The sequence below is a fragment of the Bacillus rossius genome, chromosome 1 (assembly GCF_032445375.1).
Source record: "Bacillus rossius redtenbacheri isolate Brsri chromosome 1, Brsri_v3, whole genome shotgun sequence".
Lineage (NCBI taxonomy): Eukaryota > Metazoa > Arthropoda > Insecta > Phasmatodea > Bacillidae > Bacillus > Bacillus rossius.
Genome location: NC_086330.1, coordinates 151,520,278 through 151,592,366, shown reverse-complemented (window position 1 = coordinate 151,592,366; position 72,089 = coordinate 151,520,278). Strand labels below are relative to the sequence as shown.

The 72,089-nt window shown below is 40.8% G+C and overlaps 1 protein-coding gene across 1 annotated transcript; it reads left to right on the top strand.

Annotated features, from left to right (window-relative positions):
• Positions 1-36,376: 36,376 nt before the first annotated feature.
• LOC134537765 (uncharacterized) lies at positions 36,377-70,838 on the top strand. The gene is made up of 3 exons (XM_063378586.1): positions 36,377-36,436; positions 39,281-42,205; positions 70,737-70,838. Exons 1-3 carry the CDS (start codon positions 36,377-36,379, stop codon positions 70,836-70,838), a joined length of 3,087 nt encoding a protein of 1,028 aa, XP_063234656.1.
• The last annotated feature ends 1,251 nt before the right edge of the window (positions 70,839-72,089 follow it).

Sequence of the window (72,089 nt, the reverse complement as noted above, 5' to 3'; positions counted from 1 at the left end):
TTGGATGACGTCATTGTGTTCTAGAAAATTCCGGTGATGTGTTTTCCGCCATATTGGATGATGACGTCACCGTTGCAATTTTTGTTACGGCCGCCATCTTGAAATTTGGACGCCATCTTGAAAATCTTTAATTATTATCCGATTTTAATGAAAAAAATTCCAAAATTCATCAAAAAATTAACTTATTCGAATTCTGATTGATTATATCGATCACCGTCCTCGGTTCAAACCCGGTGAGTCCAAAAAAAACTAAAAATGGCGACAGGCTCCTTCCTCAACGATGGATGCAGGCAGACTGACTCCTAGCACTTTTTTTCAAAACATATATATCGTCAGCTGGTATGACGACATGTCCGCCATCTTGTCTTCATCCGCTGGAGACCACCATCTTGTTTTCGTCTGCTAGAGTGTGCCGATAACATGTAGTATAATTATCTGGTCACCATACTTTTGTCCTCAACTGTTGACATTGAACATTGACCTTGACCTTTGTCCTTGACCTTGACCTTTGACCTTGACCTTGACCTTGAACTTTGACCTTGACCTCGAAATTTGACCTTGAAATTTGACCTTGACCTTGAAATTTGACCTTGACCTTTGTCCTTGACCTTGCCCTTTGACCTTGACCTTGAAATTTGACCTTGACCTCGAAATTTGACCTTGACCTTAAAATTTGACCTTGACCTTGAAATTTGACCTAAACTTGAACTTTGACCTTGACCTTGAACTTTGACCTTGACCTTGAACTTTGACCTTGACCTTGAACTTTGACCTTGACCTTGAACTTTGACCTTGACCTTGAAATTTGACTTTGACCTTGAAATTTGACCTTGACCTTGAAATTTGACCTTGACCTTGAAATTTGACCTTGAACTTTGACCTTGACCTTGAAATTTGACCTTGACTTTGAAATTTGACCTTAACCTTGAAATTTGACTTTGTCCTTGTCGACCATCATGGACCCGACATTTAATGTTCAGTACATGCTACCAGGAGCGACCAACTGCTGGAGTACGTCATCTTGTGTGTGTACTCATATTATAGAGTACATTTACATCTGGTTAATTTTATTTTAACCTGCTACAGTGCAGTAATCATTTATTACCGAGGTGCCCCCCGCCATCTTGAAATTCGGACGCCATCTTGAAATCATGTAATAATGTAGCTAGAAAAGCGGGAAAAAATCCAAAACTCATCAAAAAAATCACTCATTAACTTACAAATCGAATCGATGGATCCCTGTCCACGGTTCGATTCTTGACCAGTGACAGTTGTAACTAATTATTAAATAAATGTTAGGTTCTGTTTTCCATTACCTTTCGCGGAGTTTATTAATCATTCGCTCTACGAAAAACAACTCAAGTCAATATACCTGACCAACGAATTAAATCAGTGCCGATTAGCCTATTATGAAAGTCTAATTTTTCAATAATCTGAATAACATATAAGCCGTTCATGTACAAAGCCACACATATAGATCAATTGTCTTCAGTCCATAAGACCGAGTCATGACATTATCAGACGTATAGGCTAGTCATTTCAGGACCACATGAACTTCGTCGTTATCTAATTATATTCTATTAATCCAATGTGACATTTTTTAAACATACTAAAGGACCAAGTAACCTTGAAAAATATTTTAGTAACACCAAGAGGTTTTAAATTAGTAAATATTCAATCACTACATTTTGTACTACGCGCAATCAACAAAAGGGAAGCACTGACAACGAAAAGACAGCACCACCAACGAAAAGGCAGCACATTTGGAAGCACCGACAACGAAAAGGCAGCACATTTGGAAGCACCGTCATCGAAAAGGCAGCACATTTGGAAGCACCGACAACGTAAAGGCAGCACATTTGGAAGCACCGACAACGAAAAGGCAGCACATTTGGAAGCACCGACAACGAAAAGGCAGCACATTTGGAAGCACCGACAACGAAAAGGCAGCACATTTGGAAGCACCGACAACGAAAAGGCAGCACATTTGGAAGCACCGACAACGAAAAGGCAGCACGTTTGGAAGCACCGACAACGAAAAGGCAGCACGTTTGGAAGCACCGACAACGAAACGGCAGCACATTTGGAAGCACCGTCATCGAAACGGCAGCACATTTGGAAGCACCGACAACGAAACGGCAGCACATTTGGAAGCACCGACAACGAAACGGCAGCACATTTGGAAGCACCGACAACGAAACGGCAGCACATTTGGAAGCACCGACAACGAAAAGACAGCACATTTGGAAGCACCGACAACGAAAAGGCAGCACATTTGGAAGCACCGAAAACGAAACGGCAGCACATTTGGAAGCACCGACAACGAAAAGGCAGCACATTTGGAAGCACCGACAACGAAAAGGCAGCACATTTGGAAGCACCGACAACGAAAAGGCAGCACATTTGAAAGCACCGACAACGAAATGGCAGCACATTTGGAAGCACCGACAACGAAAAGGCAGCACATTTGGAAGCACCGACAACGAAACGGCAGCACATTTGGAAGCACCGACAACGAAAAGGCAGCACATTTGGAAGCACCGACAACGAAACGGCAGCACATTTGGAAGCACCGACAACGAAACGGCAGCACATTTGGAAGCACCGACAACGAAACGGCAGCACATTTGGAAGCACCGACAACGAAACGGCAGCACATTTGGAAGCACCGACAACGAAACGGCAGCACATTTGGAAGCACCGACAACGAAACGGCAGCACATTTGGAAGCACCGACAACGAAAAGGCAGCACATTTGGAAGCACCGACAACGAAAAGGCAGCACATTTGGAAGCACCGACAACGAAAAGGCAGCACATTTGGAAGCACCGACAACGAAAAGGCAGCACATTTGGAAGCACCGACAACGAAACGGCAGCACATTTGGAAGCACCGGCAACGAAAAGGCAGCACATTTGGAAGCACCGACAACGAAAAGGCAGCGCATTTGGAAGCACCGACAAAGAAAAGGCAGCACCATCATCAAAAAGGCCGCACATTTGTCATTGGCTCCAATATTCATTGGCTCCAATATTCATTGGCTCCATTATTCATTGATTCCATCAGTCTATTGATTCCATCAGTCTAGTGACTCCATCTGTCATTGGCTCCTACAGTCATTGGCTCCTACAGTCATTGGCTCCAACAACTGTCTTTTGTCTCACCAACTCCAAATATATATATTTGGCTAGAATTCTACGAGTCTAAGAGACTATGAGACCACATGGCTACGAGTCTAAAATGATCTAGCTGGTTACGAGTTATACATGGCTTGCGAGGCTACAGAGCTACGAAGTTTCTAGTACACAGGTTTACATGACTGCGAGGATACAGGACTACAAGTCTGCAAGAGTACTTGACTACGAAGGTACTCGTCTACATGACTCCAGTTACCGCATCTGTCTTCGACGGAATTTTCTCTTTTGCTCCAACTGCTCCATCAGCATTATGTTATAAGATTACAAGGCCTCTTGCTTACGTAGCTTCAAGTCTACAAGCCTCCAATGCATCATGACTGCGAGACTACGATCAATGAGGTTACGAGTCTACGCGATTGCGAGTCTTCTAGGTTACATGATCGCGAGGCTATAGGACTACGAAGCTTCTAGAACGCATGGTTACGAGACTGCGAGGCTACAATTCTACGAGGTCCCAAGACATCCAGGCTACGCGACTACGAGCCATGAGGTTACGAGACTACGTGACTACGAATCTTCAAGTTTACGAGACTGCGAGGCTACAGAGCTACGAAGCCTCTAGTACACAGGTTTACGTGACTGCGAGGATACAGGACTACGCGACTTCGAGCCATAAGGTTACGAGATTACGTGACTACGAATCTTCATGTTTACGAGACTGCGAGGCTACAAAGCTACGAAGCCTCTAGAAAACGAGTTTACGTGACTGCGTGGATACAGGAATACAAGTCTGCATGAGTTCTTGACTACGAAGCTACTCGTCTACAAGGCTCCAACTGACACATCTGTCTTCGATGGAATTTTCTCTTTTGCTACATCTACACCATCAGCATTATGTTATAAGATTACAAAGCTACTTGCTTACGTAGCTTCAAGTCTACGAGGCTCCAATACATCATGACTACGAGACTACGAGCCATGAGGTTACGAGACTATGCGATTGCAAGTCTTCAAGGTTACGTCATCGCGAGGCTATAGGACTACGAAGCTTCCAGAACGCATGGTTACGAGAATGCATGACTAATTGGCCGCATGGCTACGAAATTTTATGTCTCTAACTGACTACAATAGCACTATTCAGTGGTGAGAGTTAATTTATTTCATGCAAAGGTACTTGCTGCAAGCAGTTCCACTTTTCAACATCAGATGACGTCACGTTTTGCTTGCAGGTAAAATAATATTTATTTATTTTATGCGGGATGCGGGTTGTTCACTATCGATCGCATAAGAAGAATGGCATCGATAGTCTTCAAGGAGAAGGAAGTTCGTCCTTCCTGCTAGTGCTTCTCAGATTTCTCACGGTCCGCCATCTTGGATTGTGGCGTCACGGCTGCCATCTTAGATGGGTGTGACTTTGACCTTTGACCGAAACCGCAGGAATGATCGCAAGCACACGGATTAACCATCAAAATATATATAAGAATTATCAGGAGCACACGGAGAAAACCATCATAATATTGGCAAGAATAATCAGGAGCACACGGAGAAAAACGACACATGTTTTCTTTGATATCATAAAATTACAGAAAAAAAATATTTAGAAATAAAAAAAATTAATAAAAAAATTTAAAATAAAAACAAAAAATACATAAATAGATTCTGCTAGCTTGTAAACTTATCATTGCTGAGCAAAGATAGAGTTCTAGTACAAGCCAGAATTTTATGTATTTTTTGTTTTTATTTATATTTTTTTATTAATTTTTTTTATTTCTAAATATTTTTTTTCTGTAATTTTATGATATCAAAGAAAACATGTGTCGTTTTTCTCCGTGTGCTCCTGATTATTCTTGCCAATATTATGATGGTTTTCTCCGTGTGCTCCTGATAATTCTTATATATATTTTGATGGTTAATCCGTGTGCTTGCGATCATTCCTGCGGTTTTGGTCAAAGGTCAAAGTCACACCCATCTAAGATGGCAGCCGTGACGCCACAATCCAAGATGGCGGACCGTGAGAAATCTGAGAAGCACTAGCAGGAAGGACGAACTTCCTTCTCCTTGAAGACTATCGATGCCATTCTTCTTATGCGATCGATAGTGAACAACCCGCATCCCGCATAAAATAAATAAATATTATTTTACCTGCAAGCAAAACGTGACGTCATCTGATGTTGAAAAGTGGAACTGCTTGCAGCAAGTACCTTTGCATGAAATAAATTAACTCTCACCACTGAATAGTGCTATTGTAGTCAGTTAGAGACATAAAGTTTCGTAGCCATGCGGCCAATTAGTCATGCATTCTCGTAACCATGCGTTCTGGAAGCTTCGTAGTCCTATAGCCTCGCGATGACGTAACCTTGAAGACTTGCAATCGCATAGTCTCGTAACCTCATGGCTCGTAGTCTCGTAGTCATGATGTATTGGAGCCTCGTAGACTTGAAGCTACGTAAGCAAGTAGCTTTGTAATCTTATAACATAATGCTGATGGTGTAGATGTAGCAAAAGAGAAAATTCCATCGAAGACAGATGTGTCAGTTGGAGCCTTGTAGACGAGTAGCTTCGTAGTCAAGAACTCATGCAGACTTGTATTCCTGTATCCACGCAGTCACGTAAACTCGTTTTCTAGAGGCTTCGTAGCTTTGTAGCCTCGCAGTCTCGTAAACATGAAGATTCGTAGTCACGTAATCTCGTAACCTTATGGCTCGAAGTCGCGTAGTCCTGTATCCTCGCAGTCACGTAAACCTGTGTACTAGAGGCTTCGTAGCTCTGTAGCCTCGCAGTCTCGTAAACTTGAAGATTCGTAGTCACGTAGTCTCGTAACCTCATGGCTCGTAGTCGCGTAGCCTGGATGTCTTGGGACCTCGTAGAATTGTAGCCTCGCAGTCTCGTAACCATGCGTTCTAGAAGCTTCGTAGTCCTATAGCCTCGCGATCATGTAACCTAGAAGACTCGCAATCGCGTAGACTCGTAACCTCATTGATCGTAGTCTCGCAGTCATGATGCATTGGAGGCTTGTAGACTTGAAGCTACGTAAGCAAGAGGCCTTGTAATCTTATAACATAATGCTGATGGAGCAGTTGGAGCAAAAGAGAAAATTCCGTCGAAGACAGATGCGGTAACTGGAGTCATGTAGACGAGTACCTTCGTAGTCAAGTACTCTTGCAGACTTGTAGTCCTGTATCCTCGCAGTCATGTAAACCTGTGTACTAGAAACTTCGTAGCTCTGTAGCCTCGCAAGCCATGTATAACTCGTAACCAGCTAGATCATTTTAGACTCGTAGCCATGTGGTCTCATAGTCTCTTAGACTCGTAGAATTCTAGCCAAATATATATATTTGGAGTTGGTGAGACAAAAGACAGTTGTTGGAGCCAATGACTGTAGGAGCCAATGACTGTAGGAGCCAATGACTGATGGAGTCACTAGACTGATGGAATCAATAGACTGATGGAATCAATGAATAATGGAGCCAATGAATATTGGAGCCAATGAATATTGGAGCCAATGACAAATGTGCGGCCTTTTTGATGATGGTGCTGCCTTTTCGTTGTCGGTGCTTCCAAATGCGCTGCCTTTTCGTTGTCGGTGCTTCCAAATGTGCTGCCTTTTCGTTGCCGGTGCTTCCAAATGTGCTGCCGTTTCGTTGTCGGTGCTTCCAAATGTGCTACCTTTTCGTTGTCGGTGCTTCCAAATGTGCTGCCTTTTCGTTGTCGGTGCTTCCAAATGTGCTGCCTTTTCGTTGTCGGTGCTTCCAAATGTGCTGCCTTTTCGTTGTCGGTGCTTCCAAATGTGCTGCCGTTTCGTTGTCGGTGCTTCCAAATGTGCTGCCGTTTCGTTGTCGGTGCTTCCAAATGTGCTGCCGTTTCGTTGTCGGTGCTTCCAAATGTGCTGCCGTTTCGTTGTCGGTGCTTCCAAATGTGCTGCCGTTTCGTTGTCGGTGCTTCCAAATGTGCTGCCGTTTCGTTGTCGGTGCTTCCAAATGTGCTGCCTTTTCGTTGTCGGTGCTTCCAAATGTGCTGCCGTTTCGTTGTCGGTGCTTCCAAATGTGCTGCCTTTTCGTTGTCGGTGCTTCCAAATGTGCTGCCATTTCGTTGTCGGTGCTTTCAAATGTGCTGCCTTTTCGTTGTCGGTGCTTCCAAATGTGCTGCCTTTTCGTTGTCGGTGCTTCCAAATGTGCTGCCTTTTCGTTGTCGGTGCTTCCAAATGTGCTGCCGTTTCGTTTTCGGTGCTTCCAAATGTGCTGCCTTTTCGTTGTCGGTGCTTCCAAATGTGCTGTCTTTTCGTTGTCGGTGCTTCCAAATGTGCTGCCGTTTCGTTGTCGGTGCTTCCAAATGTGCTGCCGTTTCGTTGTCGGTGCTTCCAAATGTGCTGCCGTTTCGTTGTCGGTGCTTCCAAATGTGCTGCCGTTTCGTTGTCGGTGCTTCCAAATGTGCTGCCGTTTCGATGACGGTGCTTCCAAATGTGCTGCCGTTTCGTTGTCGGTGCTTCCAAATGTGCTGCCTTTTCGTTGTCGGTGCTTCCAAATGTGCTGCCTTTTCGTTGTCGGTGCTTCCAAATGTGCTGCCTTTTCGTTGTCGGTGCTTCCAAATGTGCTGCCTTTACGTTGTCGGTGCTTCCAAATGTGCTGCCTTTTTGTTGTCGGTGCTTCCAAATGTGCTGCCTTTTCGTTGTCGGTGCTTCCAAATGTGCTGCCTTTTCGTTGTCGGTGCTTCCAAATGTGCTGCCTTTACGTTGTCGGTGCTTCCAAATGTGCTGCCTTTTCGATGACGGTGCTTCCAAATGTGCTGCCTTTTCGTTGTCGGTGCTTCCAAATGTGCTGCCTTTTCGTTGGTGGTGCTGTCTTTTCGTTGTCAGTGCTTCCCTTTTGTTGATTGCGCGTAGTACAAAATGTAGTGATTGAATATTTACTAATTTAAAACCTCTTGGTGTTACTAAAATATTTTTCAAGGTTACTTGGTCCTTTAGTATGTTTAAAAAATGTCACATTGGATTAATAGAATATAATTAGATAACGACGAAGTTCATGTGGTCCTGAAATGACTAGCCTATACGTCTGATAATGTCATGACTCGGTCTTATGGACTGAAGACAATTGATCTATATGTGTGGCTTTGTACATGAACGGCTTATATGTTATTCAGATTATTGAAAAATTAGACTTTCATAATAGGCTAATCGGCACTGATTTAATTCGTTGGTCAGGTATATTGACTTGAGTTGTTTTTCGTAGAGCGAATGATTAATAAACTCCGCGAAAGGTAATGGAAAACAGAACCTAACATTTATTTAATAATTAGTTACAACTGTCACTGGTCAAGAATCGAACCGTGGACAGGGATCCATCGATTCGATTTGTAAGTTAATGAGTGATTTTTTTGATGTGTTTTGGATTTTTTCCCGCTTTTCTAGCTACATTATTACATGATTTCAAGATGGCGTCCGAATTTCAAGATGGCGGGGGGCACCTCGGTAATAAATGATTACTGCACTGTAGCAGGTTAAAATAAAATTAACCAGATGTAAATGTACTCTATAATATGAGTACACACACAAGATGACGTACTCCAGCAGTTGGTCGCTCCTGGTAGCATGTACTGAACATTAAATGTCGGGTCCATGATGGTCGACAAGGACAAAGTCAAATTTCAAGGTTAAGGTCAAATTTCAAAGTCAAGGTCAAATTTCAAGGTCAAGGTCAAAGTTCAAGGTCAAGGTCAAATTTCAAGGTCAAGGTCAAATTTCAAGGTCAAGGTCAAATTTCAAGGTCAAAGTTCAAGGTCAAGGTCAAAGTTCAAGGTCAAGGTCAAAGTTCAAGGTCAAGGTCAAAGTTCAAGGTTAGGTCAAATTTCAAGGTCAAGGTCAAATTTCAAGGTCAAGGTCAAATTTTAAGGTCAAGGTCAAATTTCAAGGTCAAGGTCAAATTTCAAGGTCAAGGTCAAAGGGCAAGGTCAAGGACAAAGGTCAAGGTCAAATTTCAAGGTCAAGGTCAAATTTCAAGGTCAAATTTCGAGGTCAAGGTCAAAGTTCAAGGTCAAGGTCAAGGACAAAGGTCAAGGTCAATGTTCAATGTCAACAGTTGAGGACAAAAGTATGGTGACCAGATAATTATACTACATGTTATCGGCACACTCTAGCAGACGAAAACAAGATGGTGGTCTCCAGCGGATGAAGACAAGATGGCGGACATGTCGTCATACCAGCTGACGATATATATGTTTTGAAAAAAAGTGCTAGGAGTCAGTCTGCCTGCATCCATCGTTGAGGAAGGAGCCTGTCGCCATTTTTAGTTTTTTTTGGACTCACCGGGTTTGAACCGAGGACGGTGATCGATATATTAAATCAGAATTCGAATAAGTTAATTTTTTGATGAATTTTGGAATTTTTTTCATTAAAATCGGATAATAATTAAAGATTTTCAAGATGGCGTCCAAATTTCAAGATGGCGGCCGTAACAAAAATTGCAACGGTGACGTCATCATCCAATATGGCGGAAAACACATCACCGGAATTTTCTAGAACACAATGACGTCATCCAAAATGGCGGATCCAAGATGGCGGATCCAAAATGGCCGTCGTGATCTACTTGCCCCGTTACGTTATGTCCCGTTACGATATGTCCCGTTACGCTGTGTCCCGTTACGCTTATCCAAGATGGTCGCCGTGACGTCACAATCCAAGATGGCGGAGCCGGCTCTCGGCTCCACTACCTGCATCCTGATCTCGGACCGTCATTCACATACTACTCGCATCTGTCCCTTTTTAATTTTGATTCCTTTCTTATGTGCGACATATATTGATTCGTTCTAGAACAACACAGCGTATTACGATTAAGATTTTTTGTGTCGTTTTGCGTTAAGGCTCATTTAATAATATTCTTACAGTATTACGTTTAAATAACACAACAATTGCACAATTGTTTTGTAGATAATGACGAAAAAAATGCGAGGTAGTCTTTCAGTCCTCGCCAGTGATGTGTAAACATCTAACCTCGGTAACGAGCAAATTCATGTGTTTTTGTGAGAGGATTCTAATGTATTTTTTAAGTTGTCATTTTTATGACTATAAATTATAACATAAATTATTAAAGGAGAGTTGTACTATTATAAAGTTTTATTCTTCTATTAGCCTACGTATGTGCGTTGTAAATTCTGCGATGTTCACGAAAGCATTATATACGGATGAATCAAGCGTGGCGCCATCTTTACGAGAATTCTGAGACTTTCACAGATGCTGACCGTACCGTTTTTACACATTTCTGTTCCAGTAGACTTCCGTTTCATTCACGATAATACTCCTACCAATCTTACCGTATACCAAGAGCTAAGATTTTTACGCATCAAAAATACTTTGGTGGCGCTGATGGTTAGGCGTACTCACATATTTGAAGGAGAAACTATTCTTAAAAGTTTATGAAGCAATAATAAGGTACGCCCATAAATGGATGATAACTGTCGAATATTTCATGTTATTTGTCTTTCGCAATTCAGTTCCAATTTAGTAGCGACGGGCTTTAGTAGTAACTTGTTCATAGAATTTTTTTTTGGTCAAGTCAGGTTCGTTAACACCCACCAAATATTCACACATAATTATTGAGAGGTTTTTACCCACTAAAATTCAGTTATTGCATACATAGGAACAGTTATTTTTCGTGAAATAAAACCTGAATGATTATGAGAGTGCTGCAAGCTGTGACTATGCCAGTGGTTTCTTCCTTGTAACTGGCTTCAGACTGCAAGAAGCCACTGCCTTGTTTGGGCAAGCCATTCTGAAAAGGCTTGCTTCCGCACGAAATTGTTGCGATTTGTGTGCCGATAGTAGGCACATGTCTGAGAGAAACTCAACCAATCACGAAAAAAACTTGATGTGACATTATATTAAAATGAAAATTTTTTCGTGGTAATAATATGTCCCTATGCATGCACCACAAGGAAACTATTGTCTCAACCCTAACCTCCCATTTCTGCCGACCGGAAGTTGGAGCGATCTAATAGGCCAATTAGAATTCCCAGTTTTCCTAAGGACACGCCCGCGCGAAGTTAGAAGGTCCTGCTGAGGCTCACGTCGAACCTCAGGCAGGGTTTGTATCTAACGAGTAGACAGTTGCTCACAAATGGTAGCCTAAATAACCCACTTAGGAATACTCTTGAACCTTTTAGAGTATAACTGGTATTATTGGATCTATTTAGTATGTTAAAGTTTGCTCAAAACTATTGGATAAAAATAGTTATAAATATTGCACAAGCCAGGTTGTATAAAAACGTGAAGTAAAATTCTAACTTCAGTTAGTTATACTTTCGTTAGTTTACGTTGTGGGTAAATGGGAGATGTAAGTTATCTGGTGCAGTGTTAAAAAAAAGGAAATTCTAGTTAAATGTGTAGCTGAGGATGATTATACCTTAATACTAAGGCTGTGATTAGAACCTGGGTTTTCTGGATTGCCAGCCCAATGTCTAACCATTTCGACTATCCGCTTCATCATGTGACAAAGGTACGTACCTATAACCTCAACAACCCTTGACATAATCCGCCATTTTTTTTTTACCTACGATGTACTAATTTCCGAGTAGTCCCGAAAATATCGATAAGTTTAGAGCACGCTTGTGCAACTACATGGTCAAAAAAAAAACACACACACAATTTGGCGTAATTTTATATATTTTCACGACTACACAGTATTTTAAAAGTGGCTGATCTAACATAAACAAACTTTCAAGTGTAAAATGTATCCTACTGCAAAAAAAAAATTGTTGTCTGTAAAGTCGGTTAACGGACGATAGTTTAACGTGACAACGTCATAACAAAACATTGATGAAATTATTGCATACTTTAATGAATAAATTGAATAATTTTTATTGAATTATCACTATTTTGTATGGATACAAAGAAGGAGTGAAATGAAATCTACAATTTAATTGATAAATTTACTTTTATTTGCACTCATTAATTCAAACATGTTTATTACTTTAACGAAGAGATTATTTTAACTATAACTTTTATACATGTTTGCTATTTAACTTCACCCAATCTGTATTATTCTGTTAAGGATAGGACGATGATAGGATGATAATATAATGGCTTTTATACATGTTTGCTATTTAACTTCTTCATATCTGTGTTATTCTGTTAAGGATAGGACGATGATAGGAAAAGTAGGAAACGAATGGGAGTGTTTCAAGTTTAATGTGCCTCGAAAAAGTCAAATCGATGGTTGTTGCAATCGAGTGGAAGAGAGATAGATGCGGCGCAAGCGTACAATGAGCGTAACGGGACACAGGGTAACGGGACAATGTGCGTTATGGGACACTTTTTCGTGCGTGCAGCCGGCGTTCATCGATTTATTAGACGTTGTCACGTCAAATTAGAGCGAAATTTTGTCGAGTATTTTATTTACGTAACACATCTGAACTATTTGCGGGCCAAAAGGAAACAACCCGAGGAGGCAGGAACGCGGATATCCGAGCGTGGACTCGGCTGCGGGCTGTCGCGAGGTCCGTGCAACAATGGCACGGGAGCCATGCCTCTTCCCCGTCACTCCGTGCGACCGACAGAAGCCGAGTGTTTGGCCGCGCGAAGTAACCATGTTTGTTTAAGTTTAAATACGCTACTAATTTTTTCAACTACAAGAAAATATTATATCATTACTTTGTAGTTTATTTCTAGTATATAGCCTATACAAAAAATCTCGAGTGTTTTGTGTTTTGTATTCTCGTAGCACAGAATTTATTTTTCCAGTTAATATAATTTTTCTTAATCATGAAATTCAAACTCGTTGGTTGCCATTTGTTCCGTTTCCGTGCACTGTGGAAGCGGCAGACGTAATAGTAAAACGTTAATATCTAACGGTTGCGTGATCCGTTTCGTGATTTTTTTTTTCCGCGTCATTGTGAAACAGACGTAAATCTGGATGCAGAATAGAAACTATAGCAACATGATAACCATGTTTTAGAACCTACTGATTCACAATAGCTCATCGGACGGTCGTGTGCATGGGAGACAGGTCGTGCACATAGAAGGTAAATTAATCTCTATATATAAAAACCAATTGCCGTGAGTTAATATTGCTAAAACTAGAAAACGGCTTAATAGATTTAAATATATTTTTTTGTTTTGTTCGCCTCATTGCAGGGATGGTATAGGGAAAAAAACACAAAGAAAAACCCAAAAGGAACAGCCAAAAAATCGAAAAAATCGAATTTGATAATTTTGTATGGGAAATGCCACTTCGAATTACTTTTGAATGTTTCTATGTTTTTCCTCTATGCGTTCCTAAACCACTGATCCGATCTCGATGAGATTTTGCACAATTGACCTTCTAAATACGAGGAAGGTCACTCATTGTCTAGGTGAGTTTACGATAACACCAACCCTTCCGTGAATTTTGAACTTTTTTTCATTAAAATCGGATAATAAATAAAGATTTTCAAGATGGCGTCCAAATTTCAAGATGGCGGGCATGACGTCATACTACCTGATGATATATATGCTATGAAAAAAGTGGTGGGGGAGTCAGTCTGCCTGCTGCCACCATTGAGGAAGGATCGGTCGTCATTTTTTTTGCACTCGTCGGGTTCGAACCGAGGACTCCGAGCTCCATGTCGTAAATGTATGTTTTTAAAATATTTTCATTAAAATTTTATTAATTGAATTTTTTTATAAATTTAAAATTTTTTTCATTAAAATCGGATAATAAATAAAAAAGTTAAAGATGGCGGGCGTAACGGAAATTGAAACGGTGACGTCATAATCCAAGATGGTGGTCATGATATCCTTATTCCTAAAAATTGCTTATCGGAGGCTGTATACATGGATGCTTAAGACGTTTTCAGGATTTTTCGTGGTTTCTAAGGCAAAACGACTTTTGAGGTTTTTCGAAATCTTAATTTTTGAATTGTGGAATTTGTTGCGTTTTTTGGCGGATTTTTTTCCAAAAAAAAAAAATGTTAATGTCGAATTTTGAGGAATTTTGGGCAAATTTTGGCTAATTTGAAGGTCAAAGGTCAAGGTCAAGGTCAAAGGTCAAGGTCAAACCCATCAAAGATGGCCGCCGTGACATCACAATCCAAGATGGCGGACCAAGAATCACAATCCACCGTCAGACGCCAGTTTCAGGAGCCCCTATTACATACAGTAGTACTACTGTTGAAAGGTTGCTAACATATTTTTACCCCATACCTCTTTCACATATCACAGACCTGCCAAAACTCACGAGTTGTTTTGAAAACCTGCACATGAGCTACAATGTTTGCTAAAATTTTAACGAATTTTAGGTTTGGTTGGCTTTAAGCAAGGGGCTACTTTGATTTATTGAGGGGTAGTATGATTAGTTGTAGTTTGTGGGTTTAATTTATGGATTTCGTGTAAATGAGTAGATTTGTGACTATGTATTCATATTTCATTTGTAGGTAGCTATCTATATGATCTTTTAAATAATTTTGGTAGCTATAAGATCTTTAAACATTTTTTTCTGCTAGCTTCTTCTGTGTACTTAAACTTTTGTGTGAAAATGTAACTATGTGGGCTTTGAATATTTTTCAGCTTAATGCTTCTTTGTACTTAAACATTTGTGTGGAGAGGGGGTTGCGTGGACTTTGAATATATTTCAGCTAAATGCTTCTGTGTTCTTAATCTTTTTTGTGAAAATGAAACTATGTGGGCTTTGAATATTTTCAACTTAATGCTTCTCTGTACTTAAACATTTGTGTGGAGAGAGGGTTGTGTGGACTTTGAATATTTTTCAGCTAAATAAATGCTTCTCAGTACTTGAAAATTTGTAAAAGTTACCAGTTACCAGGACTTTGAATATTTGTTGGCTACTTCTGTGTAACTTGTCAGTTACAGTACTTTAACATTTTAGTGATTTTTTTAGGTTAGTTTCGGGCAAGGTAGTGCTAACTTAAGGATTGGTTTGTTGAAGCTGTAGTTTGTAGGTATGAAGTTATGTATGCAAACATTTTCATGTAATGGATAGCTACATTGTTTTCTTATGTCTTTTGTTATAGTATGTCGGGCTTCCTTCGCGTGTCCCGTGCACTGAGTGCAGACTACCGATTGTTGTGATCCATCAACCATGCAGAAATGTCGTTTCTGCCCTGCTACCTTTATGGCAGCTAATAACTGCTACCGGCATGAACGTCAGTGTGCTGAAAACCTGCAGCATAAGCTCAATCAGTGTCATCTGTGTGGAAAGATGGTTGCTCGCAGTGATGAAATGCGGTAACGTCTTACAACATGTACTGGTGCTGTCCTCACGACTTCAGACACCTGATGTAACTTCTGCTTCAAAACTTTTGAAAACTCCAGCCATGTCACACATCATGAGAAGACGGCTTGCGGTCTCAACCCTAACCATAAAATGTATTCGTGTGGGAACTAAGCTAAAGTGTTCGCCAGGGCTGGAAAGTTGAAAGCACATACCAAAGTGCGCAAGGGTACTGATCCACCATCAACTAAGTATCAGAGAATGGCCGCGCTTATCCCGTAGTTTTACCTAAGCCATGCACCAGCCGAACAAAGTTGGTGACACAGGCGGGTTTTGGCCAACATCCACGGCTTCATCATTGCAGAAGTGGGATTCTGGGGCAACTTGAAGACTTATGTGGAAGAAAATAATACCATTTCTGCCAAGGACATATGTACATACTTGGACTCTATCAAGGTTAAACTAATAAGACAACTCGTAGAGGAAACTGAAGAGAATGGTCCGCTCAAGTACAACATCGTGCTTGACTGTAATTATGAAAAGCCAATGGGTGCGTGTGAAAACAAGAGGACCTTCAAAACCACGAATGTTCCACTCTTTGCAGTTCACGGTGGGTTAGGATGACATTGCTGAATCCATCTCTAAGATATGTAAAGAGGAGGAAGACTATATGTGGAAGGGGTCCGTATGGTCTTTGTCTGGTGTTAAGCGACTACAACTACACATTAACAAGCTTGATACACTTCGAGCTAGTAGTTTGAAACTTTTCACTAGTTACCAGAGGCCGGGATTTTCCTCGAAGGTGCTTAAAATGGTATTAGGAGGCTGAGGACGTGTGGCGTCAGGTCTAAATGACGCAGCTATTTGGGGTGTGGATGATTCAGTGTGAGGGGGAGAGGGGAGGTGTGCTGACGTCAAAGGCCGTGCGTCAGTGACGTGTGTGCTTGGCACGCACGAACAGGACTGCAATATAAAGGGTAGAGGGGTGGGGATGGTTGAACCATTGCACCCTTAGGATGTATCATTCGTAGTTATCAACAGAGCTAGTAAGATGTGCCGTGCCAGCTATGAGAAGATTGTTGAGGAGTTCTATGCGTGCTGTCAGGAGGCTAGCGGCCGGGAAGAAGCTCTTGCGATGGACGAAGACGAAGAGTCCAGGGAAGACTTCGCAGATGTACCTGTGAACACCTCCACTCTGACTGTGGAGAATATTGCTGCTGTAGTGGGAGGGGATATTAGGCACTTATTCCTGATCTATCGACTTTGGAGCTGTGTGATGCTTGTATAGTTGTGTGGACAGAGTAATTGATGGCTAGTATGGAAAGTACTGTGGAGCGGGGTGTTGTGAAGGGGGTCGGTAACGCCCTCTGAATGTTATTGTGTTAACCGGGGGGGGGGGGGGGGCAGAAGATAATGTGAATGTGTGTGTGTTTTATTCATTAAATAGTTTTAAATATTTCTTAAAATATTTTATTTACTTAGACTTCTTGTCACGACTTTTAAAAATAAACTATTTTTATTTTACATGAAGTGCGTCTCGTAGCGGCAGTGATGGCTGAGGTGAGTGTTGTAACTGCATCATATACACTATAGCGATCAGACATTAAGTTGAAACGTAACATGTTATGTGTTGGATGTGGTCTCTCTCGTGAAGAGGGGGCACATCTATTACTGTACAAATGTGAATCGGCATTATTGTTTCTAGCATAATATTCTCGTACAAAATTAAGGCTGCATGTGTTCTTTCTTTCATTAAAAATTCTAGGGGGCGGATATTTACACAAACATTTAGAATATCTGCTTCCATGCAGCTTTTTAAACATTAATACGCGAATATGTTCCTGCTTAAAATAGAAAAATGTAAACATATACGCAAACATTAAAATATATGCTTCCATGCAGCTTTTAAATACGAATACACAAACATGTTCCTACTTAGAAGAGATACTTATCTACTTGAGGGTTAGGACTCTGAAAAATGTCTGGTTCCTGTGACGACTATGAAGTAGTAAGTAATTAAATTTGATGGAAGAAAAAGTTATTAAGCATTATTACTATAACCATTGCATCCGCAACGCTGAGACTTTGTTGCATATAGTTTCCGTTTTTTGATGTATAGTTTCCGTTATATGTATATCTTTTCCGTTTTTGTATATAGTTTCCGTTTAGGTTATATAGTTTTTTTTCCTTTTCTTGAGGGTTTTGTGTCGTGAAAAGCCTGGCTTTATTTCAATAAATATGATTTTACCTACAAATTGTTTATTATTTTAACATAACACCTGCATCCCGCAAGGTAATGCTATTTAAATTTGTCTCTGAGAAATGAAAATATATACACAAAAATTAAAATATCTGCTTCCATGCAGCTTTTTAACACTAGAACGCAAACATGTTACTGCTTAGAAGATACTTCAATAAAAATATTGTTTGAGAGTGAGGACTCGGAAAATTTTCTGGTCCTGAACGGTGTAGTATTGAGTAAATAAATTAAATTAACTAAATATTTTTTTTTAAATTATCATTACTATAACCATCGCATCCACAACGATGATACGATTCTTTTGATATATGATAACACAATATCACAGACTATACATATAAACATCATAAATGATTATGTCTTTAAGAAAAAAATGGTGGTCTTGAACAAAATGACTGTGGATTATTTTGTTGGTCTATAAGGCTCATAACAACACTGGTGGGAAATATAAACACAACCGTACATACATTGTATGTCTTTAAGAATAAATGGTGGTTACAACAAAATGACTGTGGATTTTGTGATTTATTTTAGCAAAATTTGTGAATTTTTTGGTCTATTAGGGTCATAACAACACTGGTAGGAGATATAAACTCGGCCTTACATACACTAACATACCTTTGAAACCAACACCCAATGACGACATCCATCAGATGAAATCAAGATGGCGGTCTCCACTAAACAAGATGGCTGCCTCCAGCAGACTATAATGCATGGGTAGGAGTGGGAAGCTCGATGAAGATGGCATCGTATAGAAAAGTGCAACGCACAGGAATGAGGGGCTCAATGACGAAGTCATCAAGTTTTTAAATTAAAATTTTATTACTATTTTTTTTATAAATTTTTTCCCGATTTTCTAAGTTAATATTTGAGGATTTTAAAGATGGTGGACATAACGTCATAATTCAGTGGAATGTTCTAGAAAACAAAATGGCGTAATTTTCTAGAAAATAAAATGACGGAATCAAAGATGGCCGCCGGGGTTAAAGGTCAAAGCCAAATCCAAGATGGCCGCCGGAAGTGACACAATCCAATATGGCCGCCATAAGTGACGTAATTCAAGATGGCCACCGGAAGTGATGTAATCCAAGATGGCCGCCGGAAGTGACGTAATCCAAGATGGCCGCCTCGAATCCCCAGAATCCCGAACCCACACCCCCTGTCCCAGAACATACTAAACACACCTACTTTGACGGTTGGTAAAAATTCTGCATTTCTTTGTGTCTCACCAAAGATGGTTTTGCTAGTTACAAAAGTGGAACAAAATATAAAGATGAAGACTCGCAAAAGAGAAAAAGCTGTAATTCTTACTTCTTCCCTTACAAAACTGATTTGGAAGAGTCTATTAAAAAACGATTTAAAGAATTTGAAAGAAGAAAATTCCAAACTTAGCTCTAACTCAAGATATTTAAACAACGAGGGAAATGCTAAGAAGAAGGAAAAAAAGAACAAAGACTTGATTGAAACTGACAATGCCAAGAAAAGGAAAAATAATGTAAATCCTTGCTATTCACAAACAAATGAAAACAATGCTGAAGAAAAGGAAGACACTGCTTTTATTTATTTTAGGCACGGGTACTTTTACTTAACATCAAACAAAGGTTGGGTGTCATGTGCAAGTTGCAAAAAAGGGGTCGCATAATTCATGTGCTGGAATAGACAGTGAAGATGGCGAAGCTGTAAAAACATGGGTTTTGCAAATCTTAAATGTTGACTTTTTGAAGTACCCCATTCTGCCACAGGCAGGGAACGGAATGGGGGAAAGTCACAATATATTTTATTTTTCACTTTATTTATGTTATATTTAATAGTATTATGAGTTATTGTACCTAATATTGTGTCTTATAAACTAAATAATATATATGTACGAATTTGGTTGTTTTAAACACTTTTAAAACATTTTTATAAATTTTTATTTGAGCTGGTGCTTCTAGCGCGGTGTAGGCCTCAAAGCGCGCAGTTTTCTCGCCGGACCACTATGAGATTTGTGCAGTTACTATAACATTATGTGGCGGAGAAATGAAGATAAAAATGTAATGTAAGTCCCTCGAGTGCTTTCAAGAATCTGCACTGGGCGTTTCATACCTAAATTATTATTCTGAACACACGCTTTTTTAGTCATTTTCGCTCTGTTGAAATTGCAGTTTGACAGGGGAACCCAATTACTCACCCGCCCTCAGCAAATGCTCGACTGGTTTCCTCAAACAGACGCGACTCGGGTATCTGAACAGTGCCCGGGCAGGCGGGGCCCGTGATTGGCTGAGCGTCAAGCCGCGGAGCGAGAGGCGCGGGACGACTCGGCCAGCAACTGAGGTTTCAAACAGCGCCGTGCGAGGCGGCGCTCTCGAACAAATAAATAAAAAGAAAACCGGGGGACCCTCGCGACGGCTATAAAATATTATTATATTCCCGTTCCTGTAATTCAGGCGTCGCGATAAAGCCAGCGGGTTTATCGCCCGGCCTTCAATTGGCTTCACGCGGCGAGGGGAAACCAATTCCCAAGAGGTTAACATTTCGTTGGACGAAGGCGGAGAAGTTGAAGTGGCGGAGGAGGAGGAGGTATCCATAAAAGCGTGCGCGCCGTTTCATCTGTCGGCATATTTATCGCCTGGCGCGACTGCAGCCAATGAGCGCAAGGGGGAGGGGAATAAACATAACACGCATGGTTTTAAGAACGAGCTGAGTAAATAACGTTTTTATCGTAGCATGTCGACAAGGGAGTTCTGTGCGCGAGGAAACCACAGTCCACTCAACACGGCGTTCATCTTGCGGTGCGGTCGGACGTCTTGCGATCTGGGCCAAGTAATAGGCGGAGCAGCGTGACTCCTAGAATTATGAAGGGGGGGGGGGGGGGGGGGGGGGGCTAAGTTCATTCAATTTTGTTATTTTATTTTTAGGGTATAGTTATCTTTACTTAAATACTAAATTCATGTATTAAACTTATTCGTTCATCAAAAGTTTTACGAGTACATTAAAGGTCAGTATTTGAAAAAGAAAAAGAAAACATTGTAAATATTCCATGGCCAAAATTTAACTTAATTACTAGTACTTATAATGTGTTGCAACTGCATATTTTTTGTTTGCTAGCCGTCCTGAGGGGGACATCTACAGAACCATATAGTGCCCCTTCGAACAATCGTTTTGGTACCTACCACTCCTATGGGAAACATAAATTTAAACAGATTCGTTATATATATAGGTATATATATATATATATATATATATATATATATATATATATATATATATATTTAAATATTAAGGGAGTTATAGTGATTTTGCTGCTATAGTTATAGTGACATTTCTACTTTTGGTCGGATTTTATCCAATAATGAACTCACAGAGAAGTTTTTCATCTCTATAGCCTAGTCTGGAAGTAAATTGTGTCATATTACGGAAGTTATCATGTCCATAAAAAGTGATAAATATATACAATATATACAATATTATTCATATAATATTATGAGTTGAATTTGGTGTTTGGATTTACGGAAAATTAAATGATAAACGAAGTAGAAATTGATTAAGTCGTATCATGGTGACGACTTAAGTCTATACAGGCCTGTCCGTTCTGCGCAATAAATCGCTTTGAAGCAACTGCAGAAAATAATGGCGCTTTTTCTAGCATGGGTTTTTATGGTAATGGTTATATGAAATGACAAAGTATTAAATTGTGTGAAATATGGTTGCCCAAATAACAGTAAAATATCAAAAGTGAGTTAAATAAAGATAACAATTCCTTTGAAAACTATAATTCGGCGTAATTTAGTATATTCGCATTAACAAAGACAAATTTCAAAAATATTGAACGCACAAAGCAAGGTAGTTAAGGTTCAGTGAGTGTTCAAATAACGTATTTTATAGAAATTGAACTTGAGAAGATATGTTTTTTTTTGTTTACTAGGCTTAAATAGTTAATTAAAACTTAGGTACTTTGAATAGAAGCACAGAATTTATAAAATGGTTTATTTGTATTTTTTTATAGATTGTTACACATTTTTATGAAATTTAACTATCAACTAAATATAAATGTTTATTTTAAAAATTTTCATTTAGCCATTTAATATATATTTTATTGCCACTTTGAATTTAAATATGTTTATTTGTAGATACCAAAAACGCTAACAATAAATTTGGGCATATTTTTAATCAAGTTCCATCGTTTTTTGAACGGGAAATTAATATTTGAAGTTAATTTAGTGGTAGGTTTTTTTGTAATAGTCTGTTTACAAAAATAACAAAAATTGTTCAAACATAAATTTTTAAGTTTTAAAACCGATTCATGCATTATTCTAGGTTCTGCTTTAGTGTTTGCTTGGTTATCTAAAATACGTTTTAAACAATTGCTGGCTGTACATTGTATGCCGTAGAATACCCTCAAGAAGACAGAATATCTGTGTAGTATCATCGTTGGGTTCGTCGTTTGGCGCTGAATTGTCTAGGTTATTGTTTGTCTGTACTTAGTGGTTTGTTATCAGCCCACTGTTTTCGCCTGTGACTTTTTCTCACAAAATTCCTTACACGGAATTCTGCGCTCTTTTTACGTATTAACATTTGACATCAGCTGATTTTGGCTTATTTCCGTGTGTTTGTGTATTCGACTTTTTGTCCATTCTTGAGGTGCTTCCTTGCCTTGTGGTTCTACTATGACGTGCAGAGTGGACCAGCAATGCCTTATGTCCACATCATTGCAAGAGTCATTCAAAGAAATATTAAATAGCGATAACATGCTGCAGGTAGAATAGTGTAACGTGAGTAATTCACGAAAACGGCGTAGCAGATAAGCAATTAAAATGTCGGAAAAATGTTAAAACATTTTTTTATAAAAAGTAAACACGAAACATTGTTGATAACTGTTAATTTCTCAAAGCTTACAGATTGTAAAATTTCTAACCTTAATTGTTGAAAGTAGTGACATTTTCGAAAGAAGGTGAACTAACCAACTTTATATTCTTTTCAGAATCTACCATAAACGCTTTATTATTTTCCCATTCAATTTTGTGACATATTGATATAGCAGGAAGTTTTTTATTCACATAAACGATTTCATTACGATCACATCGACGAAAGTCACCGCTATTGCAGTCACGGCTACACACGAATAACTTTATTTTAGCCAAATTTGTTTTGTAAATGTATTTCAATATATTGAAAAATGGCTTTAATCTAATTCTCACGTTGTTATTGTCCATTTGAAACTTAACTTCAGACAGAGAAAAAAAACTTATAAAGCTAATGTTAGGTATGAAACTTTTTACTACTTTATTTGAATGGAAAAACCAAACTAATATAAACTTTAACATTTGCTACTAAAATTCGGTAAAACAATTTATGGTACATTTCCTTAACATACTCAAGTTAAATAGCTATACAGACACGGTGAACGTGAACAATGCACAAAATCACACTTTTATACTTTTAAGTTTTACGTTGATACAATACATTCAGAAGTATAAAATTATATATTCAGCATCTTAGTCATGGCATCAATCGCTGCCATGTCTGGCCAATCCCCGAACAAATACTTATCTACAAACTAGCTGACCCGGCAGACTTCGTACTGCCTAATTAAATTGCAATAAAGTCCTGTAAAAATGATTTGTAATGTGACATTTTTTTCTTCCTACATATTTTATAGTCGGGGCAAAAAATTCTCCTGAACAGAACTGTCACCCTGGTGATAGGGTGTTGTGAATAAGAAATATAATTAAATAAAACATATAAATAAAAAGATAAATAAAAAAAGTAATCTCTTTATTGTTAATCATGTGAAACATAATCATTTTTATTTTCATTGTAGTGCATGATTAGATCGGTAATTAGCTTGGTTTGTAGCATTTCGGGTTCTTCTACCTAAATTGATTCGTCTAATAGGAGGCATATCTATATTGTAGATTATTTTGTCACATGCAATAATTAGCGATCATAGGTAAATAAACACTGCACAAAACACTATATAGGTAAGAATTTGTTTCGTGTATAAGTTGACAAAAGCAAACTCATTAGGGTAGGTAACCTAAAAACCAAGGAAAAAAAAAAAACACTGACGTTGACAGTTTGTTGTTGTTTCAACTTTTTTTTAAATTTGATATGACTTGGAGTCAAATCCTTCAAGCCGTATTTAAAATAGGGAAAAGAAATAATAAAAACTTAAACTTATGAAATACTTTTGGTAACGCTGGTTTTGTTTGACTGATGTAATGACTTGAAAACTGATGCATTTTAAAGTAAAACAAATGAAATAATATCGCGAAGCCGATCAAATTGAACTATTCCATTTCGGTTTATTTTTATTTTTTTATTTATCTGTGCTCCAACGCACACTGTTTTGATAGATATAATTGAAAGTTGTACAGAGGTAATAAAGTGCAAATTGACTCTTTGACGTTAGGAACATACCTACATTGTTTAAACAACAATGAGTTCTCGTTTTAGTTAGAAAACGTTTGTATGGGAAAAAGAAAAGGGCTGGTTTTAGGGTTTTTCCGGCAATTATTCGAATTTTTCTCGCCGTAAAAACCATCTTTGAACTTCAACGAACATTTAAAAAAAAATTGGCCAAATTGGTCCAGGCGTTGTTGAGTTATGCGCTTACCAACACATTTTGCGATTCATTTTTATATTATAGATGCTAATCTCAGCATGACTAGGCGTACAGGCTTCGGTCTTACACACACCAAATTCTCTCCCTTACCCGGACCCCTCCTACAAATAAACTTAATTCATAATTAGGTTAGGGAAAAGGTGAGCGCGTCATTCATTACTCGCCAGAGAAGTGTAAACATCTAAACTCATTAACGAGCAAATTCATGCGTTCTCAAGTTGCAAATACACTTGTAATATGAAACACGTGAATGAAATTCGACGCAGAATTATTTGAAACAATGCTGAGCTTGATAAATATAAACGCGAACCACACGTAGTTTCCGCACACGCCGCTGGAATTCGGTGCCGGAACAGCTGCGTTTACTATGGAAAGAAACATTTGATGAGCGGATCGAAAAATACAAAAAAAAAAAAAAACTTTTAAAACTGTTGAAATCTTGTTGAAATCTTGTTAAAATTCACTAAACAGTTAATGCTGTGAAGTTTCCATTTGGCTTTGCGAACTTTAGTTGGCGCCATCCGCCACAGATGGCAGCTCCGTGGTTCAACGCGACTTCCTCGAATGCCGTGTGCCGAGACACCGCGCACCCAGCGGGCAGGGCCGCGCCAGGCGATAGTGACGTCTGGCGAGTGATCAGCGCGCGACCGCCGTCACGCTGTCCCTCGGAGGCCGCGCGCTTCCAGGAAGTGACCTGACGGCGACTCGAATCGCCGCCGGGCGCGACTAACGCCGATTACAGGGGATGCTGTTCGGATCGCGACCCGAGCACAGGGTGGGTCGCGAGCAGGGAGCTCAATTCCATCTGTCCATCTGAGCGACCCGCGAGGCTTCTGCACACATTTTGAGCGGCCTTAAGAACCAGGTCCACCAACTGCAACAAATAAGAATAAGGAAAAAAAAAAAATCTGTAACAAACGTTTTACCAAATAAAAAATATTTAAGTTCAATCTTGATCTTGATCAATTTCAGATAGGGAATGAATCTTCTCACGTATCGATTAGTTGCTGCAAAGATGTCACAACTACAGGTAGAATTGCTCAATGGGTACTTTGTACCCAAACTGTACGAAAAGGCATATCTCTAGCTTCTGCAACTCGCCGCGAGATAGCTCTCGTGTCGCCACTGCGTCGTCCGTCACGTCCCGAAGAGCAGGTTGGTTCCAGCGACATATTTCGTCTGAGTTGCGATCACGCCGTCGGACGAGTGAGCGACGCCGGCGTCACTTGACGAGTGGTATTGCGGGATTCCAGGAAGTAATGTGTCACGGTACGTATTGCAGGGCCCTGTCGATGAAATATCGAACACGTAACTGCACTGAAACTCTGGTCGGCACATCAAGTACACAGTTGGCCATGCACCCGATTGTGCCCACGATCTGTGCTAAATCGGTTCACGATTCAAATTTTGCTAAAAAATTTAACCAAATGAAATTTCGCAATGCATCCGACATCTGTTGGTACTGATTGTAAATAACTATAATAACTACCAAATGATTATCCCGTGTCATCTGACGAGCAGTTTGTGAATACAATTTTATAACATATAAATTAATTTGGGCTATGTAAAATTTTTAACTGAAAATTGTAAACATAATTTTTTTTATATTTATAGTGACGTTTTCTTATAAACTTTAATTTATTTATTTTTAAATAAGGAATTAATTGAGCATTGTAAAATCTAGACAGTTTATTACCACAATATGACTGATAAATACAAATACTTAGTTCTCTACTCCCTCCAATATGGCACCTTACTTTTCTTTCATTGACTATTGCGGCTTGCACCCTTTAACAGAAATAACATAATTATATTCATCCTATGCTCACGACCTCTCTCCCATGCACACGGCTGTACTGTGTTTTGTGAATTAGTAGGTTGGAAAACATGGCGGTGTGATCTTGTGCACACGACTTAGGGCGGTATTCTAAGACATTCGGGCAAGGTAGCAAATAAGTACTGCCTTGTTGGGATGCAACTGTAACATAACTTGCAGGCCGTAATCCAGAACGTGTCCAAACAGAATACCAGTAAGGGAACAGATCAGCAACCGTTTAAATAAACGGTGCCCTGCGCGAGGCTAGCAACTGGTTCCAACGCATTCTAGAGGACATTTCTCCACCATCGATACAATTGATACGGAAAAAGTACTAGAGATAGCAGCACCATCGCACAAAAATTGAACCTTCTTTATAATTTTCTCAAATACTTTTTAAGTTGAGATTTATGGCCATTAAAGTGTGCAAAATGTGTTCCAGGATAGTTTTGCTACCATAAAGTTTCATTTGGCTCACAATACGTTTGGTACGTCTTCCGATATCCACAAAATTGAATATAAGCCATTTAATGTCACCACATGCGGGTCCACCATCTGGACGAAATCAACGAAAAAGTGAGCTCTGCATACGCGGAATTTGTGCGATATGGCACCAAAATCAATTCCCTAAATAAAAGTGACTAGCCGTGTCCTATCGTGCACTAGGAATACGGTTAGTGTACAGGTGTAGCATATACAACATCTAAAAAATTATTTTTGTGTCTTGGAATACCGGCCTTACACTTAAGCCTAAGACATATACACAAAGTGATGCGTGGTTTTATAAACTCCGCACCGCAGCAGCCATGAAGCGGTATCTTGGCAGTTCTTTCAGCGAACAAGACATTCAGTGATAGCCTCAAAAATGTTACACGGCGCAGCTCGGGTGCGTGTTCTGTAACCGTCATTATTCCAGACCGGCCAAATTACATTTTTTTTTGTGGTGCCAGGATGGAATCCATGAAAATGTGCCTGATCAAGTCAAATTCTTACGTGTCCTCGGAAGATACCGGGAAAATTCGAGGAATTATTAGGTGTCTGGTAGCTCAGTTGGTAGAGCGATGGACTGTAGAGGTACATCACAGAAATACATAGGTCGCTGGTTCAAATCCGGCCCGGAGGAAGCGAACCATGCTCTACCTAACAACGTTTTACTACAGGATGTTTTTCATACTGCAGACCTTCTCCTCATATGGGCCGGGTCGATGTGATTCGGTGACTGCTGCGAGCTGGCAGTCGATTGGCCACAGTCGCAGAGCGAAGTTTTGAGCCAATTGCGATCGTCATCAAAGCAAAGCAATGGTACAAATGTTTACAGTCTACCGTTCGAACAAAAGAAATCGCGAAAATTCCGGGTCTCTTATCGTCGGCAGAGTTTGTGATTTTTCGCGAAAAGATTGAGAAACCAGCTGTCGGTAATATAAACCACTGTATTATCGTCTGTTTTGCGTGAATTCTTTAAGGTACACGCCCACTATCGGCACACAAATCACAGAAAGCAAACACTTTCTAAAATGGCCTGGTCAAATAAGGCAACACCCTCTGTTGCAGACGGCTGCCAAACATAAGGTAGAAACTGCTGGTTCAGAGATATCGTATTGCATTCTAGTTAGCAATAACGTTGTTTCGCGAAAAATCACTGCCTTCTAGTCATCGGCTGTTACCATATTTAAGTTTTCCTCCGGGTTGCACAGGTGTTTGTGATCGGAGTTTCCCTTAATTCAGGGCGTGATAAATTAATAACCTGACTGTCCAATGGCAAGGGTCCATCAAGCGTGCGGACATTTGAAGATCTAGACACTGTCGCCAAATCATGGCGCGAATTCGGCAGGTCTCTGATCAACACGCCTTCCGGCGGCGTCTCGTTTCTTCCGAGCCGTACTGTAGGCGCGACCCTTCGGCCGTGTTTATATGAGTTTATCAATTCCTCCCTGGTTCGTGGAACTGCAGGCGTCTCCGGCCAGACTGCTCAAGGGGAGAGGTAAAAAATATGGTTAATTCGAGTTCTTTTGAACGAGCTTCACAGAGTGTTGACTGAACAACGCCTGCGCGCTCTTTGATCGCGATTTGAGCGGCTCCAACCGCCGTCGCTTCTCGCCAGTCACTCCGACAGGCGTTGACAAACAACACCTTATTTTGTTTTGTTGTTGTCTGTGCGGGCAGAGTGTCCTCGGAGCCGGAGAGAGAGAGAGAGATACACGAGGAAGTTCTTGGAAACACCGCCCCCGCGTCTAATGCCTGCATTGTAAAAAAAATTGTGTTGATTTACACATTCGATGTTTAGTGTATTTTTACATTTTTCGTCGTGAATTCATAAAAAAAACAAAAAAAACACACATACAATGATCAGCTGGATTCGGTTTAATTAAACAATCTTACAACAAAGCTATATTATACTGTAGTATATTAGAATTTTGTTTGCGTATGTAAAATAAGTTGTCAGCAAACACTGTTATGAAGCTATGATGTTATCACTGAACTATAGATAAATAGTTTATATAATTAGTACATTATGTATTGTTTCATAGTTATTCTTCTTAGTTTTAATTTTTTTTTTTGGTTTTGGTAAATATTATTTTGCGTTTTTTCCATCACATACCTCATTTCGCATTAATTCGTTAATCAACGTAAAATACTAATTAAACTTTTATTGTTATATATTTAATACTAGCAGCAAAACCCGGCGTTGCCCGGGTGGAAAACATCGTATGTTTAATGGCACGAGGAGTTCATAGACACCATTTTTTTTAACTTAGATACTACAAATTCCTATCTCGGATATGTAGAGATCTATCTACCATTAAATATACTATGTATATAAAGCACACAAATACAATTAACTACTTAGTTAATTAAAATAATTATAAAAAATAACTTATTCAAATGAAATATTTATCTTTTATTGTATATGTACACATATTTACATTTTTATATCTATAATATGTATTTACATTTTTTTATTTATGTAACATTATTTCTTTATTTCTCATCACAATACTTGCTTATACACTATATTTATAGTTTTATTGTTTGAACTGTAAATAAACAAATTTCGAGGTGATCCAACTCATGTGCATGCGACGTACAATTGACCATGTGAAAAGCAGGGTGCCGTTAAGTTAACGCCACAGTATTAGAATTTTTGGCCCTGTGCTTTGTTAATAGTCATGCTGTAAGCCAACTTGACTGGGAATTGTAATCGTTTAAAACTGAAGGTCAATCCACTTGATATTAACGGTATTCGTGGTATAAATACTATCTGCCCTTTTTCTTTGAGTCATTATTTTGGCTTCAATGATGTTATTCTGTAGTTGTTTGATACAGAGTCTTGTACCATTACACAGTTTCGGTGAGTTCAGATTCCGTAATAAAATAACTGGTGAGCCAACTTTCAATTTAAGTCAGTGTAATGGAATATTTAATGAATTTAAAAATTCAGTAGGAAAATTAACGCTTTCATCTTCATCAGTCATTGTATCAATTGACAAGTATATTTTTTCTTCCCCTGGAATCATTTCCTGGATAGTCCTGTTGATGTTGTTGACAATATCGTTCTTCGTTGCTAGAATAACTCGCTCGCGTAACCATTCTGAATTGGTATAATTTTCGACGATATTCGGGTATACTTCATTTATGAGTTGTTCAGGTGTTTCAACAATATTACACAATTCATTAGTCAATACGATTAGACCTGTATTTTCGTACATTAGGTAAGTACCTTCTCCTATTTGCAAAAGTTTTTCAGAAAATTATTGTGCCCTTTCATCTCCTGAAATCTGTGCTTTCATATTTGTTGTTAATTTGACTATTTTTACGTGTTCCCATTTGAACAACTTTTTTAAGCAAGCGTTAATTTCATCCGCCGGCGTCGACTTTGTAACGACAGGCAGTGTTTGAAGAAAATCTCCTGATGGTATTAACAATACACCTCCCATAGAATTTGTGTTATCGCGTAAGTCTTGAAGAGTTCTATTCAGTGCTTCAAACGATTTTCGATGAGCCATTGTGCTTTCGTCCCATATGATGGCCTTGCACTGTTTTAATATTTGTCCAGGTGCTGCTGATTTTGTAATGTCACATACTGGAAACTCACAATCAGCTACATTTAAAGGTAATTTTAATCCAGAATGTGCTGTTCGTCCACCATCCATAAGTGTAGCCGCTATTCCCGATGATGGCAGGGCGAGAAAAATTTCTTTGTTTGTACGGATTTCAGCTAGGATTAAATTTATCAAAAATGTTTTCCCGGTACCGCCAGGTGCATCTAGAAATATTATGCCAATATATTATTTTTATAATAATCCATTATTATATCATATGCAAGTTTTTGACTTTGAACTAATAAGGGTTTGTTGTTTTGAATATAAAGCTTCAATTCGTTGATATTATAACTTGTTTCTTTAAAAAATTCACTGTTCATAGTATCCAAATGACTTCGTTTAGGCGACTGAACTCCCAATTTTATTAGCGTTTGGTTAGATATTGCTAAACATTTATCTTCCAGTAATATCAAAGATTTGTTAAAAATTTTGTCATTAAAATTAATTTCTAAGTCAGGGTTTTGTCGTCGTATTTCAGAACATGCTCCTAAAAACTTATGGTCGCTCGTGACAATGGCGGATTTCCGATGACGCACATCCGCTGTTGATATTGGAGTTTTTTTTTACAGTGTGACACGTTTTTCTTGATTGCACGCCGGATTGCCTATACCACAGGCGTCAGGCATCTCTAAAGCTGGCACTAGCGACAAGAATGTTATGGGGGAGGGGTCATTTCACACCATAAAAATGTGTCTTTAAAAGCGTGATTACTGTGTGGATAGATGATTAAATATTGTAAATATTAGTGATAAATAAAACGATATTTAATTATTTCGGTTGTCCTTCCGGACCTATTTTCCCCACTCTAAACTACGTATATTATTGTGTATTTTTTAAATTTTATTTTGTTTTACTAAATATACCTGTGAATACTTTGGAATGTGTTCCCAATCAGCGGTTTATTCCAAATGAATGTTAAATTTGAATTAAACACATTTCTAGCATTTTTTATATTAGAAGAAAATCATAAAAAGTGAAACAATTCGCCGTAAGCTTGGCAAGTTTAAAGGCTCGCAGTTTTTTTAAGCGAGTTCTCTGCAGAATTTTTCATTGCGATATGAAGTTTGCGTCACGTAACTTGTCTCAAATTTGAAGGTTCTCAAAATTAGTACCAATGGTAACCCATTCCCATCTTTATAATGCGAAGCGACACATCCGATTTGTGAATACGTGAATGATGTTTACAAAAAATCTTTACAGAAAAAAAAAACGTTGCACTGTTGTTAGGTTACTACTTTCGGAAACTATTAAACTGACTTCATTTATTTATTTTTAGTTCGGAGAGCAAAGAGAGTCGTACTTTGCTTTCTTGCTCGACTTGTTCCGTTCACGTGTTTTTCGCAAGGTGCGGAAAAACATTTACAATTTTTTCCCCTTAACCTAACCACAACTAAGTGTATTTGTTTCGGAGGGATCTGGGTTAGGGATGAATCTAGGTGCGTCCCAGGCCGAAGCCTTTACGCCTGATCAGGCTGGGTGTCAGCCATACAAAGAGTGTAGCATTCATCGTGTGCTTTGTTCTGGGATTGGCCAGCCATGGCAGCGATTGAAGCTATGACTACCTCCCCTATAACCCTAGACTATAACTCATTCATGCGGGGTTAAATTGTTGCAAGCATTAAGCAGGCGGGTTCAGTACAGGGCAAGAAGGATGGTCCAGGATAAGAGTTGGTCAGGGGCAGAGTTACAGCCATGCTGGGGTCGGGAGCTTGGGCTTTGCGGCTCGCATTGGTGTTTGTGCGCGTCTGGATTGTACCAGTGGCGCATGCGCCCTGGCGGTGAATGACAGCATTTGTCGCCCAACGGCCGCCAGTCAGAACGTGTGCTTCAAACTGTGGGGAGGAAGACGGTGTCGAGGGCATATTAATGATACTCATTGTAAGTTTTACGTTAATTAATCGCGAACTGGAGCATCGGGACTCACTCCAGAAGGGATAGAGCGGCAGGTCGCCTGTCGCCAGTAAGAGGCGGTCGGCAGTTAGCGAAATTATCCAATCTGTTATTGCAAAACCGTAGCTCCAGCATCTATGCTTCAGGGGTTAAGAGTTAATTAATTTAAACTGCCCAATCGCGAGTTGGTGCAGTTTGGCTTGTCGCGGGTGGGCAGTTGGTCGGTTAGAGGCCCTAGCACTGGGGTCCGCTGGGAACCTAGTTGAAGCGGGAGGGAAGTGCAGAGATAACACTGCGCCAAGCCGCGCTGGGCCGCGCGTGTGGCCCGGAGCTGTTAATTAGGCGCGGGACGCGAAGCCACGCCTATCGGCGGGCGAGGGGAGGGGGAACGCGCGAGGCGGTCCATCCATCTCCCGAGGCATATCGCCGGCGCGCCGCGCGGTGATGGATGGCCGCGGCGGCGGCCCCGCGACCTCATTGTGTAAACCCGGCTCTGACAAATGACGGCTTGGTGGCCCGAGAACAACCCGCTAATTACTAATTACCGGGGCACTTGCCCTTTCCGCTCCCCGAGACGCCCCGGGGGCGGAGATGTATTATGAACAGGCTACACCACACCATGTTATATACATATGGAACAGAAACATTCATGTGGAACTACAGATATTTCTAAACTTTCACATTACATGAAAACAACTGCATCACTACAATATAGTGTTCACAGTAATACTGGGTTCAGGTTCTTACCCGGGAATTTATGCTTTGTGTTGTCCCAGTGCCTCCAATAGTTAAAGTAATTTGTAAGCCGTCTCCCGAATAGCTTATTAATGTGCGCAGTATTAACTACGCACATTAATAAACATGATAAAACAAAATAAAGAAGAATTTTTGAATATTCTGTTATATTTGTCATAGTTTGGAAAAAGAAATATGTAAACATAAATTAAAATAAAAAATTACAAAGGTCAGCTAAATTAAACTCTTTTGAAAAACATTGATGAAAATTGGTGTATAAGAAGTATTTTGTAGTTCAAAATCTGAAAATTATAAGCAAACTACTGTACCACGTACAGTTTTTTTTTGTTACAGGTTGACGGGAAAAATTGAGACGACGTATTTTTACAATTTGATATAGAAAAATATTTTTTTAATAAAACCATGTAAAATTTGTTAATATATGCAAAGAAATTACTCAGGATTATGCGTACAAAAAATAAACTACATGAGATATGCAGCGAAAAAAACTTTCACTTTTTCCTCGTGTGTTTTGTAGCATGGTTTCTTTTTAAAAACCAGCAATAATCACCCAACTTAGATGGGTCCCTGGTATCTTGTTTTTATCGTCCTGATGTCCTGGTGTCTCTCACTTTGTTCGTCTCTTACTGCACCAAAATTTTCAGGAAAAAAAAAGCAACAAATGTGAGTGTAAAATATGCATTTTGGACATTTGACACCCTAGTATTTCATAGGCTTTCAAGAGTTCGTCTATGATGTTTTTTTTTTCTTCAAATTTTCATCTCTCTTGTTGTCCAGAAACCCTTTCACTGCACTTACAAAACACTTCCAAAGTGCCAATTACATTTTCTTTAAAAAATTCCTTATTTCAGGTTCAATAAACATGCCTTGTTCTAGTTTTGCATCACTTATTTAGAAAATATTTCATTTAGGTACTGAAAACATTACCTTCTTTGTCAATTGCTTTAAATAAAGTGTCCAATTGGACGTGTGTAGTCTGAGGTAGGTATCTGGCATGTGAAAGTGACTACATGGCATACGAATAGGACATAGCTCAATGCTACTTTGTTGAGCCACAGTCACTCACAGCTACATTCCGATCGAGAAATATTCACGCCTCTTAATTGAAATTAACTTATTTACACACTCGTGGGCTCATAACTATAATAAGGTGTGTGATTTAGTTAATTAAATAATTATTCGTGACAAATAATTACCAATGTCAAACTAAAGCATGAAAAGCAGTATACCAGCAGTAATTAAATTAATAATACATACATGAAATAATAATTTCTTTCGAATATGGCCAGTGGCGCGGTTCACAATAACCTCAAACCCAGTTGTGTTGCCCTCTGCCCAAGTCGGGATGGCGTCAGGCGCAGGCGGGTGCCTACCGCCGCGACCCGCCTATCCCTGCAGCATGGCGGGGTTCAACCTGAGCCGCACGCCGCCACGTGGAGCCCGCTCAAGGCTGCTCTAGCGATCACCGACCGCGCCAACGGCCCCGGAGTGGGGATAGCGCGACGTCAACCCCCAAGAAACAACCGCGCACATGAAAGTGCGCAAGTGCGCGAGAACGCGAGTGCACAAGATGGCATGAGCGCAAGTGTGCCAGTGTACGAGGGTGCAAGATTGCAAGAGTGCAAGTGTGCAAGTGTGCAAAAGTGTGCAATTGTGGAAAGGGGTGCAAGTGTACAACAATTTTCAAGAGTGCAAATAGTGTAAAAGTGTGCTAATGTGTGTGAAAGTGTGCAAAATTACGTGTAAGTGTTCAAAAAGAATGTGTTAGTGTGCAAAAGTGTGCAAGTTTGTGCAAGTGTGTGCCTAAGTTTGTGCAAAGGTGTGTGTAAGTGTTTTTAAAGTGTGTGCAAGTGTGTGAAAAAGTTGTGCAAGTGTGTGCAAAGATTTGTGCCGTGCCGTCTCCACTGTTAGTTCCCCCCCCCCCCATATACCTAACTATTCCCCTCCTCTCCTGGTTCCCACACCACATACATATAAATTTCCCCTTACGCAATCGGAATTTTCGTAACACTCGAAAATTGTTAACGCCACTCCCCCAGAAAAAAAGTTTCACTTCAAAATCTTTATAATGTTACATCCCGTTTTCCGTTAAGTCATACATTTACATTATCTAATAGGTTCCACAGTTGAAGTTTGGAACCAGGAAACTCCGATTTTTTGTTTTGACACTCCCAGGTCACGTACCAAATCAATTAATTCTCTCTGAGTTATTAAGTGAGGGATTCTATGGTAGTTGGTGAAAATGTTGGGTCACAACTGGTGTCCTCAGAAAGTTGTGGATCAGATCCTCATGAGGAATTAGAATCACCGGGAAGCAACGTAGTCCAGGTTTAAAGGCACAATCGGTACCGCTAGTTCCTGTCTATGTGGAACTGGCCTAAGTGCAGAAGGAAAATTGGATCCTGAATTTGGATTTTTTGAAATACCTTCTGTTTTAGTGATGCAAAAATAGCAATCACTTACATGGTCAGTTGGTACATGGTCAGTATGTACATGGTCAGTAGGTAAATGGTCAGTAGGTTCTCTCCACACCATAGGAACTGCAAACGGCGTAGACTTTTTCATGCGATGTAGCTACTGCACTAAATTAACGTGGAAACTCACAGCAAACATGAGAATCCAAACTTTTAACTTGACCTTCAATTTGACCCTTAAAATATAAAAGATAGGTATTTTTTAACATCCACTGATAGGCCTATATATCGAGCTAGTGACTTTAAAATAAATCGTCCGCATACATAACCAATCTTATCCGGTGGATTTTTGGAATATCGACGACTATAAATTGCCATTTTATATAAAATCGACTTAAAACTTGACTGTACTATAAACGAGACAGAAATAAACTAAACTATAGAAAACAATAGACAAGTAAAGTTATATCGATTAATAGAAAAATCTTACGTCAAACATAACATTTTGGGAAGAAACGTTACCCCTCCCGTCCTATGAAATCGATTGATAAGGAAATTATGCTTATATTAAGCATATTTTGAAATATATTTTTTTATTTCAAAATGTTTGTCCAATTATTGAACATAGATTTTCCTCTATAAAACTGTCCTTAAAGGTTCGTATAATACTGTGGAAATACATTCTTTACGACCTTGTGGTAATTCCTACCTTGTCCAATTCGAAGTACTTGAAAATGGGACATGGTATAGGCCATTTCTGTGAAAAAGTGTTTTCAATAACTACTTAAAGGAACTCAAAACGATCATTCTCATCATCGTTTCAAAAATCATGTCGACCAGTGTTATGCGCCAATTTTCGTAAGAAATACTCAGTATTATCTCGATAAACGTACTTTATACATGAAAAAATAACCATAGCTATGTATTGTTCAAAGTTACAATATCTTTCTTATAGTATTTCAAATAATTTATTGGCAACTGGTTTTCAAAGGGATCTTTTGTAAAAGCACATTTTTTTTCGGTGCACGCGTGCGTAACGCAATCCCAACGTCCGTTTGGACGAGCGTCCGTAACCCCGTGGGGAGCACGTCAGTGTGACATGGATGACATGCGCGAAAGCGACGAGCCTGGACGTGCATTCGAGCCGAACCTCGCTTATAGCTTTCCACTACTTTCGTGCATTCACACAGCGTCCAGCCATCATGGGCTGGCCCGAGGAGACGGCTTTGCAGTTGACTGCTCTGTGCGAAAACAAGTACAAGGCATCCTCAATATTTTATTCGAATGTTTTGCAATGGGACGCTATAGCTGCATGCACGAAAAATATGACATGTTTCTTAGCAGCCCTAATACAGGAAGACGCTAATATAAAAAAAGAGCACTGGAAACAAAAAAATGCGTGAATCAATATATTGTAGTTTTTTATTTTGTAGGTTTAGTATGACGTTATTGGAAAAAATTCAATGCGTTACTAAGATAAATACTATGTGTTTAGTTGTTAAGTATTCTAATAAAATTAATTACAAAATGTTGTGTGTAATAATCTATGACTTTTTCCCCTTCGTTGTCAACTGTGGCTGAGGCAGCCACTTACACGACTTAACTGTAAGCACTTGATTGGCAGGGAACATGGAACACTTGCATGTTCGTGGGGGTGAAATTTTCGGTTCGAGAGAAAACTACGTCACCAGTTGAACGTATCGTGTTAGTGCGGTGCGCACTCTCAAAACTTTTACGCGACGGAGTTACGTTGCGATAAGTGTGTACGCGCCTTAACTTTCTCTGACGTGACGATGGAACACCGACAATCGTCGGGACGCTGCGTCGCTTTCGCGCATGTCATCCATGTCACACTGACGTGCTCCTGCCGACCGGGGTACGGACGCTCGTACAAACGGACGAGTTCAATCCACGCGCAGAGGTTACGTTACACACGTGTGGACGTGTGGACGCGGCTTGACAAAAAAAAAATCAAAACAGAAATCTAAGGCCGGGCATACATACATAATGAGGCACGACACGAGACAAAGCCACATTTTACCTGATTAGTAGAGACCTGCAAAATTCGCGGATTCAGTGACCTCCAGGATAGACTCTACTACACTCTACACACTCGGGCAAATGCCACCTGTTCATTGGCTGCTGACTTGTGAGTCGTCTCGACTGAGTGTCTGTGATTCGACACTTCTTTGAGCAAGGGTCTCTAATTGGCCCTCATTAATCCAGATTAACAGTGAACCAGTGGTAGAAGCAGCGCTAAGGTATAATTATTTGAATTGTAGCATATCACGAAATGAATCCGCGAATTTTGCAGGTCTCTACTGATTAGTAGTTGACTTCCAAGTATTTATATACAAGCAATGCACACAGAATCAGACGGCACGACGCCACACAACTGTCGCTATCAGACACGAGGTGACGACATCGAATGACAGCTCCAACTTCGTTGCACGCAGACTGTCTAATGGCTGCAGAATTATGCGCATGCACAAGTACAAAAATATTGTAAAAAACACGCCGTAGTGTGTTTATAGCTGATTAGTTAAATAATGTTTTAAATTTTAAATTTTATTTAAACAAATATGTTAAAGTATTTTAATTGAATTTTCCTCAATATTTCAGCTGGATGCAGGATCGATTAGTATGTTTAGTACAGAAAATACCTACTTTCTATAATCCATCTTTGAAGGAGTATCACAGCAATTTCATTTCAAGAATGTGTGAAGAAATAATGCAACGAAAACACGGAGACAAGCTGCCGCGAGGTAGCATGCGGTGTCGCGCCGCGCACAGAAAACATTTCTGTGCTTCCTTTGGAAAAAAAGGTGCCACGAAATAGCTTGTAACACTACAAGAAACATTGTATTTTTTTACAACACATGGCTATGGTTATTTTTGCATATATGAAATACTTTTTTCGAGGTAATGCTATTTTTTTTTTACGAAAATTGGCGCATTATTTTTTTAAACCATCTAAAAGATAATAGAATACTACAAATTTTCCTTATCTTGTTGTTCCATTCTTATAAATGTGCGCAGTTAATACTGGAAAGCTATTTAGGGAAGAGTTTACAAATAACTTTGACTATTGGAGGTACTGGGACAACACGAAGCATAAATGCCTGAGTAAGAATCCGACCTTTGAATATATATACTGTATAGAAGTCGCCAGCCCAGGTTAAAATTTCTAATACGGTTTTGAGGTAGTTGGTTAATTCACCGCCGCAATCGCCACCATCTCTAGGGCATCGACTTGTGGTGGTCCCTGGCGGACAAGTGTCGAACTCTTCAAACACCCCTTCCACCTCCCGAAGAACGACGTTGAGCTGCAGTGAATGATGGATGAAGGGTGCGGAGAATGACAGCAGGCGACAGCGCTGCGCTCTAACGTGTAAATAACAACTAAGACGATACAGGGCGTTACGGCAGCGCCCTGCAGCGGTGAAGTTCCCAAGCTGCTCCTCATAAGCTTCTGAAAAACGTAGAGTAAATCCTATCCACTCGCGACTTCTATACAGTATATATATTCAAAGGTATTACTGCGAACACTGTTTTGTAGCGATACAGTTGTTTTCATACAAACGGAAAAATTACAAATACATGTAATTTTACATTAATATTTCTGTTCCGTTTCCAAAAATAATTGCACAATGTGTCTCGTTGCGTCTTGTCTGATTCCGCGCGCACCCGGAGCAGCTGAACTGACACCGGACCTGCCAGGTGCCTCGGCGACCCTGGCGGCGAGGGTCGTGGCTTCGGAGCCCAGTAGCTGTCGCCTCTCAGCTGGCGCGCAGCCTCGTCGGCACGCATGAGCGGAGACCGGAACATTGTGTGACGTTTAAATGCATGTCCCTCGAGTGATTATAAAAATCTGTAACGGACTTTTGGTTCTAAAAAAAAAACAATATTATTCTAAAAACACGCGTTTCAGAAATTTACACTCCCCTAAAATTGCAGTTTAAAAACGAAATACAGAATCAGCCTCAGCGTACGTATTCTTAAATGCACACCCCACTCGGATATCTGGAGCAGTTTTCGAACGGCGTGGTTTCTTCCGTAGCTCTGCACACACCGCGTGTGCCCGGCGAGACGCTCCTGTACCACAGCGTGTGTGCCCGGCGAGACGCTCCTGTACCACACCGTGTGTGCCCGGCGAGACGCTCCTGTACCACACCGTGTGTGCCCGGCGAGACGCTCCTGTACCACAGCGTGTGTGCCCGGCGAGACGCTCCTGTACCACACCGCGTGTGCCCGGCGAGACGCTCCTGTACCACACCGCGTGTGCCCGGCGAGACGCTCCTGTACCACAGCGCGTGTGCCCGGCGAGACGCTCCTGTACCACACCGTGTGTGCCCGGCGAGACGCTCCTGTACCACACCGTGTGTGCCCGGCGAGACGCTCCTGTACCACAGCGTGTGTGCCCGGCGAGACGCTCCTGTACCACACCGCGTGTGCCCGGCGAGACGCTCCTGTACCACAGCGCGTGTGCCCGGCGAGACGCTCCTGTACCACACCGCGTGTGCCCGGCGAGACGCTCCTGTACCACACCGCGTGTGCCCGGCGAGACGCTCCTGTACCACACCGCGTGTGCCCGGCGAGACGCTCCTGTACCACACCGCGTGTGCCCGGCGAGACGCTCCTGTACCACAGCGTGTGTGCCCGGCGAGACGCTCCTGTACCACACCGTGTGTGTCCGGCGAGACGCTCCTGTACCACACCGCGTGTGCCCGGCGAGACGCTCCTGTACCACAGCGTGTGTGCCCGGCGAGACGCTCCTGTACCACACCGTGTGTGCCCGGCGAGACGCTCCTGTACCACAGCGTGTGTGCCCGGCGAGACGCTCCTGTACCACACCGTGTGTGCCCGGCGAGACGCTCCTGTACCACACCGTGTGTGCCCGGCGAGACGCTCCTGTACCACACCGTGTGTGCCCGGCGAGACGCTCCTGTACCACAGCGTGTGTGCCCGGCGAGACGCTCCTGTACCACACCGCGTGTGCCCGGCGAGACGCTCCTGTACCACACCGCGTGTGCCCGGCGAGACGCTCCTGTACCACACCGCGTGTGCCCGGCGAGACGCTCCTGTACCACACCGCGTGTGCCCGGCGAGACGCTCCTGTACCACAGCGCGTGTGCCCGGCGAGACGCTCCTGTACCAAACCGTGTGTGCCCGGCGAGACGCTCCTGTACCACAGCGTGTGTGCCCGGCGAGACGCTCCTGTACCACACCGCGTGTGCCCGGCGAGACGCTCCTGTACCACACCGCGTGTGCCCGGCGAGACGCTCCTGTACCACACCGCGTGTGCCCGGCGAGACGCTCCTGTACCACACCGTGTGTGCCCGGCGAGACGCTCCTGTACCACACCGTGTGTGCCCGGCGAGACGCTCCTGTACCACAGCGTGTGTGCCCGGCGAGACGCTCCTGTACCACACCGCGTGTGCCCGGCGAGACGCTCCTGTACCACAGCGTGTGTGCCCGGCGAGACGCTCCTGTACCACACCGCGTGTGCCCGGCGAGACGCTCCTGTACCACACCGTGTGTGCCCGGCGAGACGCTCCTGTACCACACCGTGTGTGCCCGGCGAGACGCTCCTGTACCACACCGTGTGTGTCCGGCGAGACGCTCCTGTACCACAGCGTGTGTGCCCGGCGAGACGCTCCTGTACCACACCGCGTGTGCCCGGCGAGACGCTCCTGTACCACACCGCGTGTGCCCGGCGAGACGCTCCTGTACCACAGCGCGTGTGCCCGGCGAGACGCTCCTGTACCACACCGCGTGTGCCCGGGGAGACGCTCCTGTACCACACCGCGTGTGCCCGGCGAGACGCTCCTGTACCACACCGCGTGTGCCCGGCGAGACGCTCCTGTACCACACCGCGTGTGCCCGGCGAGACGCTCCTGTACCACACCGTGTGTGCCCGGCGAGACGCTCCTGTACCACACCGTGTGTGCCCGGCGAGACGCTCCTGTACCACACCGCGTGTGCCCGGGGAGACGCTCCTGTACCACACCGCGTGTGCCCGGCGAGACGCTCCTGTACCACACCGTGTGTGCCCGGCGAGACGCTCCTGTACCACACCGTGTGTGCCCGGCGAGACGCTCCTGTACCACACCGTGTGTGCCCGGCGAGACGCTCCTGTACCACACCGCGTGTGCCCGGCGAGACGCTCCTGTACCACACCGCGTGTGCCCGGCGAGACGCTCCTGTACCACAGCGTGTGTGCCCGGCGAGACGCTCCTGTACCACACCGCGTGTGCCCGGGGAGATGCTCCTGTACCACACCGTGTGTGCCCGGCGAGACGCTCCTGTACCACACCGTGTGTGCCCGGCGAGACGCTCCTGTACCACACCGTGTGTGCCCGGCGAGACGCTCCTGTACCACACCGTGTGTGCCCGGCGAGACGCTCCTGTACCACACCGCGTGTGCCCGGGGAGATGCTCCTGTACCACACCGTGTGTGCCCGGCGAGACGCTCCTGTACCACACCGTGTGTGCCCGGCGAGACGCTCCTGTACCACACCGTGTGTGCCCGGCGAGACGCTCCTGTACCACACCGTGTGTGCCCGGCGAGACGCTCCTGTACCACACCGTGTGTGCCCGGCGAGACGCTCCTGTACCACACCGCGTGTGCCCGGCGAGACGCTCCTGTACCACAGCGCGTGTGCCCGGCGAGACGCTCCTGTACCACAGCGTGTGTGCCCGGCGAGACGCTCCTGTACCACACCGTGTGTGCCCGGCGAGACGCTCCTGTACCACAGCGTGTGTGCCCGGCGAGACGCTCCTGTACCACAGCGTGTGTGCCCGGCGAGACGCTCCTGTACCACAGCGTGTGTGCCCGGCGAGACGCTCCTGTACCACACCGTGTGTGCCCGGCGAGACGCTACTGTACCACACCGTGTGTGCCCGGCGAGTTGCTCCTGTACCACACCGCGTGTGCCCGGCGAGACGCTTCTGTACCACACCGTGTGTGCCCGGCGAGACGCTCCTGTACCACAGCGTGTGTGCCCGGCGAGACGCTCCTGTACCACAGCGTGTGTGCCCGGCGAGACGCTCCTGTACCACAGCGTGTGTGCCCGGCGAGACGCTCCTGTACCACACCGCGTGTGCCCGGCGAGACGCTCCTGTACCACACTGTCGTTAAAATTAAACTTGCAATACACCGGGCCCTGTTCCCGCGCAGGCCACGTGTTTCCTTTCTTACTCAGGCGCGCTCATTGGGTACAATAAGAGGATTTAGTTCCCTTTATTTAAAACTAGCTAGGCCCGCAACTTCGCCTGGATAGAAGAATTCACATAGGTTTTTTAGCAAGGGAAAAAAACTTTAAACATTTTCTAGACCAACAAATTCAAAATCCACAATGACAGAAGTTATTGAATGGAATTTATTTATCAATATACAAAACAATTATCATAAATTATTATTATACAGCATGTACATAAATTATTATTCCAGTTTCAATGGTATATTATAACAGTTTAATTTAGTTTATATACAACAAACCATACATCATATTGAAGATAAGCTAACCTAGTTTTTCTCATAAATGTCAAATATGTGCACCTTTAGTTATCGGCTTACATCCAACCTAATGTCCAATTCTCCCACACTTTGGTTAACACGTCCGGAGTAATGGAAGCAATAGCCTCCTCAATTCTGTGTCTCGACTCTGGCAAATCATTAGGTAGCGGCGGGACGTAGACATGAACTTTTATAAAGCCCCAAAGGAAAAAATCGCTTGGCGTTACATCAGGTGAACGTAGAGGCCAGCGAAAACATACTCTGTCGTCTCGACCATTAAGACCAATCCAACGGTCAGGAACTTCTACGTTCAACCACTCTCGTACAAAGAGATTCCAATGGGGAGGGGCTCCCCCCTGTTGCCAAATAAAGTTTAAGGGTTCTCCCTCTACTTATTACGCTCAAGTATTGTCATTTTGCGTAGGTGGCGTTGCAAGCGAGAAAACAAAGCAGTACTCGCGTATGCGCTTATCTAAAACTGTTTGAGTTATTCTTTAATTGTGACCTTGAACCAACACTCTACAATGCTTACAGTTGATACTATTAAAATTTATAACTGGGACATTATTTTATGGACATACTGCGTTTATAAATATGAGTTTACAATCGAAATAGAACTAATAATAAATTAATTTTAAACAAAAATAAAGCATGAAGTTTCTCTGTATCCGTCAAACCAAATGTGTGAAAGCCGTTATTTATTGCTATAACGCTATTAATTGTAATAGTATGTATAATGTTTTGTGTCAATTTTAATCTTCAATAAAATAATTTAAAATAATGAGTTTATTAATACGTACAGTAGATATACAATTAAGAAACAATAAAATTAAAACTTCGTATTATAATGCTTACGGAAATCAATTTTCAGTATATAATTATCATAACTTGGAACCATCGGAGATATCACAATAAAGTAAGTAATAAATTATGTCTGGAATGATATATTAATAATAAATATAAAATTATATACATTTTATGTACGAAACATATATTTGAGTTAGCTCATTTCGCAAGCAAATCAATAAACTAATTTTTAAAATTATACTTCACTTAGGTATCTAATTTCCTACAGGCAAAATATTAGTAGGTACGAAAAAATTCGAAAGTCACAGCTAGTAACTTCAATTTTATTTATTTGTATGGATGTATTGGGATATTATATGTTTAGTCTGTGATCATAATTTACGAGCGTGCAATCGAAATTATTAAAATCTGAAGTGACTTGGAATTGTAGAATGATTTTATGTATACATGTAGGTACGTATGTATGTGACCTGACATTTCTTCCCACATACTAATCTCGTAGTGATAGTAACAGTTATTTCTTGAATTTGGATCCGATGATGTTTCTAATTTAAAGCTAAGACACGCAAAGCGCTATTTATTTAATTCAGTTTTCAAATAAGCCCAATCAACCAAATTTGGCTAGTTGAATCATGTTTGATGAATAAACTTAAAGAGGTGAATTTTCCTAAGCTACTCGAGCAGCCACCGTAATTTTGAATGAATTTCAGTAAAACAATCTAATTTATACAATTAAGTTTATAATATTCGGAATTTCCCTTCCCTCTTTCCTTTGACTCTTACAATGTCTCACATTTTTGGATATGGTACAGCTATTTTTTACGTGTTAGACTGAAAGAATCATGCCTCTAGCAAGGGTTTTAGTTTCATGCGAAAGAACACAGAAAATAAAACACGACGCCCAATTACGACGCGGTGGAAAACTTCGTGTTCATAACTTCATATTAAACCTCTAACCACTGCCCGCTTATTACACAAAATTATCTCCACGTCGGACGTGTTTCGGAAAATGGAACCCGAGAAACCTGTTATTCGGGAAATGATGACAAGAAGAATTTAATGTTTCACGTTTGAAAATTGTGCTTGTAGCTTTAATCGGTACACAACTATCCCGCTGTGATTTTTTAATTTCCAGTATAATTACTGCTTTTTGCTATTAACTTAAAATGCGATGTGTAATTTTTTTTAGAAATAGAACACCAACAGTTGATGTTACAAGTATAAAATATAAAAAAAGTCGTTTAGTAAATCACTTGATTATTCACTATCCCGAAGGAAGATAATTGGGTTAGCAAATGAAAAGCAATCGTAATTTTTAAATTAGTCTCACAATTATTTTAAAAAAAGGGGGAAAAAAATAATGCCAATTAAAAGTACTCATAAGTCTTTTATTTTTCATTCCAGAGAATGAATACTGTAATTTATATGTTTAACTAAACAAAAAATATATACTTTCACTTTTTGAAATAATTTAATACAATTAATGAAATCAGTAATTTTAAGATAGCAAATTATAATAGGAACAGCTACATTACGACCTTGGTTCTATGGGCTGCGGTATGATTCACATCAATTTATGTACACTGAATCGACGTAGAAGTGGTTTAGAGACCAATCTAATCTTTGTGGTCCTATTATCACAATGCCATTAAGGGAAAATATTGAATCATGATTTTGTGCCAGAAAACATAATATCCAACCGACATCAAAGACCACTGGAGAGTATTTTCCCCATCATATTATGCTGATAATTTAATAAAAACAGAGACAAACCTTGATATAACTTTCAAAACACCTTTTACATTGAAGCAATAGGTTGAATGGCGTGACTGAATAGATTAGAAAAACATAGAATTTCCGTAACTTATATTTTCTCAATTTATTTCTCGCTTCAAAGAAATATTAACATAAAGTTAAATTACCCAAGATTATATTCCATTAAAACTATATCAATGCTTTATCAAAAGGTTGTTATGACTTCACATGAATCAGCAAAAATCCAAAACGCCCTGACTGGAAAAGGTGGGGATATAAATGCCCCCGACTAGAATAAAGTGGGTGTATAACTGCCCTGGCTAGAATAAGGTGGGTGTTTAAATGCCCTGAATGGAATAAGGCGGATGCATAAATGACCTGACTAGAATAAGGTTGATGTAAAAATGCCCTGACTAGAATAAGGTAGGTGTATAAATGTCCCTGACTAGAATAATGTGTGTGTATAAAAGCTCTGACTAGAATAAGGTGGGTGTTTAAATGCCCTGAATAAAACAAGCCGGGTATATAAATGCCCTGACTAGAATAAGGTGGGTGTATAAATGCCCTGACTAGAATAAGGTGGGTGTATAAATGCCCTGACTAGAATAAGGTGGGTGTATAAATGGTGGTCCGTGTCCACAAGGTGGCCCAATGTGAGATTCAGATAAAAATTATGAAAATTATCACCATATGTCTCTTGCTTCTTAAACGGTGTCCAGATAAAGCCTAGAATGCAAGAAATAAAAAAGGTGAGATGAAATCGGACGGTATTACGATACCATTAGTTGAGACATGAAGTGCCAAGGTGGGTTTGTATTATTTTTGGAAGAGTAGAAGATCGTCAAAAAAGTAAGTACACATACAAGCAAACATAAGTTTGGTATACGAGCTTTCAAACAAATAAAGCATGTTCAATGTTATTCGAAATATATTGATTTGAGAGGAATAGTTTATTAATTAAATGTGCTTTCCTGCTAGGTTCATTAAGTGGCCATAGTTGGTCACCTAGGAAGCCTAGTAGGCTACATTAGGAACAGTACAATTTCCGTGTTTATGCAAATGGTTACAATCAGTAAATACATGTTTTAGCTCACGAAATTATTTCATTATTATCAATGTTATATCATAATTATATTATTTGAAGTAGTAAAACAACATAAAATGTAAAAATTATTAAAATTGCAAAACTTTAAGAAAAAAGGCACAGGTTTAGTTACATTATTCAATGTTTAGTAAATATTCTGATTAAAATCATCAAGAACAACAAAACTTTCATAACATATTGAGTGTAATCATGAAAACTATAATGTGTAAATTTTATTAAATGCTTTAAATAATTACTGATAATTCTACATGAACGTTTATGTTTAAGAAAAATATGGCTAAAAATTTGGGCAATGGAATGAAGGACAGCTAACTAAAGCCATTGATGCAGTTCTGAACGGGAAAAAATGGCAATGTGGAGGACAGCTGAGCTTTTTGGTTTTCCAAGAAGAACACGTAAGAATCATCAAACATCTGGTAACCCTGATAATATCACAGGTCAGCCATTTTTGTCTGTTGATCAGGAAATGGAGCTTTGAAGGATAACTCATAGATTTGCAGATGTAGGAATTCCTTTAACATCCAAGGCACTCAAGTGAACAGTGTACAATTTCTGTTCCATGAAAAACATGAAGCATCCATTTAACACACAAGTGGGGTAAGCTGGTATGGTAGTAAATGGCTCAGATTGTTTCTGCAGAGGTAACTTGATCTCGCAAAAAAGGAAATATCAAAATTTTAATCCAGCAAAAACACAGAAACTAAATAGATACTTTCAAGGATAATTCCGAAAAGCTAACAAATGTAATGAACAAATTGGATTTAACGCAGAAGCGTTGGTGTATTTATAATGTCGACTGAAAGGGAAATAGATTTTGTTTACCAAACCTCAAGTTGTTTTGGCTCGAAAAGAAGCAAGTCATGTGCATAACATTACTTCAGACCATGGCAAGAATATTACCATTGTCTCATGTGGTAATGCTTTGTGGCACTAGTAATTCTCTTCAAATGTGATTTTTTGAAACCACTAGGGAGCAAAGTCTTTAAGACTTCAAGCAACTGGTATATTACCTATTTGGCTCTTCTGTAATTGCAAATTATGTTTCCGTGCATAGAAAACTCACTCACAGACATGAATACAGCATGGAGGCTGTCAACTGTAATACAGAAAGATTAACAAACAACTTCTTGGTTGACATTCTCAGTCAAGCCGACCTTAGGCACTTAGCAAGTGTTGTAGTAAAACGATATGCACGAAAGCAAACAGCAAAGAAAATCCGTAATAAGGCACGAGTATACAGATAGTGACAGTTAAATTGGCAATAGTGTTGTGTCGTTGCATAATTCAGCCTCAAAAGACTAAGTTATAACTGATTTTGGAACAGATGCCATTCCAAACATAACATCGCCATCGCTGATATTCTCCGCACGCCTGAAGCTCCTGCGAAGAAAAGTGTACAAATAAGGAAAAAAAAAAAAACTATCAACTACCGCGCCCAAAAGGTTGTGGCAAGTCTGTTTCAATACAAAATGCATGACAAGACTACAAGATAAGTACTGATCAAAGAAAAAAAAATGCAGGAAAACAACACAAACGTTTGGTGCCTGCGGCAGGAAACGCTCACAAAAAAGGGAGGAACCCACGAAACATAAATATGTGACATTTGAAACACGTATATATACCAGCGGGATGTAAGCAACAAAAAATCATAATATATCTGGTATTGTCATATACGTAAACTGTACATAATGGGTGACACGCGACTGTGTAATCAATGCAAGAGATCTGTTCATGAGGACTGCGAAGGTATAACAAGCAAAGATAAAATTCCAAACTTCATGTGCTCATTTTGCCAATATTGTAATTAATTTTGTAAAATGTTATTAAATTTTGTTTCTTTTTAACTCAACTATCAACACACATATAAAGAATTTCATGTTGGTTTCTAAATAAGGTTATTTTACTTGAAGATGTAGCAATGTCAATAATATTCAAAGTATTTTCCTCAATATTAATATTATTTTTACAATATCTGTAAAGATATGTAGTGCCTAAGTTCCACATACACATGAATGTATTGAAATGTCTTACTCATTGAAAAGCATGTTTCTTTGTTATGTACCTCTTTTGTTCGTGTCAACCTTTAAAACATAGTACATGGGCCTCCTTTGGAACCACTCGCGGGCCACTTTTGGATCATCAAGTTCCAAATATTTCCCACATGCAACATTTTACGAAAATTTAAACATATTAAAAAAGTTAAATTTGAAATGTCTTACTAATCCCACACTTTCTTCTTTCAAAAATCGGCAAAAATATGGCCACTATTTGTACACCTACCTTAGGAAAATTAAATCCCAAAAAATCTAATAACAATTCATCAGTTATACATGAGAACGAGTGAAAAAGAACAAACCTGCGTAATATACAGTAAAACTTCCCGTAAAAAATTATACATTTAATTTTCTGTACGTCTAACGAGGGTGAAAAATGCCAACAGATAATTACAATTCAATGTGATTAATAAATGCAATGAGTAACAAGTAAATTCGTTTATGCAATCGAGGCTGAAGATATTGTTAAAATTGGCACTGATGTCATCAAAACTTGGGTTTAAAATGATAATTCTTTCTTTATAACTGAAAAAAAGTCCAGTTTTCATTAAATATTCTGAGCTAAGGTTGGGTACTTTGTTGTAGAAAATTAAATATACGTTCATTAAATTTACTTATGTAAATCATTACTAATTATAAAAAGCATTATTTGTAAATAAATTATGGGCCATGCACTGTTTGTCTATTTGTTTGTCATAATTACATTTTAAGTTTATTTAAATTAATAACGCTACTGCAGGAAGAACACGCACGTTGCCCAAACATCGCCTGGTAAAATTTTTTTCTTGTGGTGCATGTAGGGGCACGTTGATTCACTAAATTGAATAAGAAGAATGGTAGCAAAAAAAATAACCACTCGCTGGAGCATTTACCTATAATCTAATAAACGCCGTTTACCGAACCCCGGGTTGCCGCCCGCAGCTACTAAGTTATTTATTCTCCCCGTTCTGTGTCACAAGACCCGGCCTCGGGTGCCTGGAAGTGGTTTTTTACACACAGGCGCATCGGGGAGGACTGCTGCCGGAAATTCTTCTGCGATGATTATCCCGAGGGTTGCCTGTAACTGCAAGGACCTTGGTAGCCCCGGGCGAGGATACGCCCTGTTATGTAATACCTGGAACTTACTGGCTGATTTACGACGGGGGAAGGCGAAGCATACACAGCAAAGCGAACTGACTTAAATGTTTACAGACCGCTACCGCTGTAGAGCGATGATACATCGTGGGAAATGTTGGTGGCCAACAGAAACATGCACAAGTATTTTGCTGTCAACAATCAGAAAAAATTGTACTTGCCTACCTGAGAGCACTTTCTGAGTGCTGGACATTGAAACCGTCTCTCTGCCTTGGTTATGACCAAAAAACACCAGATTCCAGAACCTGGACTCTCCAACATTTTCTAATAACCCCACGAAATATACCTAACTTCACGGCACTGTGTAGGCAAATATGTAAATAATTTTTTCTCCTGTATTGTCAGTGGTGAAACTCTTGGCCAAGCTTGAGAAATTCAAGTAAATTACAGGTTTGTCAATATTTTTAAAATTTTATTATTTGTTGACAAACGTTGCTGGTGATTAAATAATGCGTTTTAAAGAAGTTTAAACATACGTGTTGAGTTTTGTGAGTTTGGTTTTGTGCACTTGAGGATTTCATTGCAGGGTGATACTGCGGAAGTTTGCAATTGCCTTCAACAGTGTAGGAAGTGAAGAGACAACACGAAACTCAGTCATGAACTCAGGTGGGAAATTTTCCGAGGGGTAAAAAGTCCCTGAACCGTCCAGTAATTGAAACAGAAAATCAACAGTTATAACCACTGACCCGTCATGCTCAATCCTACTTTCATTTAGCATAAGATATCCTTTCTTTGAATTCAACAATGAATTGTTGATGGATAAAAATAAAGTATTTGTTTCCATCAAAAAATAAAAACTTAATTCTCCGTGATATGTCATTCGCATTACTTGCTGGCACGAACGAAGAGCTATGAATGATAAGAGGCAGGTAAATTTAGCTAAGCGATTTGATGTTCTGATAGACTTCAACATATACTGTGTAATTTCTGCTAGTCACCAAACCTATTCAAATGCGGTATAGTCACGTAACCCGTCTCAAACATGGCAGTTCTCAAAAGTAGTACTAATAGAGTGTACGTCATCTTTCTGCCACCGTTTTTCTGTCAATAAGCTATGTCAGTATTCGTAAACAAAAATCATGTGTTGCTTTGCAAGTGACAGTTGGGAAATGGTACCACCATTGGTTCTACTTTTTATAAGTTTAAATTTGAGAGTGAATGTCCTTAGTTTGTTGGAAAATAACTGGACTCTTGTAATAATTATTCAACCAACCAGAAAAGAATAAGAAGGAACTAAATTTTCGGGAGAAAAATCTTGAACAGAAATGTATTTTTTTAGTTGCTTGGTTTATGGGTTGTAGCCGTGTCGAAAGTGAAAAATTGGCTATAACCGACGTTTATGTCTACTTTGCAGCCGCCATCATCAGGGAGCAGTTACCTACTAAGGTTGTTACAAGTTCTCCTGCCTTTTAATACTCTCGCCTGAGAGGGGAGTGTTTTCTGATTGGCTGCAGCTGGGAGCCAATCAGAGTCTTATTTTCTCCTGAAATATTCGAGGCGTACCTGTGTGTGTGGACTGAGTGATCTCTAGTCGCGAGTGACGGTCGAGGAGAAGCGAGGCTGAGAGGTCGGTCGCGGGTTCGGATCCGTCGTCTCGAGGCGCACGCGCGTCCCCTCGCTGCTCGTAATTAAACGCGCGTCCATCAGAAATCGTTTAGCACCGGGGCAGCGGGCAGCCGTGTAATTAAAACACGCCAGCTACACACGGCGAGGCTGCGAGTCGAGGCTCGCGCTACGGGGGCCGGCCCGAGCCGGAGTGCAACCATCATAATTACCGCAGCGCCCCTTCCCGCATCACTCCACATAATGAGCTATAAATCGACAATAATTAACTTCTTCTTTCTTTCCTTTGGCGGACGTGTGCAGAGGGAAGGACGAATAGAAACGAAAGGATTGGGCGAAGAAAGCTGAAAGGGTTTCCTGATGTCATGAATTAAGGCGGCTGCGTGGATAAAGGCGGAGGGGGGGAGGGAGTGAGAGAGACCCCTATCCCTCGCTTCTTTTTACCCCCTCGGGTCATGCGCTCGCCGATTAAGGGAAAAAAAAGGAGAAAAAATACCCGTCCACTATGCACAAGGGGGGCCAATTTCGAGGCATAACTCAGGCCTCCGGAGGAAAAAATAAATAAATTTCGTGTTTGAGGTTGCCTTCCCTTCCCGGGCCTGCTGCTTCGCTCCCGCACCAAGCTGTGGTATTATTGCATTATGCTAATCCACTGGCAGCTAAAGTGTTAGGTGGTTCCCAGCGATCTGATGACACTGTTGTAAATGGTTTCCACCCCGCTATACCCTTATCCACCTCCCGGTTAATCACGGAAACCTACCAGTGGAGTGCGATAGCGGAGACGTGTGTGCCACGGCAAACGATCTGTTCGTGAGGGTTTCAGCCACTGGTAGTAATCAGGTACTGAAAAAAAAATCGCGAGTTCAATGACTGCCGAAAAGTATTTTATTTTTGGTGTGCCACGTTGTGTTAGCGTCGAAATAATTCGAAAATTCCCTTTCACGGCTAGTTTCTCATTGATCGTAGCATTAAAACTAAAGGATCTTTTGGTTGAGTCTGCATCGGTAAAGGACACATCCTTGCTATTAGGAAGCAGCAAACGGTACGTTGAGTCTCGTTGCGATTACTGTTCGTATGCAACCTAGCCTCTGTACTTTTAGGGACCGGAACAATTCTAGGATGGACTCCACATTTATACGTATACTCAAGCAAATGTCACCGACTAATTGGTGGCTGTCTTGTTTGGACGTCCCAACGTAGTAGCCTGTGATTCGATACAGCTTTGACTAAGTGTTTCTCATTGGCTCATAGTCCTACGGATGAGTTGTGAGCCAATAGCAGAAGCAGCAGTTAGGTAAAACTATTTGATTTTTTGTCTAGCGTGAAATGAATTCGCGAAATTTTCCAGTCGTTAAACATTGTTTCACTGCTGGTTCAACAGTCACAACTATACGGTAGGGACTGGAAAAATTCGCGGTTTGGATGACCTCTAGGATGGACTCCACGATTCTCTATGTACGCGGGAATATTACACCAGCTCATTGGTTACTGACTCGTGACACCTGCTAACTGGGATGCTTATGATTCAATACTTCTTACGTTGAGGGTCATTCATTGGCTCACAGTCCTTCAGGCAAACTGTGTTCCAATCACTGAAGCGGCAATAAGTTACACGCACTTGGATTCTAGCCTATCGCGAAATGAACCCGCGAATTTTTCCTGTCTCTACTATACGGTGAACAGAGACTACAGTTCGAAATAAACCCTATATTATCTTAAGGAAATTATTTTTTAAAGTATTTAAACATTCACCTATGAGCTTACTTATTGGCAACATCACTTGATTACACGTGAAAATAAATGGCCAAATTTAGACAGATTTGCAGTATTAAATTCAAGAACGTCATGGACAGGGAACGGAAAAAAAATCCTGTTTCATTGACCCCTAGGATAGTCTCCACAGTCCTTTACATAATACTCGGGTAGGTGCTAACTGCTCATTATTTGTGAGATTTGTTTACTGTGATGAATGTGATTCGATAATTCTCGTGTAGAAGGTTTTTCATTTGTTCACAGTCCATCATTTAACTGTGGTACAATTACTGAAGTGGCATTAAAATAAACGTATTTGGATTCAAACCTATCGCCAAATGAATCCGCGAATTTTCCCAGTCTCTAGTCATGGATAACGACTGAAAAATTTTCGTGAGTTCAATGAAATTTAGAATAGAATCCACAGTCCTCTGTGTTCTCGGGAAAATGTCACCTGTTCATTGACTGCTGACTTGTGTAACGTCTCTACTAGGTAGCCTGTAATTTGACTCTTAATGGCTTGAGGGTTTTCCATTGGCCCAGAGTCCTCTACGTGAACTGTGAGCCAATAGCAGCTGCACCAGCTCGCTCGGGAGATGTATAAGGGGCTAATAGATAATTCATTTCATGCGTGATGAACCAACAGAGAGGAAATTACCCTTGTCAAGGTGTCGAAAAGAGTGTCAGATGATTGGCAGAGAAGCAGCTACTGAAGTAGCGCGACAACTAAGCGATGATAAAGCATAATTCGTAGGGATTGGATACGCGTGTTCAATGACTTCTTGGCTAGCTTCCACAACCCTCCGTTTACTCGAGAAAATGCCACTTTCTCATTGGCTACTGACTAGTGAAGTGTCTGGACTGGTCAGCCTGTGATTTGATGCTTCTTTGGCGGATGATCTCTCATTGGCCCAGAGTCCTCTAGACAAACCGTGGGCCAATATAAGAATCAGCGCAAGCATTGAATTTTAACCCATCTTGAGATGAGTCTGCGAACTTTTCCGGTCTCTTCTAGTTCGGAATGGAATCATATTGTTATGACCTATGTGGGGAGAACTAGGTTCGTTAGGGATAGCCCAATTAAGTTTTATTATAGAGCATCCCACTCTTAGAATGCAGTATGGAAGTAAATGGGCGCATTCTCTCTCTCTCTAACACGCCGATTGCCGTTAGCACTGTCCTTGTTTCTTCGTGCGTTGTTGCCAAATATCAAACGAAATTTAAAATTTTAATTTTTGGACCAAGCTTTTTTTCATATTGTATAGAATCAAAATACGCATCAGGCAATGCTTATTTTGAATACTTAACAATATTTTAAGTGTCCGAAAAAATTAAAAAACATAACTTATTCGCTGCGAACTGTTTTGAAGTATTCCGATATGTTTCACATCAAAAAAAAAAAACCTACATGTTTATTTCATTCAGATTTTTTTATTAGTAAATTAATGCCTTAGGACGCCACCGAACAAATGTTAAAACAAAAACTGTACAGGTTTCACTTAAATAATTTTTTTAATATATTGAAATGCATTTTCTCACAAACTGACACATCAAAAAGTTGACCCGCGGAAATTTTTTTTTCTTTTAAAGATAGATGGGGGACAAAAGCGAGAAAAATGTTCACAATGAATTGAATTAGTTTTTAAAAGCAGCGCCATCTCAATTGCTTCTACAGTTTCCGTGGAAATAGCTGTTAAAGATGTGTCTTATCAGTACAAGAGCGCGCGCTGCCGTCGTAAGAGGAAACAGGGCCGTGTGTTTAGATAAGTGGGGTTCTGTCCTACAAGCAATTTCAAATACATGGCTTCCTTAGTCAACAAAAAATATTATAATCGATTCTTGAACATAATATTTTAAAATGTATGAAATAAATACGAAGGAATTTAATAGCGATCATGGTACAAAATTTTGAATTATTTTTCTATCCTTCTCACCAAGCATTGTATCAAACATTGTTTTAGACAAAGTTTTGGAAAATAATTATGATATTATTACAAACAATTTAAACAGATTTGATAATGTGTCTACTAAGGCAGTTACGTTTTTTTGTCCGGTGAAAATTTTTTTCGAACCCATGCAGTTATGGCTGGTCGTATCAAAAATGTATTTAGAAAACATTTTTCGGCATTAGGTAATCCGAGTTATCATAAGTTAAAACGGATTCGATATTATTCATATTATGGGAGTTGTTGCGATTTTTCTGTTTTTCAAAAAATCTTCCCCATTTCGAACCAATTGTTCGGATTTTTCCCATAACTTACTCGACCGAGAATTTCCATTACCGTATTTTATTTATCATTTTGGACATGACTTGTCCAAAAATACGGCATTTATCGGGCCCATGAAAATGTGATATATATATATATATATATATATATATATAATTATATAGGTATATATATGGGATTTTTAGAACAGAAAAGAAAACTATAAGAAAATTTCGTCTACAATAGGTAGTTTTTATTTGAAATTTACATAAAAGTGGCATTATTACAATATTATTATATGTGTAATAGTATAAAATATTATAAATTACGATATGATTTCTCAAAATGCTTCTTGTTCTATCCAAATTACAAAGACACGCATCTCCTGAAATTCGTAATGTGTTAGAGATTTGGCAACAGCGCGCGCCATAAGCCGTGTACTGCAATCTAAGAGTGGGACGGGCTATAGCCTACAGTGTTATTTATTACTAGTATTTACATTACTAATAAACTAGTCGACACGTGCGGAATTTTGCAGTGCGCACCAAATCGTTTTGTGTGGCATACCATTCTTTAAAAATTTGGGAAAAATTACATTTTGAAGAAGAATAGAAAAAGTAAACGGGCGTTGGTACAAAAGAAGACATGCGATTGAACAGATAAGTACAAATAGCTGTTACACTTTTTTTTTTACAAAAGTAGCTATTGTATTCAAACATACCAATAATATACGCGTTTACAAAACCTCTTTAAATACAATGTTGGAAGTGATGATGTGATCATCGTTCACTTTTTCATTGTAAGTATCTTCAATACTAACTGATGCTATGTTGAAGGAATGTAACAAGTTATGTTTGTGATACAAAATATCAACAGTAAATTCAAAAGTACGTAATACTTACTTATAAGAAAAGTCTGATGTACCAAAAGTTTTGGTTAAGTGTTCTTTTGATGGAATTTTTTGGTTAAGTTGAAGGATAATCCGATTCGATATTTATCGAAAACGAAGCGATATCTATCGAAAAATCGACGAATCAATTAAAGGACCTCTTGTTAGATGACTTAAAAACTCAAAATTAAAATAAACGGTACATTTTTAGACCGTGGATCTATTTTTCGTCATTAGCCGGCACGATAAGATTTAAAATGAGGGGTAAATAATGGAATCTAATAAAGGAACAAGGAAGATCTCGCGGACAGACAGAAAAACAGGCCAGAGAAATAATATTTAAGATAATTGTACTTAAATAACGTACGATCACCAATCACTGGCACTTAAAAATGTTTATTCGCTAGTCACTCAATATCTCTCAAGTTCCACAGTTCACACTCCTCACTGGAGCTAGGCTCAACAGTGGTTTGCTCCTCACCTCGCGTCTGTCCACACACACAGTCTCGCGCCACTCAGTCGCACTCTCTCGATCCCGTCGCTACGCGTCGCGCCACTCTCGAGGGAGTCTCTCACTCTCTTCGCGGATGATGAACTGCCCTTCACTCGCGGAACTCTCCGAACTCTCGGCACTCGCTCGGCACTGTCGAGGAACTCTCGCGGAGGCCGGCGTCACCGCTTAAGTACCTGTGGTGCCCTTTTAGAAACGATGAGAGCGGCTGTGACGAATCGCATCATCCTGGGCCGTTCAGACGCCCGAAACATCGGAAAAGGCGGTGTTCAATCACGCCACTCCACGCGGTGGTCCGCGGAATTCCCCAGGCTGCTCAGCGATAGACAACATCGCCGAGGGAGAACGATATGGGGGGGGGGGGGAAGCGGAGGGGGGTTTTAACGACGACCCTTGTAATCCGGCCAGGCGCGCGTGGCAAGCCTTACGTCAGTGGACGACACGTAACACTGCGCGTGACGTCAATAGCCGTGCAGGGCCGCCAGCCGAACCTGGCATCGTGGTCTGGTCTCTCGCGTTCGTAGCAATAAGTTTTTTTTTGGCAAACAAATATCACTGTGCTGCGTCCAATAGGCAGATGGCACATGCCCGCATATGCAGAGGACTGTGAGGCTCTATTAAGAGCTCGTTGAACTAGCGAATTTTTTCTATGTCCCTACTGATTGGTAGAGCCACGATTAATCCGCAGAGTCATAGTAGACATGAAGCACGTTGCCACGCCCTTGAAGACCCTTGAGCCAGTTACAAACAAGGAGATGACTTGAGGACCCAAACACTTGCGATCCGCCAGAGAATGCGAATGAGAACTGGTTATCGACAAATGAGAACTCTGAAAAAGTCTTGAATTTGTAGAGGCAAGTTTAGTCTAGCCTGAAGAGAAAGAAAGCAGTAAAATTATGGTGACCCTACTGATTGGCAGAGAAACGAATATTTTGTTGGTTCATTTGGAGCGTGGCTAAAATTCATATACCTATGTACACTCTAACCACGCACATTTTCCTACTGGTTGTTTTTCATACTGCAGAAATTCTCTTTATGTGGGGTGGGTCGATATGATTCGGTCACTCTGCTGCGAGCTGGAAGTCGACTGGCATAGAATTCGACGGTCGTAGAATGTGGTCTTGAATGAATTGTGATCCAATCATTAGGGGCAGGCATTTTTCGCGAAAACATTTGAATGCCAATCAGACTGCAACAAGGTATACCCACACCAACTGTTTATTACTTGTGATTGGCGGCCGTATACGAGAGAAGTCGTTGCCTTATTTGACTGAGCCACTCAGGACGCGTTTGATTCCGCACTGAGTTACTGTGATTGGTGTGCTGACAGTGTAGATACATGTACCCGAAAAAAACTCAATCACGAAACAAAGACGATGCTTTAACCTTCAGCTAGTCGTGGAATCTTTTCGCGGAATGTGCATGCCGCTACCAGTCATCAAAGAAACACAAAAGGTATAGACGTCTGCAGTCTACCACCGTGCTAACAAACGAATCCGAGAAATAACCGGGTCTCTACTGAATGGTCACCCTTCCACTGGGGACAAATCTCTCATTGGCCGGGCCTGCTGGACAATTAAACCATTTCGGTGGTGAGCGCAACTGTAGTTCGCTTCTGGATGCCTAGGCGTGACGTGGTCCAGGGAGTCTGGAGGCTCAGGCTGGAGAGTCTGGTCGCCCGCACGTTCGCGGGGTTGTGTGAGAGAGGAGGGGGGGGGGGGGGTAATTAAGGCGACTCCCTCCACCAGGGTCTGTTCCACCAAGGGGAGGGAATGTGCCCAGTCACCGCGGCCCAATCACAGCTCCCGGCCGCCGCATTGTTCGCCATTGTTGGCCGCGAACGAATTAAGCGGTCAGCTGGCGCCCCTGGCGGCTGCGCCCCGCGGTAACTAGCTACCCTCGCCGTCGTCTTTTGTCCTCCCTGTTCTTCCCCCTCCCCCTTCCCAGGGGCACAACGATTCTCCTGGGGCGGCGCCCTCCGAACTCCCCTGTCCCCTCTTCTTTTCGGGCGACGAATAATGGCCATTGTTGCCACATCATCAACTCCATTGCCGCTGTTTGTTTCTCCTCCCCCTCCCCCCCTTACACGCCCTCATCCACTCGGCACACCAACGATTGCTGGCACCGTTATGTTTCAAGAAACCCGAAAAAAAAAAAAAGAGTCGAGAAGAGTTTACCGAGTTACGGTCAGGCGGGATTACAGCACGATTTTCGAGTGGCAAACCAGGCACAAATCAGGTGAAAATCAGGAATATTACCGTTTCCGCTGGGTCTCAATCCAGGCGCTTCGTTGTAGATGCAAACCGAGCTCCTGAGCTCGTGGCGACAGTGATATGGTCTGTCACATTTGACAGTTCTCAAAAACAGTACCGCTGGTCTACGTTTCGTTCTTTAAATTATTCATGCAAAGGGGAATTTTGATTTAATATACTTTTTTGGACATATGCCATAACAGTTTTAACTGTTTGTCATGGAAAATATTCAAGAATGAAAAACAAGAAATAGAAATGAAAATATAAACCCACAGAGAACAAGCCTAAATCAGCTGATGTCGAGAAAATAAACCCAACGATGAACCTAAACGGGTAAAATGAACACAACACAACGACAACAGCACAGTCGAACACATTCAAACTTAAAATCTCAGACAGCACAAGAATTCAGTTGAAAAAAAATTAGTCATGATAAAATAACAGCACAGACGAACTCAGTGGGCTAACAACGATGTAATAATTTGAACAATAACATTTAATGCAGACAGACAACATACATGTACAACGCAGCAAAAATACGAAGAAAACGATAAAAATAAACATCATGGACAACACAATTACTAAAGCTCCAACGAGCACAGTAGGTTTCCTTTGACAAAACGGTTGTGACATTTCGGGAACTGGCGTCTGTTCCCGTCGTCAGGCTAGAGGTGGGTCGAAAAGTATCAACCTGATACTTTGTCACTGATACGCGCCTGTATCAGGAACGGCAAACGAGTACACTTGAAAAGTATCAGAGACTTTAGTATCAGTTCAGAATTCACCTGGAACAACACCACGGCCAATAAGCGCAGTACTCGATCGCAGATGACGGTCACTTGGGCGGAGCTTGTGAAAGGGGAGGGAGCAGGAACGACGAATAAGGGATAAAGAAGGGAAATAATGTAGGGGAGGAAGCGCAGGGGAAGGCGTTGAAGCCTTGAAGGAGAGGCGCAAAGCGATATTGTTACAAGCAGGGCTGCCACTCATGGGTTTTTCCACCCAGATCTGGGTTTTTCCAATGGTGTTTGGGTTTCTGGGTTTTTAAATAATGAATTCCAACAATTCTAGGTTTTTTATAATTTTAATTATTTTTATACCTAAAACAATAATAAAGATAGTAGCTACTGTATCTGTTGCAATATCTGTTTGATAAATGCAAACAAGTCTATGTGTTTCACACACAAAAATACATATAAACACAAAACTAGTTTTCAAGAAGCTAAGTCGAATATTAAATTAGACACATTCTTCAAAGAGGCTTGCAGAACACAAAACCAATGCAACAATTAACCTTCAAACCAATCTTGTAGAATCAGACTCTGAATAAAGACTAACGTACATGATGCAGTTTTATAAAAACAATTACCGGTTTAAAGAATGCAGTGATGGTGTTTGTTTTGTCATGTATATATTTGTAGGTTTTTTTATGATATGTGCTGGTCCAAGAATTACTTACAAAGCCATTTTGCTGCAGTGTAATTTTCTTGTATTGGTTGTATTTAACCGTTTTCAGTCTTGTAAGGTAATTAATTGTTTTATATTAAAACCAGTTATGTTTATATTTTTGAATTAGTACGCAAACATTTTCAACGATAGCATTTTAGACGCATCTGGGTTTTTTACCCATGTGTCTGGGTTTTTTTGTAGGTTATCTAGGTTTTTCATGAATATCAGAGTGGCAGCCCTGGTTACAAGTCGTTTTGTTTATTGTCCTACTTCAAAGTACGCTCAGTGCGCAGTGCGTGCACCGTCTCGTTCAATAATAAAACTAATGAAATTTTAATATTAAAAAGTACATTAATACAAGATAAATTATTTATATTTGTGCACCTAACAGCTATGAAAATGCAAATAAATTCTCAGTTGACACTAATAACAGATGTAATCAACATATGGACTTTCTTTTTTCGAAAACAATTAGTAACTAGTGTTTTTATACATTAAAAATTCACGATTTTATCAAAAATAAAAAAACTGATAGGTTCATTAGTGAGCATACTATATCAATGTTTTTTCAAATGTTTCTTCAGATTAGTCGATGATTTATAACTCAGTTTTTGTTTACACAAATTACAATTAGCAAACTCATTATTTTCCGTGAAAAAATTCCACACAAATGAAGTCTTTTTCGTGCACTTATCCATTCCTTATTTCACTATAAAGATACTAACTACAAAGCATGACAGCCCGCAACATGGTGATACACGGCCAGGACGAACTGCAGTGAATGTTGAACTGATTGATACTGGTTGTATCAGGCGGGCATGAGAGTATCAGAGGTAGAGAATTACCAGGCGTGATAAATAATGTATCAGATTCTCCTTCCGGTCGCACGGTCTGCGTACGCGGAGCTTTGTTGCCTCCTGGGACCGTCTGATACAGAAGTATCAGAGACTTGTAACATGGTACAATGCTGTATCAGTATCAGGTTGGTACAGATACCGAAAATTGCTGTCACAACCCACCTCTACGTCAGGCACAGACAAACTGAGAAAATGTTTTTCTAAGTTTCCTTCTGCCACTGTCATTTCATCAACAGGGCTAGTAAACAACTTCATATGGTAGCCAGTGTTCGTGAACGAACATCGTTTGTTGATTTGCAAGTGACAGCTGGGTAACTGGGTAGTGGGTACCCTGGTACTACTTTTGTAAACTGTTCAATCTCAGACAAGTTACATGACCCAGCATATAGTCTCCCCGTCCTAACGAATTTTTTATCTGTGGTATCTATGGTGAGTAATGAAGAAGTGAAGAATGAATACGAAGAGAATAAAATCATAAATGGCACAGTATCGTAGTTAGTGTTCATTTTAATATACTCAACTCTGCAAGATCTAAGCTTTTTAAATTATGACAATACTCAAATATTTATCCTCTGTAAAAATAATAATTCCTGTCAAAGTTACCACACGATTTTATGTACGGAAAAACCAAATACCATTAATATTTCTGTAAATTCTTTATGCTAGATCCTCAAAGATATATTTGGCACCCAAAACTACTTCCCACATCTCGAAATTCAAATTCACTTTCTGTAACGGACGCTTGAAACAACTTCTCCACGCATGTGGATAAAAAAAAAAAAAAAACTGTTCTTTACACACGTCCCCACCGAGCACACAACTTACAATTGAACTTTACAACTCTGGTTTCTACATCCGAGTGCCATTCCTTTTCAACGTTATTGTGCTGCTTGTTTAACTTTAGGTGACTTTTATCATCGCCTTTTATTTTCACATCCGCATCGTAGGGGGAAAAACTCACGTTGTGTTCTTCGTTTTGAGAAACACTTTACGACCGAGTTTTTTTTTTATAAACAGTTATACGTTCTGAGCGTTTCTTATTCATCCTCTTTGAAAACACCCATTAACGCCAATTCTCTGTCACGAACCGAAATATTATAGGCCATGCCCTGTGATTCGTGATAATAGACAATTACAAGTAAATGAATGCATGGTGATTTCGAAAAAAAAATTCCCGTCATGTGTCGAAATTTTAGAAAAAAATTGTGTGTGAGTTTTTATTTTTATTTTTAGTGAGACGTAAAAATTCTAGCCCACATAATTTAACATATGAATTAGCACTGGCTTGCTTCTAATAAGAAGAGTCTACATTGTTAGAAATAATCGTGAATTTACGGACTTTTCAATGAATAGTTTTTAGTCGTTCCAGAAACTATGGCAATTTCTAAACAGAAAATCTTTTTCTGTACTTTAACAATAGATTTCTTTGAAAACCAGTTCCCAAAAATGATAACTTAACTATGTACAACACATGACTATAGTTATTTTTGCATATATGAAATACGTTTTTCTAGATAATATTGAGTATTGTCACTAAAATTGGTGCATAATGCTATATTTTAATTGATGTTTCATTCCAGCATTAATGTTTTCTAAAAAATCATGGAAAAAATAATTAAATATTCAATAATTGGACTTTAGTCTGTTTTATTATAATTATTAGTGTGCGCAGGTAATACTGGAAAGCCATTCAAGGAACGGTTCACAAATAACTTTATCCCGTTGAATGTACTGGGACAACTCAAAGCATAAATGCCAGTGGAAGAATGCGAACCCAGTATTACTGCGAACACAATTTTGTGATGATAAAGGTGTTTTCATGTAAATGTAAAATTTACAAATATCTGTAAGTTTATCTGAATATGTCTGACCCATTTACAAAAAAAAAAAATTACAGTATAGCTTCCGAGTTCCCTAAAAAGGAAAAACAAGCACGTGGAAAGAAAAAGCGTAATTTGTTGTAGATATAAAATGTGTTAATACATTTAATTTACACTCCAATATAATTCTTAAATTCCTTTTAAAACTAAGTGAAATAAACATACGTAAATTCACGGGATAATTTGTAACCTTATTTCTTCTTAAATTTAACATGAAAAATTTAAAAGGCGTGTTTACATTGACTGAAATTCAGCAGTGCACATTTTCTCAAAACCTAGTATGGCCGCTTATTAGCCTCCAGAACGGCATGCTCGCTCTAGTGTTTGTTTCCTTGTGATTAGTGGGCATTGCCCTGTTTGGTCTGGCCAGTCAGGATGCGTTTGCTTTCGCCCTGGACGGCTGTGACTGGTGTGCTGACAGAAGACACGCAACTGTAAGAAACTCAACAGATCACGAAACACATACGATACTAGAGTGTTTCAGCACTCAGCTGGTCTGAAAATATTTTCGCTAAAAATAACACAGCCCTTAAGCATTGGCCATTTTATGTCATATAGGTAAAGAGACCGAAAAAAAAACTAGGATTCGCTAAAATTCAAATATCTATAGAGTAAGATGGGGCAAAAATCCGCGTGGGGCAAAGGTCCTATCTTGGAATATTTCGTATAAATTAAAACTGTTGGCAACATTGACACAGTCAAGAGAAGTGTCGCCATTGTGGTCGTTTATTGCCATGTGTGACGTGCCAGTGTATAACACTTAGCGAACATAATGAGGTAAGAACTAATTTACTATAATCTGATGTAATTTTGCATCAATACAAAACAATGTATGTCGCCGGGAATAACGATCGGGAAGGATTTATTAAAACACAGTAAGAAAGTGTGCTTCTTTATGGTTACTGTGCATTGGTAGTAGTAGAGATTGTCAAACACAGGTAGCAGCAGGAGTCGTGCACAGGCCAGACTGCGCTCTGGGGCAAACATCCGCAACTAATGACGGGGTAAAGATCCGCACTACGTGTTTCATGCGGATCTTTGCCCCTCGCCTGTGTATGCCTAAAATAGGCCTACATAAATTAAATTGTTTAAAATAATTTTTTAATTTGAAGTCTCAGCCTCTTTAATGCTCAATATTTTGCTGTGGGTTTAGGCTCTTGGAGAAAAAAGGTTTTGGCAATGTAAATGGTGTTTGCGTTCCTTTCTTTTTCATTGCAATAGCCACATATTTAACTTTACTAACTATTGCAATGCGTTCTGACTCGGGTTATGTAAATTGTAGCCTTTTTATGCAATGGCTTCGTCACTTTCAGGAAAAGGTGCGATCTGACATTGATAATTTTGTATTGCTTCTGCTGGATAATCATTCGTCACATTTGTCGCTAGAAGCAATTAACTTCTGCCGTGACCATAGCATACATTCGCTGACACTTCCACCCCACAGTAGCCACAAAATGCAACCACTTGACAGAAGCTTTTTCGGACCACTGAAAGCTTTCTATGCTGATGAATGCAACAAATGGTTAGTGACACATCCTGGAAGAAACATAACTCCTTACCAGTTTGGTGAATTGTTCGGTAAAGCTTATGAAATGTGTGCAACAGTAGAGAAAGCAGGAAATGCTTTTAGACCATGTGGGATCTGGCCTATCAATTCTGATATATTCACGGACGAAGACTTTCTTCCTTCTAGTGTCATTGATTTCGCACAAAATAGGGAACGTTCTAGTGAAGAACGTGGAGATAACAGAGCAGAATTTTTTCAAGTGGACAAAGAAGTTGACTCAGAACAGTCAACGTGTCAAAAAACTCAAGATATTCGTAGGTCAGTTCCTAATGTGGACGATCCTAATCCTGTGACTCCTCCCTACACATGTGAACCATCAATAGTCTTAGACATAAACAAGCCAGGTTGCTCAGGCGCTAAAGCTAGAACTCCAGTTTCACCTAAAGAAATCCTTCCAATGCCAAAGAGGTCTGAGCAAACAAAACGGAATAAAAGAAGCAAACATTCTGAAATAATATCCAGTTCACCATACATGAATAAATTGCTTGAAGATCAGAAAGAAAAGGAGAAAAAAATGTCTTATAAAGACGAGTGAAGGAAAAAACGATTTGGAGTGAAGAAAGGAGGTGTTAAACAAGTAAAATCAGCCAATCAGTCAGACAAAATATACAGTGCCCAGGCTGTGAGGCATTATATGAAGACCCACCTAACGAGGACTGGATCCAGTGTACTTTATGTGAGGCATGGTGGCACGAAAACTGTAGTGCATATGACACACTAATCTTTGTGTATGATTTGTGTCAATGAAGCTCCAGAATTGAACCTGTCTGTAAACTACTAGATAAATGTTGTATTTGTCCCTTCAGTATGTCAATGCTGTTACTGCATCTGTTAAATTTTTTATTTTATGCCAAGGCATAAATGAGAAAAAATGATATTTTGCATACATTGTGTAAGTTGAAGTTATCTACTTTCTACTATGTCTACTATCGTTAGTGTATTGCCATTGGGTTTCTTTAACTTTTCATTGGTTTATTTAATTTAAAATTTGTAGAGCTAGAATATTTTTAATTTTCTATTTAAATATATATTTTAAGAAAGTTAGAATTTTATTTTTAAATTTTACATTGTTTTATAGGCCTATATTTTTAAGCAAAATTTTCAAATTTATGAATTATTTTGTCTATTTAGATTTTTGGACTCTTTGTGTGATTTTGTAATTTCCTGTTTACCACTTCCAATGTGGTGATATTTTACAATAAGCATATTATAATAAATATAATGTTTTCCTGTAGATAATAAGTGTTGATCGCTGTGGGTTTAGATGTTGAAAGGTGCGGGTATTTGCCCCACTCAATTCGGATCTTTGCCCCACTAGTGGGGTAAAGATCCGGATTTGCACATCTATCGATACTTGTAACTTATGAAATAATGTACTTGTTTTCCTACAGTTGTGAATATAACTGAATAACATTAATGTGTGTGTATTCCGGAAATGAAGAGAAAAACATCCTCCTGCTATTTGGACAGTCAGAATATCAATTTAAACCTTAAGTGCGGAGCTTTGCCCCATCTTACTCTACCTTTGTGCTGCTTCTGCCATTGGTTCACTGTTAATCCTGCGAACTGGGAATCAATATTAAAGACCCTCAATCATAGAAGTCTTTAATCCCAGGTTACCCAGCGAGACGACTAACAAGTCAGCAGCCAATGAACAGGTGGCATTCGTCCGAGTGTGCAGAGGATAGTAGAGTCCATCCTGAAGGTCACTGAACCAATGAACTCTTCCGGTCTCTACTCATGGGCCATAGCTAGGGCCATGTAGTTTTCGCGAAAAGATTTATAGACCAGCTTTGTGTTAAAACACTGTAGCATTACTGTGTTCCGTGATTGGTTGTGTTTCTTTCCATTGCATGTTTACTGTCGGCGCACAAATCACAGTCGTTCATTGTGGAAGCCAACACGTTCTGACTGGCCCGGCCAAACAGGGCGGTGGCTTCTCTCGCAGAAGGTAGCCACTCGCAAGGAAACAATCGCTAACGCGAACATAACTGTTTGCAGTCTAACGAGCGATCAGATTTATTCGCGAAAAACACCTGCCCCTAGCCATAGCTATTGACCAGGAAATCTCTCGGATTATTTTGGTCGCAAGGTAGAATGCTTTGATGAATAGATCACGTTCTATCACTTCGCTCTACGACTGTGGGCCAGTCTACTGCCAGCTTACATTAGAGTCACCGAATCACACCGACCCATCCCGATGAAGGAGAAGTTGCGCAAAATGAAAAAAAAAAAACAGCCGGTAGGAAAAAAGTATGTGTAGATATAGGAAAAATTCACGGATTCATTTACCTTTGAGCTGCATCTGTTATACGTTAATAATTTATCAGGAGCACTTTCGGCCAACACAGAAACCCCTTACAGGAGAAATATCGTATCACAGGCTACTACGTTAGAACTCCTAACAAGTCAGCAGTCAATCAGCAATGGAAATTTGTCCGAGTGTACTGAGAACTGTGGGGTATATCTTTCTATCCCGAAAATAATTCATGTAACCACCACTGGAGACGGACAAGAATGTATACCATTATATGTTTCAATTTAATTTTCATTAAGTCGTGACTAGGGCCATCCATATTTCGAGACTGTCTGAAAGTTAAAACACGGTAGCATCGTCTGTGTGCCGGAATTGGTCGAGCATCTTTTAGGTACATTTTAAAGACTGGTACTCGAATCACAGACATTTTGTGTGGGAGCAAACGCGTCCCAAATGGCGCGGTCAAATAAGGCAATGGCTTCTCTTGCAGACGGTTACCAATCACAAGGAAGGAACCGCTGGCGTGAACATACCTAATTGCAGTCTATTGACCGTTCAGATTATTTTTTCTCGCGCAAAATACGGTGCTCTAGTCATAACACGCCCCGAGGAACATGAAACCATTAATAAAAGATCATAATTCATTATTCCTAACCAGACGAAGTCTGAAGTCTGGACAGAAGGTAAAATGTGGCAGCAGCTAAATAGCAACACACATTGACTGGTTTGTGTTTAGCCTTGTACCATAAAATAACGCATTTTTCGTAGTTCTCTACAATGACCTGCAAATAAAAAAAATAGCTGCATTCAAAGTTTACGTTTTAAATTTCTTATAAGAAAAGACTAAAATATTTACAACAGAACCTAAACTGTAGTTGTACATTTTATATAATTAAAAAAACAATCAAACACTTACATTAAGTCGATTAGCAAAGGAAAATAGGCTGTTAGATATTATTCAGTATTTACGGAATAAAAACACTTTTTCGATGATAATACTTACCTGTGGAATTTCAGTTCGCAAAATAGCCTATAAAAGTTACTGAAAAATATTTTACCTTACAATTTTATTTCACGCTATGTGTAAATTAAGCTTTACAAACAAACACTTAATTATTTTTCCTTGTTATTTGACTACTCTTACTTTGGCATAATAGTTCATTATTAACTACGGTAATATATAATTGAAATAATCAACCCTGCAGATTAGGAAATTTCGCGATTTATTTTTGGCCTCAGGTTAAAATTCTAAGCCATTTTCGCTCTGCCAATGTTTACTTTTCCTTTGGCTGATTCCTTAGTGAGAATGCTTTTGTTCTTGTTAGCTGACACTACCTAATTCACTTACTTTTCACCCAACTGGGCATTGTTGGCTCACTGTCTTAGAGAGGCGTATCTGAATAACTGCGGTACAATCTAGAACATTGTACAAGAGTATAAAGATTTGCATTCTAACGAAGGACCAAATGACTGCGAAATTTCCGCACCTGTAGTCAAAACCTAAACGGCGACCGGTCAAAATTTTTTGGTGGCGTTCGTATGATATAATCTGAGTATGAGCAGGCATTTATTCGCGAAAAACCTGAACGCCTTTTAGACTGCAATAATCTATACCCGCATCAGCGGTTTCTTCCTTGTCTGCGAGAGAAGTCCTTGCTTTATTTGACAGAGCCAATCAGTGCGCGTTTGTTTCCGCACTGAATTACTGTGATCGGTGTTCTAACAATAGACAGTTACTTCAAAGAAACTAACCCAATCACGAAACACAGACGTTGCTACAGTGTTTTAACTTTCAGATGGACTCGGAATCTTTTTGCGAAATATGCATTCCCCCAAGTCTGAGTCATCACTCAGAATCGACTGTTCCCAGTTGTACCAAAGTCCTCGTCCCTACTGTTACTGTTTCTTGTCTCATGTAATCAAATTCATTCTACGACTGGTACCACTTTCGGGAACTGTCAAAATCCCAAGACACAGACTAAAGGTCGTTATTACGCGCACCACAGTCCTCTCGAAGAGCGCGTTGCCAACTTGCCCAAAAAAAAAAAAAGCAAAGCGTTCCTCATCGGTATAGACCGGAAATATTCACGGGTTTGTTTCACGATAGGCTAGGGTTGAAATGCATACACCATTATGCTGGGTTTGCTATTGGCTCACAGTCCATGCGGAGTGCTGTGGCCAGTGAGGAACCCTCGCCCAGAGAAGTGTCGCATCAGAGACTAGCCGGTAAGGAGGTCTCCCAATACACAGGTGACATTTGCTCTAGTATGCAGGGAACTGTGGAGTCTATCCTGGATGTCACTGAAACCGCGAATTTTTTCCATCCCAGCTCATCGGTAAGGGCAGGCAATTTTCGCGAAAAAATATCGCACTAAACATAAGACTGCAATAAGATATGCCCTCACAAGCAATTCCTTCCGTGTGATTGGCAGCCGCCTGCAAGAGAAACCACTGCCTTATGTGGTGGGACCATTCAGGACGAATTTGCTTCCGCACAGAATGACTGTGGTTTGTGTGCTGACAGTAGACATGCAATTGAAACAAACTCAATCAATCACGAATCCTAGATGAGGCTACAGTGTTTTAACACATGGCTGGTCTCGAAACCTTTTCGCAAAAATTTCAAAGGCCCTTCTGATCGGTATAGGCACATATACTCGTATACATATATTTCACTTTGATGGTCGGACTTGAGTTGTTCTGGCCCGCCCTGGAACACACTAAAGAAGGAGAGCGCCGCTCGGACCAGAAGGGTGGAAGACGTCTCTGACCTCGATGTCGGCCAAGTAGCGCTCGACTGCGGCTGCAGCACGCGTGTGTGTGAGAGTATGAGAGCGGTGGCGTGTTTGTGTTGGTGAGGAGCTCGCTGGTGCTTCTAGCGTGAGGACTGGCGCGCAGTCTTCTCTTCGTGCAACTATGAGAATCAAGCGGTAACTATAACGTTATACGGCGGAGATGAAGGTGAAAGGTCTGAATATTTACGGATGTTTCATGCCTAAAATATATTGTTACGAACGCAGGAGACCAGACCGCGATGCCAGGTTGGCAGCTGGCTGGCGGCCCTGCACGGCCACTGACGTCACGCAAGGCATGCCACGCGCGCCTGGCCGGATTACAAGGGTCGTCGCTACCCCCTCCCCCTCCGCTCCGCGCGTATCGTCCAGCTTCAGGCTATCATCACCATTAGCGGCCTGGGAATTCCGGGCTTGCAAAGGTCACCGCGTGTAGTGGCGTAAGCAAGCGTCGCAATCATCGATTTTTCGGGCGTCGGGTTGGCCCGGGTTGTCGCGACACGTAACAGCCACTCTCGTCGGTTCGAGAGGAGTGCCACAGGTACTTAAGCAGCGATCCCGGCCTCTGTGGTAAACCCGTGACGGGTTCCGCGAGTTTAGAGCGAGTTCCGAGTGAGTTGGGAGAGTTCGGAGAGTTCCGCGAGTGAAGGGCAGTTCATCATCCGCGAAGAGAGTGAGAGACCCCCTCGAGAGTGGCGCGACGCGGAGCGACGGGATCGAGAGAGTGCGACTGAGTGGCGCGAGGCTGTGTGTGTGGACAGGCGTGGGGTAAGGGGCGAACCGCTGTTGAGTCTAGCTCCAGTGAGGAGTGCGAACTGTGGAACTTGACAGCCATCAATTGACTTGCGAATAAACATTTTTAAGTTCCAGTGATTGGTGATCGGACATTATTTATGTACAATTATTTATTAGTAATGCAAATATTAATAATTAATTAAACTGTAATAAAACTTATTTGGGCTACCCCTTTACAAACCCAGTTCTCCCCACATAGGTCGTAGCATTATTACGAAAACATTCGTTTTAGCCATTTTTACTCTTCTAAAAATACAGTTTGAAATTTAAATACGGAAACAGAGATACTCATCCGCCCTCAGAGTATCCTTAAAATGCTTTTCGTAAACAGACACCACTCTGATATCTTGAGCGCAGTTATCTAATCACGTGTGTTCTTCTGAAGCTCTGCACACCGTGTGAGTGCCTGGAGCTCAGGAGGCCACAGGACGCAGCCGTTCCCCGCGGAGTCTGATGCGAGCCGAGGAGCTCGCCCTTCACTTGTTCTCCGCGTGTTCGCCGCGCTCCCCGCGGGTCTGAGCCGCGGCGCATCACGGCGCATGCGCGGCCCTGCCCGCCGGCCGGGGCGAGGGGGTCGGCTCACTTATACGGCTCGGGGGCAAAGGGAATGGATCTCGCGTTTGGCTTCCTGAAAATTAAATTAGCCACAAATCACCAGGTTAGCGCACGTCGTCATTACCCAGGGGCGAGACTGAGATGATGAAGGGCGCACACGCAGCGGCCGTGGGGCTGTGTAATTGGTAAGAGGCGGGTTGCGATGGACGCAAGACTTCAAGTCCGGCCTGCAGTCCGCCATCGCGGGGGAGATGTCTGATGCTGGCATCACAATATCGCGGCGGCGGCGTGTCCATAAAAGAATATCCCACTTTCAGTGGTTCAGTATAACAGTTTAATTCAGACTATTTGCAACAAATCATACATCAAATAGAAAGGTAAATAAAGTTAGTTTTTATTTTTGCGTAGGTGTCGCTGCAAGCGAGAAAACAAAGCATTATTCACGCATGCGCTTATCTAAAACTGTTTGAGTTGCTCTTTAATTGTGACTTTGAACAACACACTACAACGCTTACAGTGGATACTATTAAAATTTATAACTGGGAAAATCTTTTATGGACGTACTGTAAATTCAATCACGTTTCAAAACTAATTTCGAATGTCTTCGCCAATAATGAACTTTCGAAATTTACACGCGGAATCTCATACAACCCGGACGGAATGTAATGTGTAATGCTTTATTCATTAGATGAATAAGCGCAGTCAACTGTACACAAAATTTCAGTGTGTTGCCTTAACGCAAGAAACAGTGAGAGGTCAAAGTTAGCAGGCCCTTAGAAGGCGCCTAACACAAGCGGCAGCCGTGACATGATGGTCGTTAGTCATTTCACGTTCAAGAGCCTACATTGGCCGCCATACATCACTTCGGGAAAACTTCTGCGATTAAAACTGCTCAGTGCGTCGGAAATGGGATTCCGACCATACATTTCGACTCGATCATCGATGACCAATAAAAAATATATTTTTAAGGTTTCAGAATTGCTGTACCGAATATTCAATGCTCCACATATGGGATAACACTCGAAGTTCCACACTAGTTAACATTACTGTAAATTTAGCTATCTTGCATCTGTTGCTTTGTCCAAGTATTTACTAAGCAGGCAGTAGAACCTCGATTATCCGTGACGCGATTAACCGGGAATTCGGTTAACCGGATTCTCAATTAAAAATTAAACCATTTTTGAAGGGGAAGTACCAAGCCCGGGAAGTGTAAAT

Bases quoted from the DNA above. Each gene is read 5' to 3' on its own strand.
- LOC134537765 (XM_063378586.1), top strand. From the start codon at position 36,377: ATGGGCTGGCCCGAGGAGACGGCTTTGCAGTTGACTGCTCTGTGCGAA. The intron at 36,437-39,280 runs GCATCCTCAATA...CCTGTACCACAG, and splicing joins TGTGCGAAAACAAGTACAAG to CGTGTGTGCCCGGCGAGACG. The intron at 42,206-70,736 runs GTGTGTGCCCGG...CCTGGAGCTCAG, and splicing joins AGACGCTCCTGTACCACAGC to GAGGCCACAGGACGCAGCCG.